This window comes from Acomys russatus, chromosome 6 (assembly GCF_903995435.1).
Source record: "Acomys russatus chromosome 6, mAcoRus1.1, whole genome shotgun sequence".
Taxonomy (NCBI): Eukaryota; Metazoa; Chordata; class Mammalia; order Rodentia; family Muridae; genus Acomys; species Acomys russatus.
The window spans coordinates 32,387,430-32,444,443 of record NC_067142.1 but is presented as its reverse complement, the minus strand read 5'-3'; the positions used below and the strand labels follow the sequence as shown (position 1 = coordinate 32,444,443).

Below are 57,014 nucleotides of genomic sequence, written 5' to 3'. Positions count from 1 at the left end.
AGTGCACTAGGGTGAGGCCTGTGCACTAGATTAGAGTGTGGAAAGAGTTTTCCACTGATTTTTACAGTTAGCTAGATCTTTTGTGTTTTGTTTTGTTTTTCGAGGCAGGGATTCTCTGTGTAGCCCTGGCTGTGCTAGACTAGCTTTGTGGAGCAGGCTGACCTCAAACTCACAGAGATCCGCCTGCCTCTGCTTCCCAAGTGCTGGGATTAAAGGCCTGCGCCACCACGCCCAGCTTAGCTAGCTCTTTTAGAGTGAGATTGCTGACATCAGGCTCCGGAGCTCCACAAGACATGAAGATACCAAAAGGGTTACAGCCCTTTCTCAAGCTGCTGCCTAAGCATGGCAGAGGAAGCAGGCAAATGTCTGAAACAGGCTGGCAGGCAGGTCCAGTGAGATGCAGGCCTGGGAGTGCTTCACCGGTGGTCAGCACTGAGCTAGCAGCAATGGAGCAGGCGTCAGCAGCTGCCTTGACCCCCCTGACCAGCAGTCAATCCCTGCGTGTCCAGTGTCCAGCGGCCAATCTTCCCCAGAGTAAATGAAGTCTCAGATGGTGACAGTGGAGGAAGAGGGGAGAATGTAAGAGAGAAAAGCAGTCAAAGTTTATTTTCATGAATCAGGGATTTATAAACCTTGGACAGCGGGGAGGGGTTTGAGGGTAAAGGTGTCTGATTGGATGTGGCTAGGGTGCTAGGGATACCTCATTCACATGCACAGGGCCCTATCACAAGGAAGAGAACATAGTACTTAAGTATCCTATGGGTGGGGGAAGAACTTCCAGGTATGGTTAAAGGTCATTTCCTGAAGGCTAGGATCTCCTTAGCAAAGGGTACGGTGTTTCTAGGATTCCCCAGGTGCTTGCTGAAGAAGTTTGATCAGAAAAGGATGAGGCCTGTAATCTTCCCTCAGGTCTATGTGACCCTCCTTACAAGATCTGGGATTCTCCAGATCAGGTGGAGAGAGAACCCCGCTGAGAAAAGGAGTCCATTGTAATAGACCAAGGTCAGTTGGCTATTCAGATAGGGCAAACTTTCACCTTTCCAGCAGAGCCCCACATGGTAGATTCTCCTCCATGTTTCTTCATTTTACCTTATGTGTATAAGTGTTTTGCCTACATGTACACTGTGTGCCACATGCATGCAGTGCCTGAGGGGGCCAGAAGGGAAAGCCAAATCCTGTGGAAATGGACTTACAGCCTTTTGTGAGCCATCATGTGGATACTGGGATTCAAGCCCTGGTCCTCTGGAAGAGTAGTGAGTGTCCCTAACCACTGGACCATGTCTCCCCAAGTTTCTAACCACAGCTAGATGTCCCAACAGTTGCTTATGCTTGTGATTGCCAACTTCTCTCCTGCTCTCTTAAAGCTACTCCAAGGTGTTCACCCTGCCCCACCTACACACAGCTAGTGTTACAGCCTCCAAGAACATTTTAGTGTATGTAGTCCTTGGCTTCTTGTTTGTTTGTTGTTGTTGTTTTCTTTTCTTTTTGTTTGTATTTTTGTTTTTGAGACGGGCTTCTTTGTGTAGCCTTGGTTGTCATGGACTCCCTTTGTAAGCCAGTCTGGCCTTGAACTCAGAGATCCACCTGCCTCTGCCTCCTGAGTGCTGGGATTAAAGGCGTGCACCACCATGCCTGGCATTGTTTTTGTTTTCAAGACAGGGTTTCTCTGTATAGCTTTGGCTGTCCTGGAACTCCCTCTGTAGACAAGTTTGGCCTCAAACTCACAAAGATCTGCTTGTCTCTGTCTTCCAAGCGCTGCGATTTAAGGTGTGCAGCGTGCGCCATCACCGCCCATCTTAGTCTCTGGGGGTTTGAATTGCACCCTTTTTAAGGGGCTGAGGCCCTAATACCCAATACTTATGAACTGGCATTATTTGGAAATTGATTCTTTACAGATGATCCTGTTAAAAAATGAGGTCATTAGGATGAGTCCTAATCCAATTGATAGAATCCTTACAAAAAGGGTAAATTGGACACAGACACGCATGCGCATAGGGGGAGCGTGCTGTGAGAACATGACGTCAGGGATTGGAGGAATGTATCTGGCCAGCAAATAACTGGAAACTAAAAGAGAAGCATAAAACAGAATCTTCCTCACAGTCCTCAGAGGAAAAAGACCCTCAGAGCCCTTGAGCCTGGACTGGCCACGTTACCCTCTGAAACAGATGGCATGGCAGGCCTGCACTACCACTGCCCGGCTGAAAGGCTTTTCTTTATGTTTCCCATAATAGCATCGACTTGGCGTTCCTATAATTTCAGTGCTGCCTCTTCCTCCTCTTCCTTTTTCCTCCTGTTATTCTTTGTCCTCATACTGGTTTTTTTAGATTCTGTAGCCCAGGCCATTTCCTTCAGTTCCAAGAATTTAAATGCCATCCAAAGGCTGCAGGCCAGGGCCTACACTCCAGCTTAACTGCCCCTTTGGGCATCAGATTTTAATCCTCTGTTCCATTTGGATACCCATTAGACGTGTCAGCCTTACTGTGTCCTTCATCTCATACACAATAACCTTAAGTATAAGCTCTGCCGGTGAGCTAGACCAAGCCTGGGGGCGGGGTGGGGGTGGGGCAGCCTTGATGCCTCGGGCTGAACCTGCTGGGTAAGCACGCTTCCTCTACACTAACCTTCCCTGCCCCTGTCATTCTGCGTGGCTCGGTCTGGGATAAGACTCTACACATTCAGGTGACTGCTGTCCCACTGAGCTACAGTCCCGGTCCTGGAATGACATGTTAAAGTAAAGGTGGTAACACAGCTGGTGTCCCACCTGTCATCCCAGCGCGCAGGAGGCTGTGGCGGGATGATAAGGAGGTCAGGGGTATTCTGGGAGACAGAGCAAGTTAAAGGTTAACCTGAGCTACATAGTGAGACCTGGACTTGAGCCGGGGGAAATGGACCGGAAGAAAGGAAAAGGGAAAAGAGAGGGAGGAGGGAATGGGGAAGCTGGCTCAGATAGGATGTCTCCTCAGCCCGGGATGGTGGCGCATGCCTTTAATCCCAGTATTCGAGAGGCAGAGGCAGGTGGATCACTGTGAGTTCAAGGCCTGCCTGGTCCACAAAGCTAGTCCAGGACAGCCAGGGCTACACAGAGAAACACTGTTTGAAAAAAACAGTAGAAGATACGAGGGACATGGAAAGTGGTTACAGTACAAAGACCTCTTTAAGTCAGGGGCATAAAGGGTCAAAATAAAATGAGCAACAGGCAAAAAGCCAGCAGCTCATCTATGGTCCAAGCATCTGGAACGTTCCACTGCTTTCCCTCCCCGGCCTCCTGCCTTCAGCAGGCAGCTTTACCCTTGGCATCAAACAATTATATTATTCGTGTGTGTGTGTGTGTGTGTGTGTGTGTTGTGCACATGTTATGCTGTGCAGGCGGAGGCCACAGAACAACCTGTCGGAGCTGGTTCTCTCCTGCCGTCTCAGTGATCAAACTGAAGCTGACAGGGTAAGTGCCCTTACTCACCGAATCATCTCACTGGCCTGCCATTTTTATTTAAGGAGGGAAAAAAAAAATGGATGCACCGGCTCATGCCTGTAATCTTAGCACCTTCGAGGTGGAAGGCAAGTGGATCAGGAGTTCAAGGTTATCCTCCTCTGCATAGCCGTTTGAAGCCAACCTGGGCTATATGCTATCGTCGCTCATAAACAAAAACAGAAGCAAAAGAAAACTTTTCTTGCTTCCTTGTGGCTTCAATGGAGCTTTTCCCTCTCCGGTAATGGGGTCACAGAGAAACTGTTTACAGTGTCCTGGATGACTCTTTTTCCTCTTCAGTTGACTCTTGTTTAAAAAGTTAGTTGCCTTTAACCCCGCCCCTAAAGAGGCAGAGGCAGAGGCAGAGGCAGGCAGATCTCTGAGTTGAAGGCCAGCCTAGTGTACATAGTGAGACCCTGTCTTTTTTTTTTTTGTTTGTTTGGTTTTTCGAGACAGGGTTTCTCTGTGTAGCCTTGGCTGTCCTGGACTCTCTTTGTAGACCAGGCTGGCCTCGAACTCACAGCTATCCACCTGCCTCTGCCTCCCAAGTGCTGGGATTAAAGGCGTATACCACCATGCCAGGCTCCGAGACCCTGTCTTAAAAAACAAACAAACAAACAAAAAAGTTAAATGGAGGCCCTACCTGGCACGTTTAACCAAGACAACTCTTTGCAAACTCAAGAGTGGCTTTTAAATTCATCTGGTGAGAAACAAAAACAAGGTGGGCTAGACATGCTTGCCGAGCACTCAAAGAGCCCTGGGTTTGATCCTTAGTGCCACATAAAAAAGACATGTGCTAGCAAGGCAGTGGCGGCAGGGGTGGCGCACACCTTTAATCCCAGCACTCGGGAGGCAGAGGCAGGCATATCTCTCTTTGAGTTGAGGCCAGCCTGGACTACATAGTGAGCTCCAGGACAGCCAGGGCTACACAGAGAAACCCTGTCTAGAAGAACAAAACAAAAACAGACAGGAAGGAAGAAAGAAAGGAAAAAGGAAAGAAGCCATGTGTTTCTGTCTGTTTGTTTTCTAGAGTGTGTGCTGCTCTACTCCAGCCAGGAAAAGATCCAGAAGAAACAGCTGCACTGACCAATCCTCACTCTTCCCGGCCCCCTTTGCTATGGACTGGGCATCCCTTTGTCTACACACTAAACAGCTTTTTGTTTCCTTACAGAATGAAATTCTTTTTAAAGTGTGACAGAAACAGGGGTTGGGAGAGAAAGTAGTAGAGGGTCTCATGGGACTTTCCCCAGAAACAACGCAGCAAGTGGCCACGACACACCCGCCGCCTACAGGCGTGGTCCAGAGCTAAGGGTTGGCAGCATTTTGTCTCATCAAATAAGACGGGGCATAGAAGCACCCCAGTGCGTACACTAGGATCCATAGAGGGCTGAGGGGAGAGGAAGGCGGTCGAGCCAACCAGCAGGGGAAGAAGAGAAGAAAAACTGTGCCCTAAAGAGCATGGGTCCCTGAAGATAGGTCCTTGGTGGAACCCTAATATGGAAGGCCCTTCCTTACACACGTAGCTATCACGCGGCTCTCCTTTGGAGGCAAAATCGGATGGCCCAGAGTGGGCGTCAGCCCAGCAAGCCAGTCGGCTCTCCCCATGCCTCCCCAGTCTGCCTGAGTGGGAGGGGCTTCACCGAGGACCCACTGGGCCCCTCCCCAACATTTCCTATCGCTAGAAGGAAAAAAAAAAAAAAAAAAAAAAAAAAAAAAAAACACCAAAAAACCCAAAGAGTCCTGGAGGGAAAAAAGTCCAATAAGAACTTTTATCATACCAAAAACAAAAACACTAAGTCTCTCTTTTGCCTTCCGAGGCATGGTATGCCCCTTTCACACAAAGCTCTCTGTCCCAGTTAGGACAACATTACTATTTCATTTTTTAAAAATAAAAATTAAATATCCACCTACCCTCCCCCACCCAAGTGCTACTTCAGAGAGCCCGCACTCCGCACACCTCAAAGCAGGCATTGCTCCCTTGACACAAGGTAAACTTAAAATTCTGCTGCAGGTCCACAGCTTGCAAGGGGCTGTTGGGCACAATCAGCTCCAATATAGCCTATGGAGGAGAAAGGGCAGTGGAGAGAGCGCTCTCCTCTTTCAGGCTCCTCAGCCCACCTGGACCACGGGGAAGGCCACCAAGGGCTCTGTCCCTTCCTAGCAAAGGAGGCAGGCAGGGGAGAGCCTTCTCCCCCCAGCTCTGGGCAGCAGCTGCAGGTCTGAGCCATGACTGGGTTCATATGGTTCCGTGACCTCGAGATCCCAGTGCGAACCAGCCAGTCTTCTCCTGGGCCAGGTCCAGTTCCCGAAGGCGGATGTGCACCTCCCCAAGGAGCACGTTCTCCCAGAATCCTTGCTCACTTAGCACGCTTAGCTGGAGCTCCCGCTGCTGTAGGTCTCCCTTGGGGATCCCATCATACACCAACTGCAAATGCAGGCATTGGGAAGAGAGGAAAGCTGTGAGAACAGGCAGGAAGCCACGGGGAATTCAGAAGAGATGCTCCAGTCCCTAGGGTAACACGTGGTCCAGGCTGACCCGGATCTCCCAGCCAGTGCTGCCTCTGCCTCCCACATGCTGGGATTACATTTATTGGAGCCTCTGAACAGCCTCTACACAGAGCCAGCAGGATTCCCCTCCTTGTATATTAGGGCCCAAGACCCATCTTTTTTTTTTCTTCTTCTTTTTGAGACAGGGTTTCTTTTGTGTTCTCTTGGCTGTCCTAGACTTGATTTGTAGACCAGGCTGGCCTCGAACTCATAGCAATCCGCCTGCCTCTGCTTCTCCAGTGCTGGGATTAAAGGCGTGCGCCACTACCATCTGGCTCCCAAGACCCATCTTGAGACTCACAACCCTAAGGGTTTCAAAGCTGCCATCATAAAGGGGCAGGTGCTGCAAGGGTTAGGCTTATAAGCACACATGGGGGAGGGACCACACCCACACACATACACACACCCACACACATACACACACCCACCCACACACACACACACCCCGATAAATGGCTCAGTGGTTCAGAGTGCTTGCTGTCTCAAAGCGCAAAACCGCCCGTAACTCCAGGGGGTCAGAGTCGATCTTCTGGCAACCATGGGCATATTCATATACAAATAAAACCAGTATTTAAAAAGAGAAAAGATGCCGTGCGTGGTGGCGCATGCCTTTAATCCCAGCACTTGGGAGGCAGAGGCAGGTGGATTGCTGTGAGGTCAAGGCCGGCCTGGTCTACAAAGCGAGTCCATGACAGCCAAGGCTACACAGGGAAACCCTGTCTTGAAAAACCAAACCAAACCAACCAACAAACAAACAAAAACAAAAAAAGAATGGACAGTTTGTTGCCAGGTGTTGTGTGACTCACACTTAGAATTCGATGCCAGCCTCAGTTACATATGCAATTTGAGTCTCAAAAACACGAAATAAATAATCAAGGGAGTGGTTTGCCAGCCCCTGCCCTCCCCGGCGCACCCCCGTTTTCTACATACCATCTCATTGTAGGTAGGGTTGCAGGTTTTCCGGGCCACTTTGGTTTTCCTCTTTGTGGTTTTCTGAGGGTCGGGGAGGAGGTAAATCTTTACATAGGGGTCAGGGTCATTCCCGTCCTGCAGCGGTTGCTATGACAGAATGAGAGCAGAAGATGAAGGGCCTGGCAGCATCTCTCACTTTCCAGTCATCCCTGAAGCCACACTCCAATCTAGATCCTCTCTCACTCCACCTCTGGCTTTTGTAGTACACACCTAAAATTCTTGTCTGCCTTCCAGGTCACTATGCTGATAAAAATACCTACCAGGATTATGTTAAATATATACACATTTGTGTGTACGCGCACACACACACACACAATTTTTCAGTTTCAGCTTTTTTTTTTTTAAAGGTTTATTGATTTATTATGTATACAGTGTTCTGCCTGCATGTACACCTGCACACCAGAAGAGGGCACTGTCTCCACCGGCACCAAATCTCATTACAAATGATTGTGAGCCACCATGTGGTTTCTGGGAATGGAACTCAGGACCTTTGGAAGAGCAGCCAGTGCTCTTAACTTCTGAGCCATCTCTCCAGCCCCCAGTTTCAGCTTATTGAGATGGGGGTCTCTCTACATAGCTCTGGCTGTCCTGGAGCTCACGATACAGACCAGGCTTGACTCAAACTCGCAGAGAGCCACTCCTGGGATTAAAGGAATGCATCACTGTGCTGGCTTATTTTTAAGTGAACTATCGAGTCTCCCCAGGCATCTTTTGGCCATGATTATTTTGCCATTTGGTCCCTTTTAAGCCCTCAAAGGTAGAGGGAGGAGTCAGAGAGACTGCTTGCTCAAGGTCAGCTAACTACTGATTCACTCTCTTGACTCTGGTTTGTTTTGGGGGTGGGGCTGGGACTTAAGCTCACACTTAAGTTAAAGCTGAAATCTTTAATACTTGGGAGGCTGAGACTGAGACAGGAGGACTGCTTTGTGGTCAAGGCCAGCGGGGGTAACATGCTGAGTCCCAGTTCATGGCTAGCTTGAGACCCTGCCTCACAAAAACAAATAAATAAATTAAGAATCCCATTCCCGGACACTCAAGTGAGAACACAGCACATTTACCCAAAGACCCGGAAGGATTTCCATCAGGACTGAGGCTAGAGCCTTATTATGGGGCCCATTGGTCCCTTTGCCCAATTCTGGGAATTAGCAGTTCCTGACAGCCCCCAGCAGGCTTTTTCCTGAAGCCTGAGCCTTCAGACCTAACTGTTCCCATGTCTGAAGCCATCCTCTTCTCTCTGATTTTAGGCCCTTCTGTTGGCATTGGAGGATGTTTTTGTGTATTGTATATTTAAATGCTGATTTTTGTGCCCAGAGATGTGATTACAGTACAGACATTGGCACTGTCATTTTATGAAGCCTCTCTTGTCTTGATGTGCCGTAGACTTTGCTCTCCATCACCTTCTGGTTAATGAAAAGCTAAACAGCCAATAGCTGGGCAGGAGAGACTAAGGTGGGACTTTGGATCCCAGCGGCAGGGAGGGGGCTCAGGTGGGGACCAGAGTGAGAGAGGGAGTCATCATGAGGTCATAGATGGAGAAGCAGCAGCTAAGGCGAAACTAAGATAGCAGGTAGGGAGCCACGTGCCTGGGAAACACTCCAGGCCAGCACAACCAGGTAAAAGTAGCTTGGCACCTGCCCAGCTATAGTGCCTGAAGTTTATAATAAGATCTAGAAGTCTCCGTGTCATTATTCAGGAGCTAGGGCATGCACAGGAAGTCTTTCCGCAGAAGCCTCATCTCTGAGGCTTTTCTCTACCTGACCCCTTAATGCAAACACCAGCCTCGTCCCTCCCGGCTCTATTTCTTGTTCAGTTCTCGACTCATTGACACACCATCGTTTTTCCCTTGTCCAGTCTACTGTCTGCTCATTCTAAACAGACTGCAAGCTCCCTGGCGCTCAACCGTGTCTTGAGCTCTCCTGCGTCAAGGGCTAAGGTATTAGTAGGTACTAGATGATAATCTGTTGAATTAGAGAGTGACGACTGAGTGAATGTGACCCCGAAACCACGGTTTCCTTCACTCAAAAGCACATGCTTCTCCTGCTATGACCCAATCCCCAAAGTAAGCAACATGGGATGCTGCACGTTGCTCATGACGGTGCTAGAACCTGTGACAAAATTAATTATACACTGCCCTGACCATGCCTGAAGGAAGTCCAGTGGCTGCCCTGTCTACGCTCACTTGTCTATATGTATCTATATTACTATACTCAGGCAGGAAGCCCCTGGGTTTCTCTTTCCTCAAACTATAACTACCATAACAACAGTGCTACTCAGAAAGGCAAGCGTTTCCCAGTATCACCTCATTTCATCCCAGAGCAACCCTTGGAGGGCGGCACCAACATCATCTTAAAAAGAGCCTCCCAGGACTCAGGATGCCGGCTGCTGACCACAAGGAGCAAGCGAGGGAGCGAGCAGCTGTGTCTTGAATGTCCTGGTCAACCGCAGGCCTGGCATGGGCAGCCTGTGGTGGAGGCTTGGTGAACTTCTGTGGTTACTCTGATTATCCAGGGGGCAGAGAAGGAGTGACTCATCCAAAAACTCCCAGCAGAAAGAGTAAGGACCCCAGGAGGGCTCTGCCTGCACTTACCAGGCCCCTAATGTGCATGACCATGATGAAGAGTTTGTTGTTTTTGTAGGAGATGGACAGCTTCACCTCCCCGCCGACCTTCCCAACTGGCCGGGCCCATGTCCCATCTGTAGGGATAAAGGAAACTGAGAAAGGCCCAGAGGCCAGTAAGTGTCCCTGGCTGGTGCCAGGCAGACATTTCTATTTCCTTCTTGAATAAAGCCTTGCCCCAGCCTGTCACGGTTCTGATACGCATTGGAAAGTAGATGTAGCGTTGGAGGAGTCTGCCCTACCTGAGGGGATAGCCACTAACTAACTAACTAGTCATCCCCTAGGGAACCTAGCCATAGAGCTGGGGACACCACCACCTGAATGGGAAGCCAGAGTCCCCCAAGAGTAAGCAACTGAACAGGAAAGAAAGCTGACAAAGAGGTGGGGCTGTGGTTCAGCACGGGTGCCACCAGGAAGGTGTGGTACCTGAGGACTTCGGAGCAGGGCTTGGGCCTGAAGCCTTCTCATCCCGGGGCAGGGGGTGGAAGAAGGTATACACCAGATCACACTGCAACAGACCAGAAAACAGGAACACTCTTCAGTAACACACACACACACACACACACACACACTTTTTTTTTTAAAGAATAAATAGCCGCAGCTGGTCATGGTGGCACATGCCTTTCATCCTAGCACTGGAGGCAGGTCTCTGTGAGTTCGAGGCCAGCCTGGTCTACAAAGTGAGTCCAGGACAGCCAAGGCTACACAGAGAAACCCTGTCTCAAAAAACACAAACAAAAATCAAAAAACAAAACAAGACAAAAACCTAAAAAACAAAAACAAAAAACCACACACACACACACACACACACACACACACACACACACAAAAGCAAACAAACGAACAAACGGTAGACTGTTAGAAGTTCAAGGCCAGCCTGGTCTACAGAGTGAGTTCCAGGGCAGCCAGGGTTACTACACAGAGAAACCCTGCCTTGAAAAACAAAACAAACAAACAAATCAATACCTCATTTCAAAAACCAAAACAGACAATAAGTAAATTAAAAACAAAACAAAAAACAAGCCAGGCCAAAAGCATCTTTACTATTCACCTCTCTTCTCTACATCCCTACCAACAGGAACAGCTTGAGGGGGTGGGGCAGGAGATACAACTGAGTTCTCCTGGGGCTGAAACACAAGCCTTTCTCTGGAGATGGTTTCCAACTAAGCATCACAAATGAAAACTGAACAAAAGCGCGGCCTGAGGTTAGACCACCATGGACCTGTGTTCTCTAATGGTCACTCAGCAGACAGCCAACCCCCCGCCCATGACTTCCCTAGGACTAACACCCACTCACCTCAGCCACCTCAGAGGCTGCATGAATCAAGTGCCAGATGTAGCCATTTAGCTCCTCCCTCCGCCTCTCAGCCACTGCCTCTCCCCGAGAGCGGCCAATCACAAAGCGACTAGGGAAGCTAGGGTGACAGGCAGAGAAAGGACATAGGGATGGGGGATGGAATAGAAAGGACATTTCATCACCTGCTCCTCATTTTCTCATTTCCCAGAAGCCTCCCTGACTCCTACCAGACTCCCAGTCCGTGCTCACATCTGTCTTTCTCTCTCTGTAAATTCATGTTCTCTCTCTCTCTCTCTTTCTCTCTCTCTCTCTCTCCCCCTCTCCCCACCTCTCTCTCTCTCTCCTGGGACCCCAGACAATTCCAGCATTTAGCCATCAAGCATTTTAAGACAGTGTACGGTTCTGAGGCATTGAAATACATTCACGGTGTTGCATAAATGTCACGCACAGCTGGGTGGGCCCAGAACTCTTTTCATCTCGCAGAACTGAAGTATCGCATGTGACCATTCAGTCACTGGTTCTACATTCTCTCTCTAGGGGACTCCAATAGGTAGAATCATATGGTTTTAAATTTTCTTGTGACTGGCATATTTCATTTAGGCTTGCTCATGATGTAGGTATCGAAGGTCCTTCCCTTTCAATGCCATATATATATTTACATTCGTTTGATAAGTTATAAACAGTGAGTCATGTTCCAGTTCACCAAGTGAACCCTGCTTCCCTCAGCTGCCTTTCCTTCTGGCTTTTCTAAGCCTATTCCAAGGCTAGTGCAGGGCAGATGGGACCTGGCTGGTGATAACAGCCAGCAGGGGGCGCACTTGTTACCAAACCTAAGAGCAGGCCAGCAGCTCCTTAGTTTGAAATTGTCCTTCCTGAAACAGCAGTCCTGCTAGCTCCATCCCTCCTCCTTCCTCTGTATCTTTCAGCTTGAGAGGACTGGGGGGTGGGGTGGGGAGGGGGGGCTACCTGGGCAGGAAGGAAGAAGGGAAGAGCAGGCGCAGCTTATTGTGCAGTTCCTGGAACTCCTCAAACGTCCTCTGGATGTAAGTTGCCTCATGAGAATTCTCTCGAATCACCTTCACCACATATATCTGCAAAGGCCAAAACTCATAGTACACCTGCCTGACCATCTGCCTCCTGGAGGGGCCGTGGGGGGGGGAGATGGTAGTGTATGTGTGTGTGCATTACATCCCTGGAGGAGAAAGGTTCCAAGTTTGAGGCCAGCCTGGTCTACAAAGGGAATCCAGGACAACCAGGGCTACATAGAGAGACCCTGTCTCGAACACACACATCCCCAAACCAAAAGGAAGGAAGGAAAGAAAGAAAGAAAGAAAGGAAGGAAGGAAGGAAGGAAGGAAGGAAGGAAGAGGGTCCCAGAAGAGTCTCCGGTGGAGAAAAGAGGGTAGGCAGCACACAGGCAGAAACCGGAAAGCAGGCAGGGCCTCCCTGCCTGGGTCTCACATGACATGCGACTCACAGAATTACTCAGCAATGCAGCTCCCTGAGCCTATGCAGGTCACTTCAGCCAGGGAACTGGTCTCTCTGGGATTAACTCCCAGTGCGAGAGCCTCGGTAAACTCCAGGACCCACTGTACAGGCGTGGAGCAAGAGTTGACCCCCAAGAAGATGGGTGAACGGGAAGCCACAGAGGGTCAGAACAGAGGGTGAGGGAGGAGCGGACGCTTACGTAGCCCTTGCTGGGGTGGAAGACTTTCTCATGGCGGCAGAGGAAAACGTCACTGATGCGGCCAGTGCTCTTGAGAGTGTGTGTGCGGGGCGCAAAGGAAAGCGTGAGCCGGTCGTCTGCACCCGTGAACTTCATCTGAGCCAGGTTATGGATGAAGAAGTTGAGTTTTGTGGCCACGCTGCCCAGGCTGGATTCGATCAACCTATTTGTGCAGGAAGATGGGACACAAAGGATGCAGCCATGGCCCCAACCTCCCACTGCCTTGACAGCTATCAACCCAATATTCCCTAAGTCCTGAGATATCTTTTTCTTTTTTCTTTTTTTTTAGTGGGGTTGGGGAGAGGACAGGATCTCACTGTGTAACCCAGGGTAGCCCAGGGTAGCCTCAATGCATGGCGACCCTCCTCTCTTAGCTTCCTAAATCCTTGGATTACATGTGTGTGCTACCATGCTCAACCCTGAATCCTGAAATTAACCCCGAGATCAAATTACATTCCCAATGTAACAGTCTCACTAGCACACACTGAGTTTGATCCTGAGGTCTTATTCCTCCTGTCAAGGTGGGTGGGAACTTGGGACAGCAAAAGTATAAATAGTGCTATCAAATGGAACTCAAGGACCACAAAAGCTCTGCTCAAAAAGACTAAATTCAGCCGGGCGGTGGTGGCGCACACCTTTAATCCCAGCACTCGGGAGGCAGAGGCAGATGGATCGCTGTGAGTTCGAGGTCAGCCTGGTCTACAAAGTGAGTCTTAGGACAGCCAAGGCTACACAGAGAAACCCTGTCTCGAAAAACCAAAAAAAAAAAAAAAGGCTAAATTCTACTCACTGGGAGTGGTGGCGCATACCTTTAATCCCAGCATTTGGGAGGCAGAGGCAGACTGATTGATCACTGCGAGTTCGAGGCCAGCCTGGTCTACAAAGTGAGTCCAGGACAGTCAAGGCTGTACAGAGAAACTCTGTCTCAGAAAAAAACAAACAAACAAAAAAACTAATCTAGCTCCCACACTGTCTCCTAGACTAAGTCTCTCGTTGGGACCTGGTAAAAACAGATAAAGAGTCAGGAAATGGTGGTGGCACACGCCTTTAATTCTAGCAGAGGCAGGTATATCTCTGAGTTTGAGGCTAGCCTGGTCTGCAGAGTGAGTTCCGGGACAGCCAGGGCTACACAGAGAAACCCTGTCTAGAAAAACAAAAAAACAACAAGACCACCAACACAATAGTTCTACTTATACACCTCTGCCAGGATGCAGACAGGAATGCCGTGATCACCAAGGCAAAAACCGGGAGAGCAGACTGATGCCCTGGCACTTACTTTCCCCGCTAAGCCTTTCCTGCTGCCCAGCCTGCTCCTGTGGATACCTTGGCTGGGTAACACTGTTTTGTGCCATGTGTTACCTTGTGAAGTAGGTGGTGGCATTGGCCTCTGTGTCCTGAGGTCTCAGGGCGTCATACACATACTTGAGGTCCTCTAGGTCTGAGAGTTCAGGGATTCCACAGGACAACATCTAAGGAGAGGAGAAGAAGGAGGGAGAGCCTGGAACAGCAGCCCAGCATTGCCTCCTCTCTGCCCTGAGGCAAGGTTTTCTATACTAGGTTTCCTGGTCCTCAGGGCTTATAAAGACAGATGCTATGGGCGACGGTTAGAGGGCCACAGGAACCAAGGGGGCTAAAACAAGGGGTTATTACTGTTGCTGGTGGTTTGGGGACTGTCTTTATGGAAGATGCATCACACAGCTGGGAGAAGTGGGTCTCCAAGAATGCTCTGGAGTGATGGGGGGGGGGGTGGGTGGCAGCCTTGAAGATGGAGCCAGGGAAAAAGGAGGAGGGTTCACAAAGAGACGGAGCTCCTCACCAGGCCCAGAAGGTTGAGGAAGAGGTGGGTGTGCTTGCGGATGAGGTTGTAGGCTTGGCAGCAAAGGTCAACAAAGTCATGGAAGCGACTGGAAGGCTTGTCGCCCCCATTGATGACGTATGCCATGTCCGAGGTGAAGACAAAGGGGGCACGGTCCCTGGGCCAAGGGAACATACAGGCAGAAGGTCAATATGGAGAGAGAAGGGTCACCTTGTAAGTGCCATCAGGGCCTGTTTTCCTTCGCCCCTCATCATGGGTTCAGATCTGGGATCAGCAATACTTTTCAGCTACCTACCCACCGGGTTCTCTTCAGCTGCCACCCAGCTCCTCACCTTCCACAAAGCTCTGTACAAACTCGGGCTCCTTATCAGCCTTCTGGCCTCTGCTCAACCCAGGGTCAGGGCTCTGAGGCCCAGTTGCTTCAGTCAAAAAGTTTTACGCCCCAGCTCCGAACTACTCCTGCCCTCCTCTACACAGCAGGTCCACTTACCTCTTGATATTACCAAACATCTGGGCGTGGCCCAGGAAGCGGCCGAAATCTATATGGAACATGTGGCCCGTGGTCTTCAACATGATGTTGTCGTTGTGTCTGTCACAGATGCCCAAAATGTAGGTAGCCACACAGCAGCCAGCACAAGAGTAGATGAAGTTCTCCACGGCCTGCGAGAGCGGAGGCGGGTGGTGGGGCCGCACTCTGACCCTCCTCTCTCGCGTGACCTCCACAGCACCCAACCCCTGCCTGTTCACTTGCATCGTGTACCAAAGCGCATACTTATGCACACAGAAACATCTTCCACGTATTCCTTTTTTTTTTTTTTTTGGTTTTTCAAGACAGGGTTTCTCTGTGTAGCCTTGGCCATCCTGGACTCACTTTGTGGACCAGGCTGGCCTCAAACTCACAGCGATCCGCCTGCCTCCACCTCCCGAGTGGGTTTATGCCTATATACATCCTTCACCTGAATTTGAATTTTTTTTTTTTTTGCCGGGGGAGGGGGAGGGGGGCTGGAGAATCCGTAGACAGGAGCAAGTCCAGATTGGGAGACCTTAGTGGACAGAAAGGCTGATGCTAATAACTTTTCCCACAGATCGTGACAACCCTGACTCGAGTCTGGCTACTGAGAAATGGAAGGCGCCTGACCCTTCTTCCTGCCCCAAATAACACTCCATTCCCAGAGTGCTCGAAGCCGGCTAAATGCTTACCTAATTAAAATCACTTCACTCCAGAGAAGAGCTGAGCCAGCTTCACACTTCCTGCAGTGTTTTGCACTTGAAGCTCAGCCATCTCTATTTGGTAAAATGTGTTGGGGATATTTCTGGGCTCAAGGGGTGGGAGGGGCTGGGTAAGAGAGCTTGGGCTGCAAGCATGTGGACCTGAGTTTGAATCCGCTGCACCATGTGCTGGGTATGATGGCTGCAACCCCAGTGCTGCGGGACAGGGGCAGAGTCTGGAGCTCACTGGCCCGCCAGCCTAGCAAACAGCACGCTTCAAGTTCATCCATAGACCCTAACCAAAGACAGTAAAGCAGAGATAGGGGCAGGCGCCCAGTACCCTCCTTTGGCTTTAGCAAGCACCAACCCTACTCATGTTTATTCACACACACAAAAGGGGGAAGGGCCAGGCGTGGTGGCACTCAGGAGGCAGAGGCCAGCCAGGGCTGCATAGTGAGACACTGTCTCAACAAAACAAGTACCATAGAATTCAGCTTCTGCAAGGGAAAGATCATTTCTTAGAAAGGAAAAAAGAATCTACAAATTAAAAGAAACTGCTTGAATAGAAATATAGCCCATCCGATCGATCCCAGTTTAGACTTAACATCTCCATTAACCTGCTGTCACAGGCTTTTTAAAGATTTATTTATTTATTATGTATACAATGTTCTGACTGCATGTGTGCCTGCTGGCCAGAAGAGGGCACTAGATCTCATTGTAGATGCTTATGAGCTACTATGTGGTTGCTGGGATTTGAACTCAGGACCTCTGGAAGAGCACTGAACCATCTCTCCAGCCCATCATAGGCATTCTTTTTCCTTTTTAAAGATGTATTTATTTATTAATTATGTATATGTACAGTGTTCTACTTCCATGTATGCCTGAAAGCCAGAAGAGGGCACCAGATCTCATTACAGATGGTTGTGAGCTACCATGTGGTTGCTGGGAATTGAACTCAGGACCTCTGGAACTACAGCCAGTGCTCTTAACTGCTGAGCCACCTCTCCAGCCCCATCATAGGCATTCTTTATACCTTAGATAAGGAAGATCACCAGATGACACTCCTCCTTGAGTTAGGCCAGCATGAACCTCAATCTATATGTGATCCTCCTCCCAACTTGAGGGTCTCACTGATGAAATGTGGGTGTTGTTCACTGAACACAGCCAAGTTCTTTCGTCTGGGCACTACCGCAAGAAACTACTAGCAGCACCGTGTCTCACTCCTACAATCCCAGCATTCAGAAAGCTGAGGCAGGAGGATCATGACTTCTAGGTCGGCCTGAGCTAGGCTACAGAGCGAGATCCTGTCTCAAAAACCAAAAGGGAGGGTGGGGGGGGATTAACAAAGTTAGCTTCCAGGTGTGTGCCTGCTTATTGCAGACACCACCGGCACAGAGTAATTACAATTCCAACGCCTAGCACGGTGCTCGTTAGGAGAGGTGCTTGTTATGAGAGGCGTTGACACCTGGAAACCACGTTAGCGCAAGGAGCATATGGGTCTGCAGGAGGGATTGAAGACTCAATAGGGTACTATGTTGACTCAATGTAGAAGAGACCGTTTTCGAGGCTGAGAAAAAGGAAATGAGTTTCTAGGCAAAGAGGCACTGTCGTCTAAAGGTACCAAACACGTGCAAGTGTCCCCTACACGGAGTGAGCAGGGCATGAGACTGGGGCAGGCCAGGCTGGACTACAGAGGCAGCCATGCAGATGTTGAATTTATCTCTTAGGAGCCTCTGAGGAGCCCAGAGCTAAGGTGTGACATGAATGGCTCTGGACTTTAAAAAGTCTCTGAATGCCGGAAGAGGAACCACGCATGAGGAAGCCAGCGGCTCTGGTTTGGGTGACTATAACGTCCTACATTCACTGTAGGGAACACGGAAAGCAGGCATCAGGAGGTGAGGAGAGACCGGGCGCTCAGCTTTGCCTCCACTGAGTTTGATTATAACAGAGATGCAATAGAGAAATCCACTGAGCAAAGACTATAGAAGCGTATACTGCTGCGTGGGGAAAGGGCTTCAGAGTCGTCAGCACACAAGTAGGGATAGAAGTCATAAAAGTGTGTATTAGTCTGAGAGCACACAGTGACTGGGGGCCACAAACTTACTAGGGCCATTTAAGACCTCCCGATCACATGCTCATCAGACATACACTGATGAAAATAAGGCTGCCTGCGCATCTCCCTTCAGGAATAAAATGCATTAATCAACATAAATTAGTATCTACATCCCCTTGAAGTGAGCCTTACAGAAATTAACATTCTGTCATTTTTGTTTGGTTTTGAAACAGTCTGACTATAGTAGCCCAGGCTGGCTCGAAACTGACAGAGCTCCATTTGCCTCTCTCTGCCTTCCAAGTGCTAGGATTAAAAGTATGTGCCACATTCTGTTTTTTTTTTTTTTTTTTTAATCATGACCCACCCATTTCCACTCTCATCCCAAACTATAATCATGAAGCCATGGACTGGCCACGCATCATAGCAGGCCACCAAGGCCCTACCATCCCTGCAAGCTCACTTTTTTCTCTCTAGTCAGCAGCCAGCCAGGCCTCTTTGCTGTCAGGTCAGTCTCTCACTTGCCTCCACCTTGGCTTGCATACCGGCCCCATACAGTTCCATCTGACTCACGGCCACAAAAAAAAAAGGGGGAGGCTGGGTTAAAATGATATGCAACACCTCTTGCTGCCATCTTGAATTCAATGCAGCATCAGTCAAGTCCTTTGAGAGTGTGATGTGAACCAGCCAGGATCCACAATTAGGACAGATATAGACAAGCTCTCAAAAGCTGCCCCTCAGCCTGGCATGGTGGCACATGCCCTTTAATCCCAGCACTCAGGGAGACAGAGGCAGGAGGATTGCTGTGAGTTTGAGTCCAGCCTGATCTACAAAGAGAGTTGGGGACATCCAAGGCTACACAGAGAAGGCTTGTCTCAAAAACAAACAAACAACAACAGCAATAAATGCTGCTCCCCTACCCTCAGAAGACTCAACGAAGGTTTCTCTGACCAACCCCAGAGGACAGTGTTAATTTACAACAATCACCTGACTGTCTCTAGCTTCACAGAAGCACAGGTCCAGAAACAGTACATACTTTCCCTCAGCAAAGCTGAGCTGGCTCGTGTGTGTGCGCATGCTGGTGGTAGCAGAGCCATATGCCTCAGTCATGCACAGCTTTGGGCTTCTGAGTGGCCCCCAGTCCTACCTTTTCATATTCATCTTCCCCAGGGTTGTGTTTCTGTAGCCAGTCGGCCAGGGGACGGTCCTTGAAGGAGCCGGTCACTCCGTGCTCCACCTGGATCTTGCGCAGCGTCTCGGCGTTGGGTATCATCTCCACCATCCCTGAGAGAGAAGGGGCCGGGCTCACACTCCAGAACGGAGAAAAAGTGTCTACCAGAGCCTATCAAGCTGGGCTACCTGCTTCCCACCAGCTAAGTCCCAGGGCCTTTGGACAAAGTCGGCTAGCAGGAGGGATACACACTGATGGATGATGGGAAGGAGGCCACACCCACAGCACATAGTCTAGACTGGCTCCATAACGTTTCTTTTTTTTCTCTTTTCAAATTTTACTATGGAACTCTTTTCTTTTTTCTTTCTTTCTTTCTTTTTCCTTTTTCTTTTTGAGACAGGGTTTCTCTGTGTAGCCCTGGCTGTCCTGGACTTACTTTGTAGACTAGTCTGGCCTCGAACTCACAGAGATCAGCTTGCCTCTGCCTCCCAAGTGTCAGGATTAAAGGCGTGATGCCATACTATGGGACTCTTAAATATATATATATATATATAACACGAAGGTGTGTTTGTGTGTGTACAAAATCAGTTCTCATGTAACCATCATCCAGCTTCAACGAGCACCAAGAGTTTGCTAATTTCATTTCATCCTCCATTTCCTAGCTAGCTTCCTACTTCCTGCTGCTCTTGCCCCGAGTACCACAAAGCAAGCCAGTGTCTCACTCTGTAGCCCAAGCTGGTCTCGAACTTCTGATACTCCTCCTCCTGCTACTCCGATTCAGACATGTATACATACTTCTAAGTATTATTAACTTGCACTTGTCATTTATAAACAAACAAACAAAAACAAAACAAACAGTGACCCTTGAAACCAGCCTACTTTCAAATTTCTTACATCTCAGAACCACAATTGGTTTGTTTGATTGAGACCCAAAGTCCACAGAGACTGCTATGCCTCCGAGTCTCTTTTGTTTTACAAGGGTCTCTCCCTTGCTTTCTTTTTTTTTTTTTTTTTTTTTTTTCCAGATCACCCTATATTGTCTCGTGGGATGATCCTGGCTGTGAGCGAAGGGACGCATTGCCCCACCGGGCTCCCCCACTGACCTCTCCCTCTGCCTGTGGAGAAGCAGCGGAAAATGACCATGCGCATGTCCAGCCCCTCCTGCACCCAGATCTTGCTCATGATGCGAATCATCTGCAGGGTGAGCATGTCCTGGCGAAGGTCATCCCCGCACTGGAATAAGGAAGAAGAGTGATTAAAACCCATTCCCTCTTCCTCTTCAGGGCTCCTAAACCCCCACAGCATATCAAACTACAGTGGCAGGGAGAAATTGCAGCTCCTCCAGCGATGCACCACTCATCTGTTAATCTGGCCCACACGAGGTCAAGGAGCCAGAGAGGGGACACTTTGCCCCTTGCTGCGTTCCCCATCTGGATTGAATTATGGTTCCTTTTCTGAGAGAAACCTGCCCCTGACCACTAGGCCTGTTTGTTAGAGTCAAGGTCTCTCTGTGCAGTTCAGGCTGGCCTGGACCTGCTAGCAATCTTCCTGTCTCAGCCTGTGAGTGCTAGATTACAGATATACACTATCCTGTCTGGCTCACCAGGCCTTTCACAAACTTGAATGTTTATACCAAATCAGTAACTGACACTAGTGTACAGCAAAGGTGTACTATAAGGAGTGCATTTATTTTACTTTTTTGGGTGCTAGAAATTGAACCGAGAGCCCTGTGAATGCTAAGAACACATTCTATTCCTAACCCCCACATAGGGAGTGTGCAACCTGCCCCCCTCCCCCCTCCCTCCCTCCCCAAAACATATACTCCAGGACTATCAGCACCACCATGGAAGAGCCAGTCAGAAAGGAAAACATGCCGGGTAGTGGTGGCGCATGCCTTTCATCCCAGCACTGGGGAGGCAGAGGCAGGGGGATCTCTGTAAGTTCAAGGCCAGCCTGGTCTACAAAGGGAGTCCAGGACAGCCAAGGGTACACAGAGAAACCTTGTCTTGATAAACCAAAAGAAAAGAAGAAAGAAAGGAAATCACGAGGTTCATTTAGGCTAACCAGCACCTCACACAAATTCCCCACCTGGCAGCCACATCCTTTACTAGAATATAATCATCACCTTACCCGAGGCATTATGGGAGAAGCTCTGCCTCCCAGAAAGTACTTTGATATTCTGAGCTATCGGTTGCCTCTCTTTCTCCTAACACCGCTCTTCACCTTCTGGCGCCATATGCAGAATTTATCAAAATCCCTTTTTTACCTGATAGCCTTTTCAAGTGTTAAAAAGGTGGCATGAGTGGCCTGGAGATGTGGCTCAGTCCCCAGGAAGGGGTGGGGGGGGGGGGGATGGAAGAGGAGGAAGAGGAGAGGAAAGAGGGAGGAGAAGGCAGGAGAGAACAGGCCAGGCCTTTCCTGCCAGTCTTAAACATCCTCTTTGGCTTTCAGTCCTACCAGGCATGAGTAAAGTACTGGTTTTGCTTTGCTTTGTTTTTGTTGTAACAGTGGCTCATTACCTAGCCCAGTCTAGCCTGGCAATCACTACATAGCCTTGGCTTGCTTCATGGTAATCCCTCTGCCTCAGCCCTGTAAGTGCTGAGATTTTCAGGCATGTGCCACCATGGCTGCTGGGTAAAGCAGTCTCACCTTGAAGATGACTCGGATGTTCTCTCCCAGTGGGTCCACATTTTGGAAGGCCAGCTTGAGGGGGACTGCGTTGGAATTAAAGTAGGAACAGTCCTGTACGGTCGAGAGGGCAAGTGACTAACGTCAGGGTGGTCCACACCCAGGAAGGAAAATGACCTCTTCGTGTGGGGTCACAATGCTACCTCCCTTCTTGCTGCTGGCCCACTTAGGACACGGTCATTGATTCTGCCAGATTTCCTGGGAGCTCAAAGTCTACATCCTTTCTTTGTTTCTCTGACCCAGGCTTAGGTTGTTGGAGCCATGGCCCTACCATCCGATGCCCCAACCCCTCCCATCATGGTATACGACTTACTAGTTTGTGGTTTCTGGCAAATCCCACATCCTACACACTTTCAAAATACTACCAACCGCCTACAAGTTGTGAGGACGGAGCATGACAACCAACAAAAGAACTCATGCTGGACAGTGAGTCAGGGCAGCATGGCTGACAGCGACCGTCCTCACCACCTCCCCCAGCTTCATCCTTGGCCTCTGACCCAGTTCTTCTGCCCTGCAGTTACGGCTGACGAGCCAAGTCCATACACAGTCAAGCCGGGGAGAGGTCACCTGTCTGGCCTGCTTCCTCCTCACCTAAGGCAGGGAAAGGAGGCGCTCACCTCCCCCGGAGTGTTCCCCATTCTTTGAAGTTCTACGACTCGCAGTGACTCACCCTGGGCACGATGCCCTTCACCAGCAGACTGGGGCTAAGCGGCAGACGGCATGAACCATTGAGGGCAAAGAACTGCCTCACTTCCTCCAAGCCCACGCGAAGGATGCCCTTCAGAGGGAGAAGGGAAAAGCAGGGGTGAGGTGAGAGGCCCAGAGGCTTCACTCAGAGCCAGGGTGTCTCCCAGTGGAAGGGCACTAGTCGTGTGCCTAAGTAACAGGGACAACTTCTGAGAAACTCTTGGGAAGGACTGTCACCCACTTGGGCCCCAGGCTTGTTCAGTGCACAAGAAGCACACCTGAGCTTCTACAGAGACAAGGCAGCCATAGAACGGAAGAGGAAGGCACAGAATGGAGGGCAAGGGCATCCCAAGAGATAAAGTCCTGCCTGGGCCTTGCTAAGAAAAGCCAATGATCCAGACTTTTTTTTTTTTTTTTTGGGTTTTCGAGACAGGGTTTCTCTGTGTAGCCTTGGCCATCCTGGACTCACTTTGTAGACCAGGCTGGCCTCGAACTCACAGTGATCCGCCTGCCTCTACCTCCCAAGTGCTGGGATTAAAGGCGTGCGCCACCATGCCTGGCTCCCAATGATCCAGACTTACATATAAAAAATCTCCCAAGTTTTAAATGTCAGAAACCAGAGGCAGGAGGATTGCTGCGAGTTCAAGGCCAGCCTGGTTTACAAATCAAGTCCAGAATAGCCAAGGCTACACAGAAGAACCCTGTCTCAAAAAAATAGGTAGGTAGGTAGGTAGGTAGATAGATAGATAGATAGATAGATAGATAGATAGATAGATAGATAGGCAGGCGGATGTCAGAAACCAGGAACACTGTTGCTGTGGCACAGACTCTCTTTCTGTCACCTGTCTAAGCCCTGAGCCAGGGTTCTTTACAGTAAAGTGACTGAATCTTAAGCCTCAACCTGCTGAGTATACTTGTGCAGTGGCCAGCACATACGAACATGCATAACCTTTAAGGCAAACAGCTAAGCCAAAATTCTGCAAATTTCTGCAAGCCAAACAAAACACATTCATGAGCCAGCCTGGGAACTTCCTGCTTGTGGCGTGCAGGTTACAGACAACCTCCCTCTAGTTTCTAAATCAGACAGTCTCTTCCTAGCCTAGTCTCAGGATGCCCGAGAAAGAAACTCCTGGTTACACATGCCTCAGCTGGAAACAGGGACAGGAAGAGACAGTCTTGCCTCCTCACCTGGCGTGCGGATGGGCTGGCCTCTCGGACCTGCTGGGCCAGTTTAGCCAGGGTGTTGACAAGCCAGCACTGGCGGTTAAACTCCTCCCTCAGTCCCTTGCCACAGCAGCAGAGCAGGGCTGCCAGCAGGTATTGGTAGCGGATGCTGAACTGAGAGTCTTTGAGGCTGTCCTTCAGTAACCTGCAAGGCAGGGCAAGCGGGGCTACTCAGAAGCCACAGAGTGGAGCAACGGAGGAAATGGTCCTATTCTACCTCAACTCAGAAAGCCCACCCCATGCCTCAGGGGAAAATAGACTTTGAACGTCTACCCTGTCTTTGAGCTGATCCCCCTCTACAGCTTAATTGCCCTTTATACATCCTCCACCACGGGTGAGTAGGGAAAGGAGAGAGATGATCTTTCCAGAGCTGCAAGGAGATGAATGGAGACCCGCGCTGAGGAAAGATACTAGGCCACAGGGTAGAACAGTAACATTACTAATCTCTTAGTTCCTCTCTCCTGCCTGCCACAGGGAAGACATACTTGTCCTAAGGGCCCTGTGTGCCACCCTTCTTTCTGCACATGAGTTTACCAGAAGAAGTAGTGGGTCACTCTCAGGTCAGAGATGGCTCGCTTCAGGAGAAAGCGCACCAAGGGGCTGTCCAGGTAACACTCATACTTCAGGGCCTGTTCAGAAGAAAGCAAACAGGAAGTTTTATTAACCACCGAAATCTAAGCTGACTCCTGTCCCTGGGATCGCGGCTTCTAAGAGCAGATGCAGAAAGACCAGGGGCTCGGGCCACGGGAACTGCAAGTCCTCACACCTGTACTAGCTGGGGCAGGTAGTCCAGCAGCTCGGCATCGGAGAGGGAGCCGATCCACTGCACGGCCATCCGCCGCACCTCCTGGTCCGGGAAGCTGCAAGAGAGTTCAGAGCCTTGACCACCCCCCACCGCAGGCAGGCTGAGGTTCAGATGTGAGCCAGGAAACCCTGTGTCTGGTATCAGAAGCTTGGAGCAGGAAAAGTCACTCCCTCTCAAAATCTGCTTCTCTTCTGCATGGCAGTCCCCACGGACAGAGTCTCCCATGGGCAGGGAGGAGCAGGAAAGTGACCTTTCTCCTTCTGTGAACATTTTAAAGAAAATAGAACAGAGTGCTCCACACCACTCCCAAAGCGCCTCCTCAACTCCCACTGTGCTAGAAATCCTACAGGCAAGGAGTCCTTGGGTGAGGGAACCATGCTTTCTTGTAACATCCTAAGATGCAAAGCCTGCCAGGCAAACAAGTGAGAGTTGTGGGGTTCTGTATAAGCCAATAGGCAGTCTGGGCAATGAGTTTTGCAGGGGTCAGCAAGGATGAGGTCTCAAAAAGTCTCAACAACAGGTACAATTTGATTACTGAGTTGGCAAGAAATCGGCCAAGAAGCCTGGGTACAATCTAGAAAAGGCTGCTGAGGGCGTCTCAGACTGAGAACCCTGCGACCCTATGAGCTCTTCTAGAGAAAGAGAGAACAGAGGGCTGTTTAAATTAGAACTCAGGGGGCTGGAGAGATGGCTCAGAGGCTAAGAGCGTGGCCTGTTCTTCCAAAGGTCCTGAGTTCAAGTCCCAGCAACCACATGATAGCTCACAACCATCTATAATGAGATCTGGTCCCCTCTTCTGGGGCACATGCAGGCAAAATACTGTGTATATATGATAAATAAATAAATCTTTTAAAAAAAAAATTAAAACTCAGTGATAAAGGTTTGGGCTATACAAGGGAGAGCATTTGTTAAAACTTTGGATGAAAAAGCCAGGGCGTCGTGGCACACTCCTGTAATCCCAGCACTCAGGAGGCAGAGGCAGGTGGATCGCTGTAAGTTCAAAGCCAGTCTAGTCTACAAAGTGAGTCTAGGACAGCTAAGGCTACACAAAGAAACCCTATCTCAAAATACAAAAAAAACACAAAAAACAAAAACAAAAAAACAAACAAAAACTTTGGATGAATATATGAAGTTTGGGTGTTTCCTTATATGTAAATTTTGCCTCAAAAAGAAAAAAAAAAAAAAAAAAAAAAGAAATGAAAGCCTGAGCTCTCCGTGCCAGAGCATGGTGGCCCATGCCTTTAATCTCAGCACTCAGGAGGCAGAGGCAGACCGACCTCTGGATCTCTGTGAGTTCAAGGCCAGCTTGGTCTACAAATCAAGGTCCAGGCCAGGTAGGGCTACATCATGAGAGCGTGTCTCAAAAACAAAAGTGTTTGGGTTTTTATTTTGTTTGTTTGTTTCAAGATAGGTCTTCTCAGTGTAGCCCTGGCTGTCCTGGAACTTGCTCTATAGACCAGGGTAGCCTCAAACCCACAGAGATCCACCTGTCTCTGCCTCCAGAGAGCTGAGAGCTGGGATTAAAGGCGTGAGCCACCATTGCCCATCCAAAAATCAAGAAGTCCATGCTGAAGTATTTACAACAGTTGAATGACATGCCATGGATGAATGAAGAGCACTCAGACACCTAATAACAGTGTGGTGGAGTGTAGGTGGCCTGCATGTGAGGGTACTCACAGCATAGTTTTATGAGATGAGGGGAAAATGAGAGGAAAAAGGACAACTGGAAAAGCCCTGAACACTCATGTCTGGGCCACCACTTCCCCCAAGCTGGCCTTTCAGTGATGGCAGGGCTGGGGCTGAGACAAGTGCGAGCTACAACTCACGTGGCATGTAGGAGTCCCAGGGCATCCTGGTGGTTCATGTGGGCCCACTGCTTCAGGAGAGCATAGATGTCGGGCAGGCAAGCCCACTCCCAGCTGGGTGCACTGGCGAGCACCAGGGGGAGCGAGTTCACCTCCGAGTGGCAGTAGTAGCGTTTCTCCCACAGGTGCTTCTTGTCAGCATCGGTGAGCCTATGCGGAGAGTGGTAGAGTGAGCCAGAGGGCAGAGAACTTTCCGTTCCAAGGGAATTGCTGCACACACTACCACCATGCTGTGGCTTCCCAACTTTACCTCACATTATCACCCAAAGGGGCTTGGTGACTTCCGGCACCTAGGCCACACCCCCAATGGCAATTGGGTCAGAATGTCTATAGAAACTAAGCACTGGTTAGTGACTCCAAGTGAAGCAAAGTTTGGGGAAGCGGGGTCCAAATCTCACCTTTGATCCCATCTCAAGGACTTGTCTCAGACTGAGGCCAAAAGCATGGGCCAATAACATCAGACCTGTAAGCCCTAAGGGTACTACTTCCGAGCAGAGCCACTAGAGGGTGGTGGGTAACACTTGTCAGGGTATGGTCAGCTGAGAGGCCTCTTGAGACTTCTCTTGCCTTTATAGGGTCTGTAGCTAATTGGGATCAGGTGTTTAATGGGAGGCTGGAGCTGAGGGGCTAATGAAATGAGGGGTCAGGAGTAGAGTGGGGGCAGGGGGATGTCTGCGTCTTTTGTTCCCCGACCCAGCATATGCACTGTGCCATGCAAGAGTCCAGAGAGGCGGCTAGGATGAGGGAAGAGTCCTGACTGCTCACTCTCACCCCCCTCCCTCTCCAATCCTGGTGGACACAGCAGCCTCAAGGATGAGATCAGCCTGGACTCATTTCCTCCTGAGAGCTGCCAGCTTGCCAAGACACCTGATCCTTCTTGGAATGTGACAAGGGCCAGAAAAAAAATGCAAAGGCCTTTGGTGTGGCAGGAAGAGGTGGAGGGACAGGGAAGTGAGGACAGTGGCCAGCTGCCCCACTTGACAGCAAGTAGGAGACACAGTGTATCTGGGGTAGGGGCAGGTCACTCACTAGTGTGGGGCTGGACATTCTTGGATCTCATTTCCTGCCTGCCCTATCCACTTTCCCTAGTGTCAACTAGAGAAAGGTCTGGGGGCTGCCACCACCTCCTTTTGCCTCAGTGATAGCAATGGCTCTCTCACCTACAACCTCTAGCCCTCGGACACCTGGGTGGGGACTAGATGCTGGGAGGTGAGAGGTCAGGCAGACAGGGACAGACAGTGGGAAGCCCATGCCACACATGGAGGTGCCCTGGGCCTCACCAGTATAGGGATTCCTTCTGCGTGATGTCTTTAAGTTTGCGCTGGTCCTCCTCCAGGAGGCTGCCAAACTCATAGCGGGGGCTGAACTTGTCTCCAGGGGGGCTGGTGAACTTGATGTCAAAGGCCGAGGTGGGGAAGTCAATCTTGGGATAGGATCGGAGAAGCAGAAGCAAGGAGAGGGGACAATGTCAGTGCACGCAGCCACTTGCCTGGCCTCACACCCTCATGCTCCCCTTCCCTGAGGCTCTTCTGTAAAATAACCCAGATGCCTGTGGTGATGCCCAAAGTCCCAGCTGTAAACGTTCAGCAAAAATCGAAAGGAAACCATAGAGATCCTAGGGTGCTGGAGCACAACAGTAATCTCAGCACATGGAAAGGCTGAGGCAGGAATATCACTGCAAGCTTTGAGGTCAGCCTGATCTACACAGTAAGTACCAGGCCAGTCAGAGGGCCTGTTTTATCAAAAAAAACAAAAAAAAACAAAAAAAACAAACAAAAAAAAAAAAACGTGGACTGGGATAGTGGTGGGTGGTGCCATGTCTTTAATCCCTTGGGAGGCAGAGGCAAGTGGATGTCTGTGAGTTCGAGGCCAGCCTGGATTACAAAGGGAGTCCAGGACAGTCAGGGCTATGTAGAGAAACCCTGTCCTGAAAAACCAAAATCAACAGAGAAAACAAAAAAGAAAAAAAAAACATGGGAAAAATGGGCAAGTGGGGGAAAGGCTTGGTTGAGATACTTAAGAATGACAGGGTAAGCTCCTCCACCGTACCATCTTTCTTAATCTATTGATAAGGTAAGTCACTGAGAGTCCTTAGTGTGGTCCTGGGGACCTCCTTGTGCGGTCCTGAAGGCACTGTAGCCTGCTGGGACCGGGGATCACACCTGAGTGAAGGCTCTAGAGCCTGTGATCATCTGCTGTGTCACCAAATATACATCCTCCTGAAACGAGCACCAGAGCTGAAAGGTACAGTTCTCCAGAGAGTTCTTCTCACTCATTCAGCAAGCACAGAGGATGCCCTGCCATGTACCGGGTGCTTTCCTAGACCCTCGGTGCAGAGTCAGAAGACGAAAACACCCGCCTCCAGGAGCGTGCAGTCTGTATCTTTCTATTTCATTTTCTGTCGCTTTTGCCATTACCTACTCCATAGCGAAGCGTCTCATGGGCCCAAGAAAAGGGAATCAGAACTAGGACTGAGCCAACTTCTCTCCCTCCCTCCCTCCCTTCCTCCCTCTGAGGAGAAGAGGTCCCTTGAGTGACTAGTAGAAATGCTTTCCCTTGGGCCCCAAGAGAAGCACCTGAATGGATCAGGCCTAGAAGTATGAGGTCTCAACACAAAGGGAGCCCTGGGTGGAGGTCTCGGACCCCATCTTGAGAGGATGATGTGAGCTGGGGCCGGATACTTTCCACTGGTGTTCCACGTTCACTGAGGTGCTCGGTCCTATCTCTTCCCGTGCCCACAGTTCCTACCCAGAGCTCAATGGGGGCCTTGGAGCTGACTTTGGTGCTGTGTGATAGGTGAGTGGGACAGATAGGCTGGGTCTCACCTGCAGGATGACGCTGTCCGGCTGGTGGAAATTAGGCGCACTCCAACGGGCACTGGAATTTTCCTGTGTGGCTGGCCACAGGCCCAGAAGCTTCCGGCCACAGGTCAAGACTCTAAGGTAGAAGAAGAGCGAGATGAGCCAACAACCACTGCCTGAGCTGGCCATTTTTCTCCTGCTCTCTTGCCTCCAAACCCTTTCTAGTTGAAGCTTCCCTACTTGGGTCCCTTGGATCATCCCCACAGGCCACGGACGGTCTCGTTTCTAAGCTCCAGGAAGGCTTCCATTACAGAAAGCCCCTCCGAGCTCACACTCCCTCACCAGGATGACCTGCTGGCAGGGATGTCTCCATGAGGTAGAGAGGCCTGGAAAGATGACCTCAGAAGCCCTCCTGATGACAGGGCTAGATGACTTGTTACAAGGACAACGGTCTCCCATGCCCCTCCCCCACCTACCAAGTTACATCAATGGTCCTGGTCACCAGTTCTATGCATTGGCTTCTCTACTGGGATGGGGGCCTCTGGGCTTCACAATGAGCCCCATGTGGCCAACCCTTCCCTGGGTCACCTGTAGCAACCAGGCTTTATCTTTATCCCCTGCTGTCCCCTTCCAAGGCCCGAAGCCGCTCCCCTGGGGCTCACATACTGCCTGAAGTTGAAGAGAGGGGTAGTGACCCAACCCAGGGCCTCAGGCACCCGCCTCTGCTTATTGGCTTCAGAGGAAGCCCCTGGAGGGGGAACGGGCAGGGCGTAGAGTGTGGCACACAGCAGGGTCTCCCGAGGCAGCCTGTTCACTTGCACCGGAAAGCAGATCCTAGGACACAAGGGGCCCAAAGTCAGGAGTCTTCTGGGGCTGGGGGCTTGGGAAGTCAAATACAAACAGAGAATCAAGCTTGTCCCTAGGTAAGCCTCCCAGGGAACCAGGACAAGTCTCAAACTGAGCAGGACCCCCACTGGGTGCTCCTACTAGACACTCCCAGAAGCCTAGGAGGACCTATCTAAAAGTCAAAAGCATGCCCCGATTTCCAGGCAGGGCAGAACTTGCATATAGCCAAAGCTATCTCACTGTCCAGGTGACCGCCCATCCTGTCCTGTGCTAGGCTCCTTTTCTCACTCTAAAACTTCTTAAAGTCGGGCGTAGTAGCCTATCCCTGTAATCCCAGCACCTGGGAGGCAGAGACAGGCAAATCTCTGTAAGTTCGAGGCCAGCCTGGTCTACACAGAGAAACCCTGTCTGGAAAAACCAAACCAAACAAACAAACAAAAAGATTTCTTAAAGTGAGATCAAGAGGGGGAGTTAGTAAAGCTTCCTTTAGTTCTTTCAATGCCTCAGCACCTCTCCATCCCCTGTGCCACACAGAAGAGCCACCAAGAAGTAGCACCAATTCCTCTGCCCTCAGTGCACTCAGCTAGCTTATCCCCACCCCACAGCCCACTCATTTGTCTGCACCCCCTCTCCTCAGCCCAGGGGCATACCCCCAAACAGGCTCAAAGTCAAAGGAAGAAGAAGGAGCTTTTCATTGTCCCCTAGGATTGAGAGAGGCAGGAGCAACAGGCACAGCCATGGAGCACCCCAGGCCAGATGTTCTGCATGGTCCTCGCCTACACCCAGCCACACCCTCTGAGTTCAGAGTAAGGAGATTTGGGTGCAGGGAGAGGGAGAGAGCTTGGGGGCTAGGGAAAAAGACAGGCAGGACCCACCCCGTTTACCTTTCCCAGAAGCTGTCCCTGGGCCAAAGTCCACACTTGCCACACCCTCCTGGCTGGCCCAAGGCCCAGCTGCTTCTACACCCACAGGGCACAGGCAGGGCAGCTACCCCCAAGGTCAGAGGTTACAGAGAAGGCAGCCTCCCTCTTCAGTGCTCCTAACTCCTGTGGGAAATCTCCACTCAGAGAAGACACTCAGCAGCCATGGACTGGCACAATCCAGCTCTGCCCCAGCTGCCTCTACCCTGGGGGGGCCCCACAGCTATAATTAGGGCCCCTTCAGCAGCCAGCGGACATGCCAGGCTGGGTTTGGCTAGAAGTGAGAGAGCACGTCGTCGTCGGCTGGGCCTATTTTGAGAGTGAGTTGATCCCCTGCCCTGCTACAGTAGGAGGGAGAGCAGCTGACCCCATCTCCTGGGAGAGGAGTTGGTCTGGTCACCCAACAAGGAAGAACAGCCTGGCTGACTCATGGTATGTCCATCATCCCAGGCCTTGGGAGGCTGAGACAGGAGGATTGCTGGAATTTCAAGGTCAACATATGAGTCTGCACAAGTACGAATACCTGTCATGGAAGAAGGGAGGGAGGGAGGGAGGGAGGGGAGGGAGGGAGGGAGGGAGGGAGGGAAGAGCCTTCTGACTGAATCCATAACACAGAGAAGCAGGCAAGGCCTCCCCTTTCTCAAGTTTTCAGCATATCTCTGTGATTCCAAAATGGCCTCCCTAACCCTTTGCCAAGGCATGGCCAAGGGAACCCCCTGCTTCTCCTGGAGAGCTGACTCTTCTTGCCTAAGAAAGTCTCCTCCCTCAGAGCCCTTCTCCAACATTCTAGCACTGGGGCTACCTCCTCCAGGGAATGGGCCGGGGCTGCTGCATGGCCATTCACAATCTTGGGCAACTGAACTGACAGCTTGGCGCTTGGCACAATCATCACCAGGGTCCTTCCTGCTGTGTGACATTAGTTATTATACTTGAACAGGGTGGTGTGACAGAGATAGCATTTTCACGCAAACATCACTGCCACCCACCCGGAACAGAGAAACAGGAACTGAGAAGGCCAGAGCTGAGGTGTTAAGATGAGGACAGTGAAGGAGACAGCATTTACCAAACTAGATGTTGGGCCAGGTTTGCTCCCCCCGACCCCCTCATCTCGTCTTATTATTTAGCTTAGGCTGATCTTGAACTCATAGCAATCCTCCTGCCTCAGCCTCTTAAGTGCTGGATTACAAGTGTGACCCATCATGCTCAGCTGTCCAGGTGCTTGTCTATTTATCTGTTTGTTTCATGTTTGTGCTATTGGTGAACCTAGGCAGACACTCTACCGCCGAGCGAGCTCGTTTCTTAGTGTCCTCACGACTCTTCAAAACCTTGCACAGCACTCCTAGAGTCACCTCCATTCCAGGCTGTCAGCATCTACTGAGGGTGGCTGCCTCATGGCTGACTCTGAACTCCACAAGTGGTGCTTTCTCCCACATGGCTTGGCCTTCGTTAAGAGCCGCACGTGGACATTAGGGAGGGTAGAGCTGAGGCAGTGCCCTATATGCAGCTCTAGGCCTTAGAGGCCTGGCCCGGATGGATCAAGGGAGGGGTCTCACACCTAGCATAGAAGGACACCGTGTGGGAGGGTGGGCCGTGTTCCTACCTCAAATTCTGTCAGGGAGCTGGTCCTCAGCACCCCTTTCCTAAGCAGCAGAGTTAGTGAGGATGGGACATCTCTATGCTATATTCAAATTCCAATGCTCTTTACTTGGGCGGTGTGACACTGAGCCTAGGGTCCCACTGAAACAGGCCACACACTCACGGAGGTTCTGCCTCAACTTCCTGAATGCTGGTATTGCAGACCTGAACACCACGCTCTGCTTCTCGGGCACTTCTCAACGCAATGTCTCCTGGGAGTTTCTCCTACCCTGCTAAGTGTTTGTTAGCGGCAGTCATGCACCGTTACAGCTCTACAAATGACCTAAGTGTGAAGAACAGGGGCTTCCTTCCCTCTTGCCCATCTACAAAATAGTCCACCCAGAGCCTCCGACTGCCTGGTTGAGTATCCTGGACCTCCCCGGGGACGCTCTTCTGTCTCTATAACCTGCATCCCACACACGTGAGTTGCATTTGCTACTTTGCAAATGAAGACACAGACCTGGCAGGTAGCCTGCGGAAGTGAAGCCTGGGCGGGGGTGGGAGGGGTGGGGGGGGGGGCAGCTAGCAAAGGAGCTTTCTGACTGTCGGAAGGGAAGGGTAAGACGGGGTGGGCGGGGTGGGGGGGGCAGCTAGCAAAGGAGCTTTCTGACTGTCGGAAGGGAAGGGTAAATTAAGGTACCGGGGCAGGCAAAGCATTGGGGGGCAAACACCTGCAATGCCACCCTCAAGGTCCCCTCCCCCCTCACTTCTTTCCTCTTTTGTTTGGCTGAAGCTTTCCTTCCTGAAATCAAATTATTAGTAAATGGCATGTGATGCCATCTCGTGTTGGTGGCTATCATATTTATAACCTGCCTGGCTCAGTGCCACGCCCGCCTCCAGATGGAACAGGTGTTCTCAGGTCTCAGTCTGAGAAGCTGAGGCTCAGACAGGCTAGAGAGAGGACAGGACCCTAGTCCTCTACACAACCCTCCCTGCTCCATCCATGGTGGGCAAGCCATGCTTCCTCTGTCCTGTTCTGTTTTGTGTATGTATTGAGCTGGGATCTCCTGGTTGGCCTAAACTTACTGTGTAGCCCAGGTTGACCTCAAAACTACAACCATCCTCTTGCCTCTGCCTCCCCAAGTACTGAGATTCTAGGGCCAAAAGCCAGGGCCTTGTATACGCTAGTCAAGCCCTCTATTTGAGCTACACCTTAGCCCCGCTGCCTACCCTAAGGGAATGCTAAGAGGAAGGGAGGATATAGAAAACTTGCAGTCTAGTTAAATTCTTTTTGTTTGTTTGTCTGGAGACAGGGTTTCTCTGTGTAGCCCTGGCTGTCCAGGACTCGCTTTGTAGACCAGGCTGGTCTGGAATTCACAGCGATCCACCTGCCTCTGCCATCCTCAGTGCTGGGACTAAAGACTTGTGTCACCACCACCCAGCTTGGGGTCTCTCTCTATAGCTCAGGTTTGCCTAGAACTCACATTGCAGACCAGGCTAGCCTTGAATTTGTTAACAGTCGACTGTTTTGTTTTTTTCAAGACGGGGTTTCTCTGTGTACCTTCGCTTTCTTGGACTCTCTTTGTAGACCAGGCTGGCCTCGATACCCTGTTTTTTGAGTGCTGAGATTATAGGAATTTGTTCCCCAACCCATGCAACCATTGGCTATTTTTCCCCCAAGACAGGGTTTCTCTGTGTAGCCCTGTCTGTCCTGGAATCACTCTGTAGACCAGGATGGCTTCGAACTTACAGGAATCCACCTGCCTCTGTCTCCTGAGTGCTGGGATTACAGGCACGCAATATCACTCCCAGTGGCTATTTATTCTTGAAAAGTGTGTGTGTGTGTGTGTGTGTGTGTGTGTGTGTGTGTGTGTGTGTGTCTGTCTGTCTGTCTGTCTGTCTGTCTGTCTGTAAAAATAAAACTAACCCTTCATGGATCAATTTTACAGAAGAGTGGCCTTGTTTTCTGCCTCCAGTTAAATTCTTTAAGAGAGGCAGGAGCGGAGCAATAGGTCTTTTTAAACTTGGCCAGTCATATTTATATGACCCATTATAAATTATAAGGAGCCTTTGAGGGTACATCTGATTGGATGTTCCTAACAACTTGAAAGGTAGAAATTATAATTGTCCCCATTTAAGAGTCAGGAAAGAAGACTCAAGCAGCTGACCAGCCTGTCTGGATAAGGACCGTCATGGAATCTGATTTGACCCAGCCTTGCGCTCTGTTCCAGGCCTGACCCCTGTTCCAGGATACTCCTGAAGTGAGCAGGTATCCTGAGGCTGTCCTGGAGCTTGGTGAGTGAGGACTTACTGCTGGTCCCAGATGATGAGGTGAAACAGGTACTTGGAGAAGTGAGCCCGTCGGGTCTGCAGAGGGCTGCACAGTTCCTTGCCGCCATGGCTGAGGGAGCAGGAGAGGTAGAACTCTTCATAGCTACAAAAAACCAGGAGCAGGTCAGTACACCCTCAAAACCAATCTCAGCCACCCAGATGCCAGCCTCCATTTCCTCTGGTAGATTCTCTTGACCTCTGGAGAGTGTAACATGGGGTCAGGGTGAAGATAGCCAAGCCGGGCCTAAGGAAGTGTGTTAGCATACTGCCCCCAGTCTGCCTAGCAACCTATGATGTCATCACCTACCTGTCACTAAGTAGGCCAGCTGCCAAGAATATAAAAAGGACAAATCCACCTTGTCTCTTTCTCTTGCTCTCTCTCTTCTTCTTTCTTTTTCTCTTCCTCTCTTTCTTTCTTTTTTTTTCAAGACAGGGTTTCTCTGTGTAGCCTTGGCTGTCCTGGACTCACTTTATAGACCAGGCTGACCTCAAAGTCACAATGATCCACCTGCCTCTGCCTCCCGAGTGCTGGGATTACAGGCATGCACCACCACGCCCGGCTTCTCTTCCTCTCTCTTGATCTCTCTGCTGTCTCTCATTCTCTCTCTCTTTCTCTGACTCTCTCTCCCCATGGGGTGTCCCTCTCCCTTCCCTACTCTCCTATAATAAACTTCTCCATATCATATCTTATTTTTCATATTTAATATTTCCTGGGTTTCAGCACCAATGTAATGATTAAAACTGAGGTGTCAGACACCAGATATAATATGGAGAAGTTTATTATAGGAACATGGGAGAGAAGGGAAGGAGCTGAAAGAGAGAGAGAGAGAGATAGACAGACAGACAGACAGACAGAGAGACAGAGAGAGAGACAGACAGACAGACAGAGGAAGAGAGAAGCAGGAGAGGGAGATGAGGTGGGTTTACCTTTTTTATATCCTGGGCAGCTGGCCCACCTAGTGGCAGACAGGTGATGACATCATAGGTTGCTAGGCAGATGGAGGCAGGTATGCTAACAACATGTGCTTAGGAACAGCAACTTGACCTGGATGCCAGAGTTTTAGGCCTATGCCAAGTATAGGAGTGCTTTTGTCATTTCATGGGAATGGTCTTCCAGTCTTCACTTTTATAGTCAGTTCTGGCCCATCAAGTGCAGCATACAGGCACACACTGGTGTGTGTGTGTGTGTGTGTGTGTGTGTGTGTGTGTGTGTGTGTACACGTACATATATATACACATAACACAGATATGTATGTATGCGTGTCTGTGTATATATGTATATACGTACATATATATGCAGGCAAAGAGGGTGGAGCAGGAAAACGACATATGCTGCCATGAATGCCAACACATGGGGGTCCCTGTGGCTCATGACAGGTGCCTGACAGAAGAGGTCAGAGGAGGCCCCTGTTTCCCAGGCTGCCTCCTTTGTTCTACGCCAATCGCCCAGAGGAATACATTAAGTGAGAAACAAAGAAAGAAGGAGAAGGAAGAAGAGGGGGAGGGGCTGGCCAGGGTGGGATGGGGCCAAATGCCTATTCCCCCAGGCCTCGGGACTCTGGGGACCCAGAGGAAGAGCTGAGGACTACCAAATGAACGTCCTCCTCCACCCACCCCTGCAAGGGAACCCCAGACAAAACCCCTCCCCATCCTCATTGTGCCTCTGCAGGAGAGTGCAGCCATTGGCATGGGCCACACTCTATCTGGGAACTGGCCATCTGTCGCTTGTCTCCCTCAGCTAGCTTTGGATCTGGAAGGGGCAGAGATGCCGAGGCAGCCAGGGCCTGGGGGGTGGGGGGGGACACGACTGGCAGGTGCTTCTCCTAGGGGACTTTCTCTCTCTGAGATGGATATAGCTTAAGCTCCCTTCTGGCACTAGGCTCACCTCTTTCGCTCTATCCCACCAGAATGCCACACAATGCCACACAGCCTAAGATGGAGGACAGTAAGGTCACATGCAGAAGGGAAAAAGCCACCCGGAAGTGGGGCTCATCTGTCTTCCCAGAGCTCTGACTCACCTGGTAGCCCAGATGATGGGAATGCGGTGAGTGGCATAGACAGTGAAGGCCAGGGCCCCAGAGAAATGGCACGCCTCCTGAACCAAATCATGCTTCCGGCTCCCAGGCACTGCGGTCTGGAAGTCTGCGTTGAATGTGTTGCAGTACAGCTCCACCAAGTCCAAGATGGCTGCTGTCAAGGCTTCCACCACCTTCTCTGTGAAGGGAGGAGGTCAGAAAGGATACTCAGTAGGACTCAGCATGGGCCATTTTGTTGCCATGACAGTAGTGTGGGTCAGCGATACCCAAATGTGAGCCAATCTCTAATAGCTACCACAAAGCTTACCCATATGTAGAGAAATGGGAAAGATACAGGGGCATGCACTGAGCTGTTGATCAAGAGATGCCCAGCTAGCTGGGCATGGTGGCGCATCCCTGTAATCCCAGCACTCGGGAGGCAGAGGCAGGCAGGTCTCTGTGTGTTCACACACACACTAAATTAAATTAAAAGAAGAAAAAATTTTTGAAAAAAAAAAAAAAGGAAAGAAAGAAAACTCATGACACTGTTTTTTAGGATGAGGATCTGCTTCAAGATTGTAAAAGAAGAATCCTAGGGGGGAAAAACTCCTTCTTCCCATCTCCCAAGTCCTAGTCTAAGTTGGAAGTGTAAGGGGTCGTGGCTGCCAAGAGTAGAATCACAACCTAGCAGGGTGAGCTTTTCCATCTGGATTGAAGAATAAACTCATCCTTGCCGACGTCCCTACCCCACCTCACCACTCTCTCCATACGGGCTGATCAAGGAGAATAATGAGAAAAAGATCTGTGGAAATAAATGTGGGCTCCAGCTGTGTCCACACCTCCTAAGGAAACACACACACACACAAACGCACACGGGGCCAAGGAGGAGGAAGGATGTGGGCTGAGCCAGCAGTTGGCACTTTCCAGCCTCCTCAGGACAAAGAGGGAAGTGCACTGCCCTTACCTCGGTTTTCCCTCACAGCCAACACGCTGGGATCCTGGAGGGGAAAGAAAGACAGAGTCAGACAGAGCCCAGGCCCATTTTTATCACCAGTTGGAAGGGCTTCTCACAGCAGCTGTGCTCTTCTGGGCAGGGCAGGGCTGAAATGTGAGGAGCAGAGATGCTCTAGGGAGAGGGAGGGAGCAAAGATCTGTACTGGAGCCACAGGGTGGAAGGAGGAAGCGGATGAAAAAAAAACCATGCTCACCCTAAGGGAAGAGCCCCACACTCAGGTCCCAAGGCTGGGAATACAGGATCTGTAGTGCTAGCTCTCTGCTGTGTGCTCTTTATGGCACACAGCTCCACTGTGCAGTCACCGAATCTGGGGACCCCCCCTCCCCTTGGATAACCAAACTGTCAGGCAAGGCCTTGGTGACTAAATAAAGCCTTTCTGGCCTTGCCTCATTAGGTTATGCCCATAACACTAAAGCTAGCTAGCCCATCCATATGCTTAAGGAGAGGGGCAGGCTTGGCATCTATTTCCCAGGAGCTCTTGGGTCTGATGGGAGTGGAGAACCACTTTTTAAAAATTTATTTTATTTGTTCTGAGAGAGGGTCTCACTATGTAACCCAGGCTGTCGTAGAACTCACTGTGTAGACCAGGATGGCCTCACAGAGATCAACTGCCTCTTCTTCCCTAATTCCAGTGGCTAGGAGAGCCGTTTCAGGAAGTGGACACCAAGGTATTTGGCTAGCAGTGGCCCCTGTACCAGAGAACTCCCTGTCTCTTCCCCATGCTGACACCTCATACCTTCTGGATTTTCGGCTGCATGCGCGAGGGGCAGGGAGGCAGCTGGTTGAGAGCACTGGTGATCTCAGGAGTCTCCACAGCAGCCAGAGCGTTGCAGATGGCCTTGACAGACTGGACCACCCTGTCAGCCTTCAGCGGGAAATCCCCCTGTGGGAGGCCGGACAGTGAGGCAAGTCACTCAGCTCTATGCCTCCCCGCTAACCCAGTCTTAAAGCCTCAGCAAACAATCTCTTGCTTTGAGTGGACCACATCCATGTCCCTCCCCCCCCCCACACACACACCCTGTCTGTTAGCCACAGCCCTAAACCTTTTATTCCCAGTCTGCAGTGACAGTTAGTCTCTGCTATACAAGCACACACAGGTCTCCGCCAGAGGCCTACAGTGTTAAGAAATCAATTGGCAGGAAACAGTAAGGAGGCGAGAGAAAGACACTGAGGCCCCACTTGCTCTGACTTCTCGTAGTTCACCACAGAATGCCCAAGCCAATAATCCTTCATGTCCATAGACAGGGCTGCACTCTTCCACCACCCCCCTACACTTTGGCTCCTGGAGTTTTCTCATCTCCTCCTGTGTTTGACCGTGACCACTTTGTGTCAGTTCAGATTAGGGACCAGGAAACCTACTCCTTCATAAAGCCTCCCCCTCCCCACACCCAGTCATCCTCTTGCGTCTCACAGCGTTAGACGGACATTCCCTGAGGCTAAAACAAGTCTTCCGCTATGCACCTTGCCTCTGCCCAACCCCCAAACTAAGCACAAAACACTGCAAAACAGTCTAAGAAGCCTCATCAACAGCCATGTTATTGTAGAGGCTACTACAGGAGAGGATGGGTTCAAGTAGTGAGGCAAAGACATATTGCCCCAGAGGAAAGAATCCATGACGGGAAACTGGACTGAGGACACAGGGTTGTTTGTTTGTTTGTTTTTTGAGATAGGGTCTTACTATATGGTTCTGGCTGGCTTGGATCTCACTGAGTAGACCTTGAACTCAGAGTGCTGGGATTAAAGGCGTGTGCCACCATGCCTGCTAAGGGATTTCATTTTTGAAGTCCACTTCCAAAGAACTTTGCTTTAGCTTCAAGATATTTGGCCAATGGTTCCAAGGCTGGCAGTTCCGTAGAGATCGAAGAAGAAAAGGATCTAGCCTTGGGACTTGCCACTCTCCTGAGGGTATGACATCTGTGACACAGGCTCAACAGAACCTCTTAAGACAGTGTTCCTGTGCACTTTTCACCAAAAAAAAAAAAAAAAGTCTGGGGCCACACCTTTATCTTGGAGATGCTCTATTCCAGGAACAGTGATCAGAGTCCACCTGTTTACTTTTTTTTTTTTTTTTTTTTGGTTTTTTGAGACAGGGTTTCTCTGTGTAGCCTTGGCCATCCTGGACTCACTTTGTAGACCAGGCTGGCCTCAAACTCACAGCTATCCGCCTGCCTCTGCCTCCCGAGTGCTGGGATTAAAGGCGTGTGCCACCACGCCTGGCCCACCTGTTTACTTTCACAGAGGGACAGACACCTTTTTACACTCTGGCCAGCTGCCCCACAGCCAGGAGGTGTTTTGCTTGTCCAGAGCTAGAGGAATAAAAAGAATTGTCGCTGACAGACTGTCATCCAATAGCAGGAAGCCTGAGGAGAAAGGAGCTTCCAGTAGCTCTTCCCTGGTCAGTCCCAGGATGTGTACTCACGTCAGCCAGCAGGAAGGCGTCCACCTCATTGTGGTAAGTGTCAAACAGAAGACTCAAGGCCTGCCTGGGGATATGGGGTGAGAAAAATCACACGAGAGATCACAAAGGGTTCACTGCCCAGGGAGACCCATGACTTCCCTTTCCTCTCCCATGTTCAGGGACCCTGGTGTGAAGGGGTTCCCCACTCTCTCCATGCCCCATGAGGATGAAAAAGGAGCCCCTTTTACTCTGCTACCTCTCACCTAGAAAGGGACAGAAAAAGCACTCGATCAGCAGTTCTCAACCTGTGGGTCGCGACCTCCCACAGGGGACACATGTCAGAAATTTACCTTATGATTCATAACGATAGCAAAGTCACAGTTATGAAGTGGCAATGAAATAATTTTATGGCTGAGGAGGGGGGTTCACCACAACATGAGGAGCTGTATTAAGGGGTCGCAACATTAGGAAGATTGAGCCCCGCTGGCAGGCATAGAGAGAGGACAGGACGTATGCCCTGGGGTAGGGTCATCTTTACAAAAAGTTCTTTTTGTTTTGTTTTTCAAGACAGGGTTTCTCTGTGTAGCCTTGACTGTCCTGGACTCACTTTGTAGACCAGGCTGGCCTCAAACGCACAGAGATCCACCTGCCTCTACCTCCCAGAGTGCTGGGATTACAGGTGTGTGCCACCATGCCCGACCCTTTACAAGTTTCTTGGGCCAAAGTTCTAGACATTTATGAGAATTTGTCACCCTAGCCGGAAGCCAGGCAAGCATATCTATGCTATTCCCCGCCAAAAGTTCTAGCTCGGACTACACCAAGGAGGTGGCCCACTCTCACCTGCTGATGGTCTGCTTGACTGGCCTGTCTTGGAGATGGATGAGGTAGTTCAAGGTAGAAGGGCTCTGGTCATCATTTACCTGAATGAATGAACAAGACCCTCATCAGGCAGAGTGACCCCTCTTGTCAGCCTAGGATAACCAGCCCACTCCCATAACATGTTCCCTCTTACCCACCACTCACTCTATCTGCCCCAGTATCTACAACTGTCAGCCATTTCCAACACGTACCGTCCGGGCCAGGTCACTGCGTATGGCCTTCTGCTCCATCAGCTGTAGTCGGATGTTGATGTCAAACTTGCAGCAATATTGGATATACTCATGGCTGCCCAGGGCATGCTTACTGGCAGGGTAGGGAGATAAGACCATTAGCGCCTTAGGAACTCAGTGGAAGGAGAGATGTGTACTTTAGCTTGGGGAGGGACAACCGGGGAGGAAGGGTGGGAAGACCGAGGGAGAGACTGGTAGGGGAAAGGCCTCCTACATTGTAGGGCCTTATCCTTTACTCCTGGAAAACGTCACAGTAAAGCGTTGGGGTCTTTCCTGAATTAAAGCCGCCCACAACATGTCACCCTTGGGCTACACAAATGATGGCTCGTTCCTAAGATGGGAACTGCTGTAAAGAGTTGGGGTACAGAGGGACGTCTTAAGGGGCATCTATCTGTTTAAATGCTATTCTCTTGGCTTTAATAACCAAGAGAAGAGTGGGCTGAGTGATGCTGACGCTGGTACCACGTCGCTCCTCCCTCCACGGTCCTGCCTTATTGTGGATCCCCTGTGAGTTTCACACTTTCTAAAAAGGTATACGTAGCTCTCACAGCTTGGCACCCACACAGGAGACCCTCAGTTCATAGGAGGCAGCCTGCTGAGTCCTCCTGCCACCCAACCTCTTCCACTCTCCCCACATCACACCTCAATCTGAAAGGAAACCCACATGAAAAGTCCCAACAAGCGCCATTCTGGGCCAGTGCTGCAAGCTGGGCCAGGCCCTAGCATCTTAGTAGCAGAAGCTGCCAGAACGGCGAGAATCTGGACTAGAATGGAAGGGAACGGAGGGGAGCAAAAAGAAAAGAGGGGTGCAGAAACTTCTGGAAATACAGGGCCTCAGGCCAAACAAGACCAGCCTAGACGTAGAGGCTCTCTACACCCTAAGGGGCCCCAGACCTGCAATATGAGCTCTGACCTGCTAAGCTGAAAATAAAACTGAGCTACGGAGGTGGGGAGACTAGACTGCCGGGCAGGCCTGCGGGAGGGTCTGTGAGGAAGGAAGAGGAGTACAGTGGTAGAAAGGGGGAGGGGACAGGAAACCCGCTCTCCCCTAGGAGCTTCTCAAGGCTCTTATCGCAGAGTCGCCTGCATCCTGGAGCAACACTGCCTTCAGTATCGGCCCCTCCAGCTCTGGGAGGGAAACAATCCTGAGGGCTTCCTTGGGAACTAGCCATGTTCTGGAAACCCCAGAGGGCCTTTTCCACCTAGAAGCCAGTGTTATGCTTTTGTACAGGGTGGGTGGGGGCAAGTCATGGCTCTAGTGACTTCAGCTTGTTTGTGAAAGGGCTTTAGGCACAAGTTGGGGTCTGGGTGAGGGGAGCATGGCCCAAGGACTACTGTCTGGTGTCATGTCACCGGAAACATTGCATTTCACATCTCCTACTACCTCTAAGACTCCAGGGCTTGAGCCGTAAGTGGTGGCACACGCCTTTAATCCCAGCACTTGGGAGGCAGAGGCGGGTGGATTGCTGTGAGTTCAAGGCCAGCCTGGTCTACAAAACGAGTCTAGGACAGCCAAGGCTACACAGAGAAACCCTGTCTCGAAAAAAAGAAAAATAAGAAATGAACCTTTAAGCCGGGCATGGTGGTGCACTTGAGGAGGCAGAGGCAGGCAGATCTCTGTGAATTCAAGGTCAGCCTGGTCTACAAAAAAGTCCAGGACAGCCAAGGCTACATAAAGAAACCCTGTCTCGGCGGGGGGAGGGGTGGGACGTGTGGGAGGAGGGAATGAACCCTAAGTTCTGACTGTCAAACCTGTGCTCTAGGCACAGAGCAAATCTATTCTTTCATCTGCATTTGCTGGAGGGAAAATGAGCAAAAGTGGCACTTCACAGAAACTGCTGGGAGGGGAGACACAGGCCTTGCCTTTCCCTGCTCCCAAGGTCTGTTTCTATCAAGGGGGCCCCAGATGGTGGGCTGCAGCCACACAGAAGCTTGGGTGGAGGACAGAAGATCTCCTGATGCTGGCTGCCACACGATCCTACTCCTGAGGGTGGGAGCCCTGCCTACTCCACCCCAGCTTTCCACAGTCCAGAGGAGTGGAGGGGACTTCTCTCAGCTGGTCCCACATCACACTTTCCAGGGAGGCTGCCTTCTGTAGAGGGCACTGAGCTGGAAGCCAGCCTAGGAGGAGGTAAAGCAGCTACACAGGCCAGTGGAAACAAAGGCCTGTTGGCAGGGGGAAAGCAGCAAGAGCCACTGCCGCCACTTCTCCCTTTGGCTCTCTAAGGGCATTTCTGCCCAGCGCTTGCATGTCCTCTGGACTGAGAGGAGCAACCTGCCACTGCCCTCTAATCCGCCTCTGCACACGGAGAAGCAAGGAGACGCCTGCACATAGATGCGACCTCATCTTTGCTTAATCCCGGCTCCAAGCTCTCTCTCCACAGCAGATTTGGCTCCGGATCCAGCCAACCCAGCTGGGGAATATGTGCGACGTGGCCGGGAATGTATCCAGAAAGCAGGAGTCCCGACTCCAGGGTTAGGGAAAAGCAGCAAATGCCAAGCCTAGTGCTGTTCTCTCTCATCCTCCCAGCCAGGAGGCACGTTTCACCTCTGTCCCACAGGGCCCTCACTCCATCCACTCACTTCTGCAGGAATTCCTCCAGCCCGCAGGGCTTAAGCACAAAGTCGCCCACATCCACTTCCCTCAGCTCGTCATGGGTGTAACAGAGGGTCTGGTAGATGACCAGGTCCACAGTGGAGGAACCTGTAAAGAGCAAGGCCAGGGCGGTGACATCGGGTAAGTGGGACAGACCCTCCCAACCTTGACCCTTTATCACTAGCCAAGTCGTCTTAGTACCACCAATAGTCAGATAAAGTGGGCAAACACACAGCCTGGGGCTGCAGGAAGTTACTGTGTACATAGAAAGCCCCCCCAGAAGACGCATCCATCTGCCTCTCATTCAGGCTGCAGAGCGAGGTGAGAATCAAAGCCAAGGGACTCCACAAGCCAAAACCCAGTCCTCCCTGCCTCACCCCTAAGGATACTCACATAACCCCCAACTAACTTACAGTTGCAAGTGAAAGTGAGTGGCTCCGGAAGACTGTCACATAACACTGTCACCTTCAGGTTGACCTCATCCCCAAGGTGTTCTGGGCTCGGAGTGACGGTGCTCCAGACATATCCAGTTAGGGAATAGTCCTGGATATCAGAGCCCATCCGAAGGCTGTACAGGAAAACAGGAGGAAGGACTCTAGCCCTGTCTTCAAAGGCTCAGCAGGGCCCCTCCCACCCCCTCCCACCCTAAGGCCCAAAGGCTTTTCTGTCTCTACTCAGCTGAGCCCCATGATCTGTGGGCCAGGCTGGGGCAATGGGGGGGGGGGGGGGGGAGGGCAGCCCTAGGAACCTGTACTCTTTCTTTTTACTTCTTTGGTTTTTCAAGACAGGGTTTCTCTGTGTAGCCTTGGCTGTCCTGGACTCACTTTGTAGAGCAGGCTGGTCTTGAACTCACAGTGATCCACCTGCCTCTGCCTCCCGAGTGCTGGGATTGAAGGCGTGTGCCACCATGCCCGGTTCTTGTTTTGTTTTGGTTTTTGAGTCAGAGTCTCACTATGTGGCCTTGGTTGGCCTGGAACTTGCTTTGTAGACCTGGCTGGCCCGAAACTCACAGAGACCCACCTGCCTCTGCCTCCAGAGTGCTGGGATTAAATTCGTGTACCATGGCACCTGGCGAACTACGATTTCCTAAAAACCTGCAGGAGGGAGGTGTCCTGCTTTGTGGAAGTTTATTTAATATAGCTCTTCCTCCTTCCTAAAGGAATAGATTGCCACCTCTGGAGACCCAAAACCCTCCTGGCCCCCTTCTACACTCCTCCCCCTCCCCTCCCCCCACATCCCATCCTTCAGCTCTTACATATCCAACATGTGGCAAAACGCAGCAACTTCCTCATCTCTCTCCTCTGAGACTTCAAACAGCTCGTGGCCATTGGCGATGGTGTGGGACCGGGAGCCCATCTTTAAGAGAAGAGCAGCTGATTCAGTGTTTTTTTCCCCCTCTGGCATCCCTTTCTGGAGGGCCGCCCAGATGTAAACCCACAGCCTGTGTGAGGACTTTCAACATAACATAAAAAATTATATATATATATATATATATATGAAATCCAGAAACACATTATCTGCCAAAGACCAAACTGAAAAAGGATTTGAAGCCTGGGGCTGAGAAAGGAAGCCGGGGCAGGGCATTGGACAAGAGTGGCCAAACCTGCTTTCTGAGGAGGACGTGTCTGACCAGGCCATCATGGCCAATCAGTGTAACGCAGTGCCGAGGGTGAGCAAAATACTACAGGGAAGGCTCCTAGAGACATGGGTGAGCTGAGCTAGGCCACACAAGTGGTCAGCCCAAATGGTCCCCAGGAAGGCCTGGCCTTGGACAAGAGTCTCAACCTTCAAAGCCCCAGAAATGATGCTTCAATGGTGGGTATGACTCAGACACGCATGCCTTCTTAGGAGGAACACAAAGCAGAGATCTGGGCTAGAGAGAGCCTGGCCTGGTCCCTTCTTTAGGCTCCTCAGAAGCTTGTTGGTTCTAAGTAGCTAGGACCACGGGCAGCCTGCCGGGGTCAGCCTCAGTTCCTCTCCAGGAACATGCATGTGGGTGCTGGGATCCTCAGACAAGGCCCCAAATGGCCCCTCATCCCAGGGCTGCTCTCAAACACACACCCAGGAAACTGTCAAATGAGCCCCAGGGAAGAACGAATAAGGAGGTAGCTAGCCCTGCTAGGCCTCACAGGCCTGCCCTGGGGCAACCACCCAGGAATGAGGCTTTGGCTCCATGGAGTCCCAAGCTGCATCTGGTAAAGGCAGCAGGTTCTAACAGCTGCTCTGGGGGAGGAATGGGGGGTGTCTGATGCTGTGGTTTGCCTCCCATCACCCCTTGAACTGTCCTCCCGCTCTCCCTGACCCTCAAGGCGGAAGGCAGCAACCAAGCTCCTCACTAAATGTTCTGAGTGAGTCCTCGAGTGTCCCTCCCTCTGGTCAGTCTTGCTCCCCTGGGTGTGTGTGGAGTGGGGGTGGCAGTACATGAAGGGGAAGGCAGCAGTGGGGGTAGTTGGCATGTGAGGTCCTGGCTTTGCCAAGCGTATGCCTGTGTCCCAGTCTAAACAATAGTACCACTGTCAGCAATTAACCTATGACAGAGAGTCAGAGAGAGAAAGAAGAGTCAAGAGAGGCTGAGGGAGAGGGAGAGGGAGAGAACAGAATGGCCACTGAAGGCCATTTCATGCCCTTTCTGTACCATTCCCTGGCACTGTAAGAAAACAAAAGCCACTTACGTTTGCCCGGCTGGCAGGCCCTGGTGGCATCGTCCGATGCTGGTCAGGGGAGTCTGCCAGGCAGAGGCTGGCAGCGGGGGTACCAGGCTGGTATTTGGAACCAGCCCTTTCCAGAGATGGCTCAGTGGGCCCTGGATAGGAAGGATTCTTCCGGCTGGAAGCCCGGTGAAGGCGGGGTGGGGGTATAGGCGCAGAGCTCAAGGGGTCTCTCCTCCCAGCAGGCTGAGCCCCTGCCCCAAGCTGAGGTGGGGAGGACCACTGCCGCATTGCTTCCCACACCCCAGAACTGGCAAGGGCTTTGGCTTTGCCCTTGGTTCTTCAAGGAGACACTGCCAGGGGCCAGATCGGGCTTCCTTTCAGTACTCCGGTGACACCCGAGATAGGGGAGGGAAGACAAAGGTGACCACCTACCCCAGGCTGCCTGATTCTGTGAGCAGGCCCAGCTCTGTATGAGGAACTCTCCCCATCCCTATAAATAGCAGAAGCAGCCCCACCTCTGAGTTGAGCCTTTAAAAAGCCTGCTCTCTGGAGCTGCAGCTCACCCCCATAAGGCTCTGAGGGGCTGTCTCTGCAGAAGCAGAGGAAGGAAGGACAGCGCAGCTACGTAGAGCTGGAATTGCTCCCCAAGGCTGGACATGAGGCTGGAAAGCCCCGGAGCATGAGGACAATGGTAAGGAGGAAAGAGATCTGGAACGAGACGCCACAAGTTGCTACAGAAGCCCACAGCTGTCGAGCAGCTGCTTGGCTCCTGGGAAGCAGGGTATCCAGAAGTCAAGGGTAAATATAAAACCAGGTAGCCTTCAGGTCCCACCTTTGGAGACACTCCTGACACCCCATGGGCCAAAGACATGTCAAGGCTTCTGTGAAAGCCACCTGGGATGACATGTAGAGACTTTGCACTTTATCGTGTATATAAAATAATGTATATACTATAACTTGTAGTGAGTATATAATATAATGTATATAATAAATAACATAAGCCCAATCATTATTATCATACTGTCAGGCTTTTTCTAAATATTTTCACTGAGGAAAGACAGCTAAAAGAAATCGCCCCTTACAGTATGAGTGCACTTACTGCCACTGAACTATATATTTTTATATGGCTACGGTAAATGTTATGTTACAGTGAGGACGGGAAAGTGAGAGGAAGAGAGAGGACAGGAAGGGGGAGACTCTGGAACAGGACCAGGGTCTAATACCAGCTTTGCCTTTTTTTTTTTTTTTTTTTTTTTTTTTTTTTTTTTTTGAGGGGGCGGGGAAGGTTTGAGACAGAGTTTTTCTATGTAGCCTTAGCTGTCCTGGATTCCCTTTGTAGACCAGGCTGGCATCGAACTTACAGAGATCCGCCTGCCTCTGTCTCCCAAGTACTGGAATTAAAGGCGTGCCCCACCACGCCTGGCGCTCTGCCGTTTCTTGCTGCGTGGCTTTGGAGCATGAGATGGGGTGTTGTGGAGAGAGGGGTGGGATTGGGTATTTATTCTGTGAGCACTAAACGGCCTGCACAGCAGCTGGCAGGGCAGAGCCTCAGGAGTCAGGAGTAGCTCAAGTCCCACATCACCATCCACCCAGAGTCAATTCTCAGTCTGGTGGCTCCTAACTCAGTCCTTACACCATGAGGTAAGTACCTATTCTTAGGAGACGGTATCCTGGGTCCAGCCATCTCAAGAACAAGTTCCATCTTGCTGGCAGAGTCAACACTGAGTTCATGTTCCCAAGCCCCAGAACCCAATTCCTAGTCTGCTCCTTTAGGCATTTTCATGTTTTTCTGTTCATCAGTAAAGGATGGAAAGAGAGAGGTCGCCATTGTCCATTATCCCAACTAAGGCACACAGGTTGTAATGTGCTGCCCGTCTTGACTAAAGCTTGCCCACTCCTTTGTTCCCCTACTGTTCTAAATTCGGGCAAAAGTCTAAGAGAGGACGTGGCTGCAAAAAGCTGAGTTGAGGGTCCCGAAACCAGGTGACCTGGAAAGGCCCAGTCACCCAGGTCTACTTCCTTACTTAACTCCTTCTGTCAAAACACGATTGGCCAATACAACACCTCACTCAGCTCCTGTTCCCATCCTTTAAAAATGTTGTATAATCTCCCTTTAGGAGGGAGGTTCAGATCCCGAACTGGCCGTCTCCCTGCCCACGCGCACAGAGGATAGAGGATAAAGCTTGCATTTTTAAGCTTCTGTCTCTGAAGTGAGTGTTCTCGGCTTCCACCCCAAACACAACACTGTCAGGATTCCCAAACACCTGCCCCCAGAAGAGCCCTTTTAGCCAAGACACTGATCCTTAACCTAGAAAAGGAGCCAGACCTTTCCTGATGTTCCTGGCCCCGCCTCCCGTAATAAAGCCTATCATAGCTGGGAGGTGGTGGCGCACGCCTTTCATCCCAGCACTTGGGAGGCAGAGGCAGGTGGATTGCTGTGAGTTCCAGGCCAGCCTGGTTTACAAAGCCAAGACCAGGACAGTCAAGGCTACACAGAGAAACCCTGTCTCAATTTAAAAAAAAAAAAAAAAAAAGCAAAAAATAGTTACCCTGTCTCGAAAAAACAAAAACAACAAAACAAAACACATGCACACACACACACACACACACACACACACACACACACACACACACACAAAACTCAACCCATAAAGCCTATCGTGGCTCCCTCCCCAACCCAACCCCAAGCACCCAAGGGCCCCCAGGGTAGAAGAAGAAGAAGAGAGGACCGAAGAGGCAAGTGAATGCTTGGTAGGTCTGACTCTGGAATGGCAAAGAGACAGCAGTTTCTGTTCTTAATGAATACACGGGAAGGTCCTCACCGGAGCAGCAGAGATGCGGCGGTTCTTGCCAGGTGTCGCATTCTTCCGGTCGGCATACCCAGAAGCATAGGTTCGGGGGGGCACCTGAGGGGGCATCGTCTTGCTCCGGGCCACGGGTTTTCCAGAGGTGTCCTTGTTGAAGTCCAGGGGCCCCCTGCCCTCCTTCCAGCCCCTGGTAGCATCAGACAATATCTCCGAATCGTAAGTTGACTTCAAGTTGAGCCTTGTAATCGCATCATTGATGCCGTCATAGTCCACAGACCCAAGAGGGCATCGCTGTCCACCGCCATCTGGCAGCTCTTCCTCTTCTGGGTCCTGGGGCCTTAGCAGTTTGTCAGATGGCTGTCCCACCAAAGACAAACTGTTGATGTCATTAGGCTGAGAGATCTTGGAGGGTGAGGGGGACCCCTTTCTAGGAGGCAAGGGAGGGGCATCCCAGATAGAGACCCGAGGAGGCAGAGGAGGTGGGGACAGTTTCTTGCAAGAGCCATCTGTGTCACCTGATCCTGGAGACAAAGAGCACCTCCCATCTGAGCCATCAAAAATATAGAGATAGTCTCCAGACAGGGAGCCCTTGGGCCAGGGATCTGGGCCAGGCTGGGGATCCTGGGAGGTAGACTTGGGGAGCTCTTCCTGTGGGGAGATGGAGTTGTAATTCAGGGTGGGGTCAGAACCAGAAAGACCGCGCAAGAGCTTAAGGTCGGTCCGCCTGCCTGCCGGCTTGCTGTAGAAGTCCAAGGCTGGCTCGTCCCAGCTGATGAGAGAGGGTTCTGTGTTCTGCTTGGCCCTGCTCTCCTCCCTATGATGTCGGAGCCGGGAAAGAGCATCATATTCCATCTGCAGGGCTTCGGCCATAGCCAGCTCTTTGCGGCTGATGCCCACAGACTCCAGGGACTTCCAGTGTTCCCCGTTGCCCTGAGTGGAAGACATGCTGAGGATGAGGGCACGGGAGGCAGCGAAGCCTTCTACTTCCTGCCAGCGTCAGGCCTGGAGGGCTCGTACATGTTGTCTTGGGACCTGCAGGCAACGGGTAAAACTGTGACTTAGTTACAAAGCAAGACGTATCAATAAGCTGATATTGTGACGATAAGGTGACATACTCTGAGCCACTGCCCATTTCCTGGGTGCCCACAAGACAAGTAAAGAAACTGAAAGATAGAGGGAAAAAAAGAGACCCAAGGACTTTATTACATCTATCCAGCCACCATTGCATCTAGTCTCCATCTCTGGTCCTAATTGCTATTCTTACTTCCATCACATGTGCTTCAAGGAAAGAAAAGTGGTACTCAATTTATTTACTTTTAACAATTATCTATGTATTTTTTTTACTATCGGGAGGACATGAATGCCACGGACACATGTGGAGGTCAGAGGACAACTTTCAGGAGTCACTCAAAAGAGGTACTTTTCATCAGGTGACAGTTGTCTAGCAGTGGGAGTCAATGGTAGAGGGTCTGTGCAGCACGCATGAGGCCCTGGCTTCCACCCCCAGCACTGTCTAAAGCAGTGGTTCTCAGCCTTCCTAAGGCTGAAACTCTGTAATACAGTTCCTCTTGTTGGGTTGATCCCCAACCATAAAGTTATTTTCGTTGTCGCTTTATAACTCTAATTTTGTTACTATTATGAATCATAATGTAAATCGTGTTTTCCAATGGTCTTAGGCAACCGCTCTAAAAGGGTTGTTTGGGGGCTGGAGAGATGGCTCAGTGGTTAAGAGCACTGCCTGCTCTTCCAAAGGACCCAGGTTCAATTCCCAGCACCCACATGGCAGCTCACAACTGTCTTTAAGTCCAAGATCTGACACCCTCACACCAACGCACATAAATTAAAGTTAAATAAAATATTTTTTTAAAAAGGGTTGTTTGACTTCCCAAAGGGTTCATGAGCCACATGTTAAGAACCACTGGCTTAAGTGATTTTCAAAAATCAAGGGTAGTTGGGGCAACGAGATGGTTTAGTAGTAAAAGTGCGTGCTGCACAAGCCTGAGGACCTGGGTTCGATCACCAGAACTCACCGTGCAAAGACAGAGCCAGGTTCTGAAAGCTGTCTACTGAACTCACCGTGCAAAGACAGAGCCAGGTCCTGAAAGCTGTTCGCTGATTTCCAAGCACACACTGTGGCATAACACAACCACCCACACTCACATAGTGTATGTGCACACAATAACAATAAAGTTAAATATTTTAATTTAATTAGAAGGGGAGGAGTTTTAACGACAAGGCTTAGTGGCAGATCCTTTATCTCGGAGGGGCAAGGCCCTGGGTTTGATCCCCAATGCCGTACAGAAAATAAATTAGGCCAGTATGGCGGCACATTCTATAATCCAAGCATTCAGGAGGTAGAACCAGAAACCAGGAATTCGTAGCCAGCCTGGGTGACATGGGAGATGTTTCGAAACAAAAGGTAACAATATGGGGCTGGAGAGATAGCTCAGTGGTTAAGAACATTTGCTGCTGCTGGGCATGGTGGCGCACGCCTTTAACCCCAGCACTCAAGAGGCAGAGGCAGGTGGATCTCTGTGAGTTCGAGGCCAGTCTGGTCTATAGAGTAAGTTCCAAGACAGCCAGGGCTGCACATAGAAACCTTGTCTTGAAAAAACAAGACAAGAAAGAAAGAAAGAAAAGAAAAAAAAGAAAGAAAAGACCCAAAACTTAGCAAAACCCAGGCCAGCTGCCGTACAGTCACACACAGCTAGTGGGAATGTTAAAAGGCATAACCATCTTGGAAGGTAGGCAGCTTCCAACAAAGGCAAATGCACGTCTGCTTATGACTCAACCACACACAGCCACACAGACTTGTACACAGATGTTAAATACAAGGGTTGTTACTCATCAGTAGAATGCTTGCCCAGCATGCACAGGCTCTAAGTTTAGTGCCCAGCACTACAAATAAGAAAACAAACAATAAGCCTCAAATAGTAAACGTAGACCCTTTACTGATAATATCCTCAAACTAGAAATGACCCAACCATCTATCAACAGGTGATTCTTTGAAAAGGTGAAATGTCTGGGTGGGGACTGGGGCTCAGATAGTACAGCGCTATACAGAGCCCTGGGTTTGACCCCAGGGACACAGAAAGCCAGGTGTGGTGATACACATCTGAGATCGCAGCAGTCAGGAGGTGGAAGTGAGAAGATCAGGGAAAGTTCAAGGTCACCCTTAGCTACACAAAAAGCTCAAGGCCAAAAAAAAAAAAAGCTCAAGTCCAGCCCGAGCTGTATAAGAGCCTGTCTTAAACAAATCAAAGAGTGATCCGTCTGCATATGTGTAATGGAGTGCTACTTGGCTTTGAAAATGAATGGATTATTGACAAATGTAAAATCGTGGCTGAGCCTCAAATTAACTCTGTTGAAGAAAACCTGCCAGACAAAAGGAGTATGAATACGTAATGTATCATTCACTGCATTTAGAGGAAATTTCTGGAGATGCAAATTGAGCGCCCATGAGGAAAAACAGATGGGCGCTTCTCAGGGAAGGAAAGGGAAGGAGTACCATAAGCCATGAGAGCCATAAGGGAACTTTTGGGAGCAATGAATATGCTCAGTGTGCGCGCGCGCGCGCGCGTGTGTGTGTGTGTGTGTGTGTGTGCACGCGATGCGCGCGCGCTTTTCTCCCCACCACTCCCTTTCTGCCAAGATCACAGCTATGGCCCGTGCATGCTGGGCAAGCACTCTACCACTGAGCTAAGTCTGCAGCCTATTCATTATCTTGCCGGTGTGGTGATCTCATCAGTGTGTTCATATGCCAAACTTATCAAGTAGAACACTTTAAATATATGCTGTTTATGACATGTCAATTAAACCCCAGCAAAGTATAAATGTACAACAGGGCTCTACTTCGCAGACTTTATAATTACTCAAAGTTCAACAACAGGTGAGACGAGGCGAGGTGAGGAAAGAACCCAGGTCAGTTGTCTTTAGCTGCAAGAGCCTGCCACTCACAGCAGGGTCGGCACCTCCTGCTTCTGAAGTCACACTGTGGACAGAGCTGAGAGGCACCGAGCTACTACACTTAATGACAAGGTTAGTCTATCATGTGGCTCTCCAACTGTAGCTTAGGAGCATGGAGGAACTGTCCACAGCTCGATGCCCACGCACTCTCAAAAGCTTCTGAGTTAACTGGCCTGCGGTAGGTTAGTGGTGTTTAAGAAAAATAAATAAAACAGTTGGGTGTGGTGGTGCATGCCTGTGATCCCAGCCCTCGGGAGGCAGGGGCAGGTGGATCTTCATGAGTTCGAGGCCAGCCTGGTCTACAGAGTGAGTCCAGGACAGGCAAGGCTACACAGAGAAACCCTGTCTTGAAAATCAAAACAAAACAAAACCAATACACACACACACATATATATTCCGCCCCCTCCCCCCCCCCCCCCCGCCCCGACCCCAGGAGAGCCTAGGGCCTCTGTGTGTCTGTGGCGGGGTGTGAAACAGTCACTTCTAACCTTTAGTAGCAGCATAAGGGAAGCTCACCATTTCACAAGACTATCAGCTACTGTTCATTCCGTAGGACAGTGTCACCCAAGGGTAACAAACCCATGGCGCATGCTATTCACTTCTCATGACCACAAAGCTGAAAGCAACGGTAGAAAGGCTCAGACAGATCTTGCGTGTCTTCTTTGCTTCGTTTTTGTTGAATCCTGTGTCTCTGTAACTCAGGTAGGTGAACTCTGTAGCTGAAAACGACCTTGAACTCCTGGTTTTCCTGCCTCTACCTCCCAAGCGCTAGAATTATAGGTGTGTACTACCATGCCTAGGTAAGTCTAAACGTGTGTATGTGTGTGTGTGTGTGGTGTGTGTGTGTGGTGTGTGTGTGTGTGTGTGTGTTGTGGTGTGCGTTGAGTTCTTGGATGTGGTATGAGTGGTGTGTGAGGGGTGTGTGTGTGTGTGTGTGAGGTGTGTGTGTGTGTGTGTTGTGGTGTGCGTTGAGTTCTTGGATCTGGTATGAGTGGTGTGTGAGGGGTGTGTGTATGTGTGTGTGTGTGTGCATGTGTGTATGTGTGTGTGTGTGCGTGTGTATGTGTAGGAATGGAAAGTAGGGCTTTGTGCTCAATCACTGAGCCACATCCTCAGCCCTGTCAGATTCTTTTTTTGAGACAGGGTTTCTCTGTGTAGCCTGGACTGTCCTGGACTCACTTTGCAGACCAGGCTGGCTTCGAACTCGCAGAGATCTGCCTGCCTCTGCCTCTCAGAGTACTAGGATTACAGATGTGCACCACCGTGCCGGGCTCCTGTCAGATTCTTTTTGTTTGTTTGTTTGTTTGTTTTTGTTTTTGTTTTTTGAGACAGGGTTTCTCTGTGTAGCCTTGGCCATCCTGGACTCACTTTGTAGACCAGGCTGGCCTCGAACTCACAGCGATCCGCCTGCCTCTGCCTCCCGAGTGCTGGGATTAAAGGCGTGCGCCACCACGCCCGGCTTCCTGTCAGATTCTTAAGTGACAAGTTCCACTCAATTCAAAATAAGAGACAGGCCCTCCTTCAGCTGAGGTGCCTCCTAGGACCCTCGTGAATATGGCAGACAAGGATCAGCACTCTGGCCAGAGCCATGGCTGCCTGTGAGGGATGTGCTGACTACTGTCCCCAAAGATGGACAAGCTGAAAGCAGCTATCTGCTCATTTCTTCATCTGCTGCCTCTCCACTGTTCCACGGCTCCTTAAAAGTTACTTTCGACCCACAGGGATTCGAAAATGGTCCCAGAGAAGAGTGCCCTGGTGTTTTTACAAAGCAGCAGAAAAGTGCTCAGCATAGGACTGACTGGGCCATTGCACTATACTACAGAGCTATACTCCAGCCCTGCTTAAGATTTTTAACCCAGAGGGTGACAGTATTTCAGTCCTGAGCTGGGACAAGCAAGAGTGCTAACATTAGCCTTAGCTGGGCGCCATTGTGAAGTGGAAAACTACGGCTGTGCCTCTCAACTTCCTGCCTTTTCCCACACTACCCTCTCCATACTTGAACAGCTACAGCTGGCTTCCCCTCGTGCCCCACCCACTGGGCCTTCTGCAGGATAATGCTCCCTCCCCTCTCCTCCAGCGTCACCCTCCTCTCAACTGGGTATCACATTGGCATATACAAAACGCCTCTCCCAACTTAAAACCTAACCTCCAGCCCGAGCTCCCTTGCCTTTAGGTTCTCTCAGCTCAGCTGCAGAGTAGACAACACCTGCTGCTCCCTTCCGTGTTCTCTCACTGTCGTCATGTGGCATCTGCTCCCACTAAAGCCGCTCCCAAACTCAGAGGGATCCCCACGTCTCCAGATGTTGCTTATCTGAGCCCACTTGGCCCTCTAGATCATCCCCTTCTTCCCCTATCCTCTGCCCTCAGGGCCTGTGACACTATTTCTATTTATTTATTTGCACTGTATTTATTTACAACTTTCAGGAGTTGGTTCTCTCCTTCCGCCTTTGTGTGAGTTCCAGGAATGAAACTCAGATACCCGGGCTTGCACAGCAAGCACTTTACCTGCTGAGCCATCTCACTGGGCTCACTAGCCCCTTACTCGCCCCCTCCATCTTTCTCTCCCTCTCCCTCTACGCACTCTTCAAACACTGTCATCTCAAACCTCCATCCTCAGCCTGCTGCTCACTCCACTTACAGCTTCCTCTGCTCCTGTCCCTTACCCTTACCCATGCCACCCTCACACTGATGATTCCAGATTCCAGAGGTGTATTCCTCCCTTGTTTTGTGTGGCCCCCTGTTTCTCTAAACCCAAAGGGGCCACGGGCGTGGTGGCACGCGCCTTTAATCCCAGCACTCAGGAGGCAGAGGCAGGCGGATTGCTGTGTGTTCAAGGCCAGCCTCGTCTACAAAGTGAGTCTAGGACAGCCAAGGCTATGCAGAGAAACCCTGTCTCAAAAAGCCAAAAAACAAAACAAAACAAGAAACCCAAAGGCCCAAACCTGACCCACCAGTGCCTTTGTTCCCTGCTCCCGTTCTTGCCTCCCTATTGAATGGCATGACCTAATCCCAGGCTAGAAGCCCCTCCAGTCATTGGGAAAGCCCCCTTTCCTTTCATCCCAAGTCCCATCACCGAGGCAGGTGGGACTCTGGTTTTACACCCCAAAGCTTCCTTCTATCCTACACTGGCCTAGTTCAAGCTCTTTTCTGCTTTCTCCTGGGCTAGTACAACAGACTCCTAACAGTCTTGATCGCCCCCTCTTCAAGGCTTTGCTCCAAAAGCCGGGGGGGGGGGGCCTCTTTCTAAAGTGTGAATTGGATTGTTTCACTCCCTACTTAGAATCCCGCACTGTCTGCTCTTCCAGAGGTCCTGAGTTCAATTCCCAGCAACCACATGGTGGCTCACAACCATCTATAATGTGATCTGATGCCCTCTTCTGGGGTGCAGGTGTACATGGAGATACAGTACTCACATACATAAAATAAAAAGAAATCTAAAAATAAATAAATAAATAAATAAAAACCCTCAACGGTTCTCTCTTAGCCTCAGGCACAGGCCTTTATCACCCATCTTCCTCTCACCTCTATACATCCCTGTACATTTATTTAACACTTCTTGACTTGATGCAGGCACATGCTTCTGGGCATGGCTTTCCCAATCCAGTGCCCTTGTGTGACTTACTCTCCTTTGACTTTCAGATTACGTTCTTCAAGAGCTTTCTCCAAACCCCCAAATTGGACCCCCACATCCGTTATACAAATCTTAAAAATGGTATTAAATATTATATTCAGGGTCTGGAGAAATGGTTCAGTGGTTGGAAGTACTGGCTGCTCTTCCAGAAGACCTGAGTTCAATTCCCAGCAACCACCTACATGGCAGCTCACAACTGTCTGTAATTCCAGT

General features: G+C 50.5%; 1 protein-coding gene across 1 annotated transcript; it reads right to left on the bottom strand.

Moving 5' to 3' along the window:
* Window positions 1-5,661: 5,661 nt before the first annotated feature.
* Window positions 5,662-50,182, bottom strand: Pik3c2b (phosphatidylinositol-4-phosphate 3-kinase catalytic subunit type 2 beta). The gene is made up of 32 exons (XM_051147406.1): window positions 49,220-50,182; window positions 45,002-45,102; window positions 44,160-44,314; window positions 43,734-43,854; window positions 41,112-41,223; window positions 40,882-40,961; window positions 40,063-40,126; window positions 38,380-38,526; window positions 37,593-37,626; window positions 36,632-36,827; window positions 34,594-34,716; window positions 29,608-29,775; window positions 28,966-29,077; window positions 27,421-27,563; window positions 26,102-26,290; window positions 24,237-24,330; window positions 24,005-24,099; window positions 23,435-23,615; window positions 22,230-22,337; window positions 21,521-21,613; window positions 19,975-20,104; window positions 18,848-18,984; window positions 14,932-15,101; window positions 14,442-14,598; window positions 13,985-14,094; window positions 12,587-12,788; window positions 11,866-11,990; window positions 10,900-11,017; window positions 10,029-10,110; window positions 9,573-9,679; window positions 6,944-7,072; window positions 5,662-5,891 (listed from the first exon to the last, which is right to left on the bottom strand). The coding sequence occupies exons 1-32, from the start codon at window positions 50,147-50,149 to the stop codon at window positions 5,703-5,705; spliced, it is 4,902 nt and encodes a 1,633-aa protein (XP_051003363.1). The 5' UTR covers window positions 50,150-50,182; the 3' UTR covers window positions 5,662-5,702.
* Window positions 50,183-57,014: the final 6,832 nt, after the last annotated feature.

What these genes read in the sequence shown, in the direction of transcription:
- Pik3c2b (XM_051147406.1), bottom strand. Translation starts at nt 50,149, where the DNA reads ATGTCTTCCACTCAGGGCAACGGGGAACACTGGAAGTCCCTGGAGTCT. An exon ending in CTCATCATCTGGGACCAGCA is followed by an intron (nt 29,776 to 34,593) that starts GTAAGTCCTCAC and finishes CTTGTGTCCTAG; the next exon opens with GATCTGCTTTCCGGTGCAAG. An exon ending in CCTCTCTTCAACTTCAGGCA is followed by an intron (nt 29,078 to 29,607) that starts GTATGTGAGCCC and finishes CTTCTACCTTAG; the next exon opens with AGTCTTGACCTGTGGCCGGA.